The following is a 71,745-nucleotide window of genomic DNA, read 5'->3' as shown; positions in this document are numbered from 1 at the left end:
CACCGTAACGGTGGGGTGCAGCTTTTTGTTTGGGCGGAAATAGCACAGTTTTGGCCAGACTCACCCAACCCTTTTTCACGCAGGATCAGAGAATAGCCGAAGTTATTCAGAGGAATAAAAATTGGGGAAGGCATTGTGAACAGTGGTAAGGAAAATCTCTTTTCTTCTTCGACTCTTAGTCACCAGAAATACCAGCCACCTCATTTTAAAGATTAGATTGTTCAGGCCAAACCACCGCCAATGGTGCAACGTGTAGTAAGTCCAGAAGGGACAATGTAGTGACTGTGTAAGGAACCACGTATCCTCCTTCTGATGATTACAAGAGCTTCTTTCAGAACTGATTCAGGACAAGAGAAATATTTCCTATGGTTTCTATGGCCCGGAGAGCGGCACCATCCCTGCCACCAAAGCCAGTTAAAGGTTTTCTAGGTAAGTGGTTTTTTCCTTCTGCTGAATATATGTATGTACTGAAACTGATTTCCGTTGAAAATGTTGAAATGCTAAATGGAAATGTACCGGTTCTGAATCCGTTTCTGTCTTCCCACCCAGACAGCAGCTGCCGGCTCAGCTTCCTTCTAGCTCCCTTGACAGGTGCAGGACTTCTGTCCTACAAAGTGCTCTCAAATCACCTCTCAGTTTCAAAACACTAGGAAGTGCCACAGCAACAGTCGCCTCTTTTTGTCAAAGCAAATGAGCAGCTATAACCAAAGTAGAGTTAGTGGGGACAGCAGGACCAGACAGACATTCAAACTTTTGGACTGTCATGATCAAAATCTGAAACAAGAAAAGGTACTACACTTTCCCATGAACCCAGAGAACAGTAGAAGGCTCTCAAAGCTTTTGTGGAATAAAAGTCCCATTTGTGATTTTCCTACCAAAGGGCACTGGCAGTCCACACTTGCCTGGATGAGTACACCAACGTGCATTTGCTTCCTCCTCAAGCTGTAATGGGCACAGCGGCTTTGCCATGCTATTGTGGGCTGCAGTGGCTTCCAGCTCTCTTTAGACGCAGCCCTCTCCTTTGGAGGAAAGTCACATTCCCTGAGGACTCCCTGGGAGCACGTTTCTGTTTGGGAAAATGGAAGTGAGCTTCTTGTGCTGCACAAAGAAAGTTCTCTGCATTGATCCCATTGTGTCCAACAGAGATGGCATCTTTTACCTGGTGCCGGCATGCGGCCCCTGGGGCAGTACTAGGCTAGAAGATCGAAGGTCGTTACAGGCTCTCCTGTGATTAGTGGTGTGGCTATGCTGGTTTGAGAAGTCCTTAAACAATTCGAAACACCCAATGTAGAAGGCAGTGAGCTGGCAGGTCTGCTGATGCTATCATCATCAGGTCACATTTCAGCCCGATTCCACACCCATCCTTATCTTGCAATAGTCAATTAGGAAGGGAAACTTACCCTTGAAAAAAAAAAGGCAACAAAACCAAATAACAAGAGTAACAGAGTCATGTGCTGCAGCAGCCGAGGTGTTTAAGGAACACAACAGCTGTCGCATGAATTGCAGTAGTATTGTAGGGATCGTAACACAGGAAACGAGTTTATACACAGCTCTCCGAAGCAGTGGTGAATTGTCAGTGCTATTATGCAGTTCTGTAAGATTATGGAATATTAGCTGGTAACAGGTGAGAGGAAAAATCTAACGTGGGGATTGCGGCTCCCTGGCTGCACTTGCTTACAAGGTTTGTCTCTTAGCAAGTAATCAGCCAACTGATGCTCTGCCAAAGAGTGGCCAGACTGCCTCAGCGCCAGCCTCCAAATCTCATCATCATACTGGGGGCATACACTTGGCGTTTGGAAATGAGAAAATAAACTGTTTGCAAATACCTGTGTCCACCTATAGAAAGGACCACTGCAGAAACAAGCAGCAAAGCACGTGTGTGCAAAGCTGCCATTGTGGGGCGCACAAAATCACTCTTCAAAACCTTCCCTGAGATTTAAGCTATTATTATAATGGACTGATCTCTTCTCTGTCGCTTTCCAAGGTTGTGATCCTCCAAGGCTTGTGCTTCTCACAGCTCCTCTCTGGTGCAAGGGTTTCTAGGAAAAATAGTACGAGACCTCCCAGGAAAGTCACTGCACATGGCCACACTGACTTCTATAGTGAGATGAAGGAAAACACAGCAAGTCTGGTTAGAGACAGTAAACTCTAACCCCCTGCCTCTGCCTAGGGACATAGGAGCTCAGGTCATGTCACTGAACGTGAGTCGCTGACTTTAAAGCCTGTGGTTACATACTGTTCCTGTCCCTAGTTCAGAGGGGATGCTCCGGGAGTCAGCTCAGCTTTCTAGTCCATGAGATGTTCCCCCATAGTTTACATTTTCCAGTATTGTCATGGTGACTAACAGTGTTACTGAACTCCGAGGAGGACAGTCTTTCTGGCCCTGGTGACCAGCTTGTTTTACAGGTCCCAGCCTCATCTCTGGCTTTCCCTGCTTGCAAACTGTTGCCCGAACACTCTCCCTTTCTCTGAAACCCTGTGGCCCTGTATTCTTACAACCTGTCCCATACCTCCCTGACCTGCTGCAAAATCTCTCTCTGCAGGCTAGCATTCCTCAGTTTGTTCCTGATGACAGTAGTTGATCAAAGAGAAAATGTGGCTTCTTGTACTTGCCAGTATCAGAGAACCACATGGAATATCTTATGTGAGCACCCATCTTCTCAGCAGCTGAGCGAACTGGAATCGTGATTAGTTGCACGCTGCCTCCAAACAAAGGTCTTAGCCAGGGCTGGCAAGTTATCCATGGTCCCTATGGGCGTAAAAGACTGACCTTGCATGGAGAGCGAATGAAGGCAGAGCTGACCCCAGCACTTCTGAAGCCTCCATGAAGAGGCCAAGGCAGAGGGAGCACGTGGGCACAGGGACACACACACACAGTGCTCCCTCTGATCCGCTTACAGTGCAGAGGCAGCAGGAGCGTTGCCTGGCTTGGAAAGTCACAGTGCTAGTGCATTGCCTGACCAGCACAAAAAAGTTTCTGTGTTTATGATAAAACGATCAAAAACAAGGCCTGAGAGGATTCTTTTATAATCAAGACCATTTTCTATCCCACAAGCAGGAAAGCAGAGGGGCATTGCAAGAGAGGGAGATTTTGTTAAGAGGATTAACATATTAACTAAAAATAAAGATTGGACATAGTAGGAATTCTAGGATAATCTTGCTTTTTTGGTGACAATAGAAACCACTCATGCCTCTCTCCTCTGCTTTTTGTAGAGCTCAAATTTGTACTAGCCAGTTAATTCAAGAGTTTTTCTATATTGTGCGTAAAAAAGATATGTCTATGCCTGGAGCACATGCTGACACTTGGGCCCAGATGATCTAGTGATTGGCATGTTTTGATTCAGCAGCTACACGCTGAATAGTTTACCAGATTTATTTTTAAATACAAAATTGGTCGTTTGACTTAATTCCTTCACATTTTCTTCCCATACAGCATCACCTTTTCATTTTGTTATCCAAACTAATGAACCTGATTAGGGAGGAAATTTTTAAAAACCTTCTATAGTGTCCACTTAATCTGAAATGTCAAACCTCTGTGCCCTCCCAACAACAGTCTTAATGCTGCGCCTGAGCCAGGTCAGAGCTCAAAGTAGTCTGACCGATGGAGACATCCCTCGAGGATACCAATGTCCACTCTGAGCTGTGCTGTCTTGGCTTGGCCAGCTCCAGTCCTGGAGGTAACTCATTTCAGCTGGCTTGAGTACCTACTGGTGTGCTGTGACTTGTGTGGTGTTCATAGAATCAATCATAGAATCATAGAACGGTTTGAATTGGAAGGGACCTTAAAGATCACCTAGTTCCAACTTCTCTGCCATAGACAGAGACACACTCCACTAGACCACGTTGCTCAAAGCTTCATCGAACTGGGCTTTGAACACTTCCAGGGATGGGGCATCCACAGATTCTCTGGGCAACCTGTTTCAGTGTTTCACCACCATCAGAGAGAAAAATTCTTTTCTTATATCTAATCTAAATCTGCCCTCTTTCAGTTGAAAGCCATTGGCCCTTGTCCTATCACTACATGCTCTTGTAAAAAGTCTCCCTCTTCTTGTAGACCTCCTTTAGAGATTGGAAGACTGCTATAAGGTCTCCCTGGAGCCTTCTCTTCTCCAGGCTAAACAACCCCAACTCTCTCAGTTTATTTCCATAGGAGAGGTGCTCCAGCGCTCGGATCATCTTCGTTGCCCTCCTCTGGACCCGCTCCAGCAGCTCCATGTCGTTCTTGTGTTGGGGACTCCAGAGCTGAACACAGTACTCCAGGTGGAGTCTTGTGAGAGCAGAGTAAAGGGGCAGAATCACCTCCGTTGACTTGCTGGCCACGCTTCTTTTGATGCAGCCCAGGATACGGTTGGCTTTCTGGGCTGCCAGCACACATTGCCGGCTCATCAACTTCTCATCAACTAACACCCCCAAGTCCTTCTCCTCAGGGCTGCTCTCAATCCGTTCTCTGCCCAGCCTGTATTTATGCTTGGCATTGCCCTGTCCCATTTGCAGGATCTTGCACTTGGCCTTGTTGAACTTCATGAGGTTCACACAGGCTCTTCTCTCAAGTTTGTCAAGGTGCCTCTGGATAACACTGCTTCCCTCCAGCTTGTCACCATACAATGTGCAGGCATGCACAGGTTTTTGCCTTTCCTCACAGTTATGGCTCCTCTTCAGCTTTTTCTGCTGCAAATGTGTGTCAGACTAAGTAAGCTGATACATTGACTTCCTTAGTTTTATCTCTTCCCTTGCATCAAAGCAGAACAGTCTCACAAGTGGCTGGAGGATCAGCCTAGGACCTTGGTCCAGAGGATTATCTAGGATGTCCTCTTTGGAAAGTGCCAGAAGGTCCACAGCTCCACAGGGGTACAGGTACTCAGTGTCTCCACTGCCTGCATTATCTTCAAGTTGTGTTAGTGAAGGTAACTGATTTATTTTCCCATCTGCCAGCCCCAAGGGGAGCCCGTTGGTGCCCACACTCAACATACAAAATGTGATGACCAGTTTTACCACTGCAGCTCAAAGTCATGAGGGTTTCAGACCCCCCCTCCACTAACCCATTAGAAAGCACAAGGAGCCCCATGGGGAATGGCTACTGACCAGTGGTACAGCCATGGGTGCAGTGTATCTGCTAGCCAGCGAGCAGCCATTTACCTTCATATTGGAGCAGATCTATCCCAGGACTCATATCTGCCCTAATCTCTTGCAACTTAGAATGATTTCCTCTTTCCGAGCTGCGAAGACAGCTGAAGACAGCTGAAATCTCTCAAGAATTAATGAAAAATAAGTGCCATAGCATTCTCCTGTAGGAAACTTCCAATGGGTTTATGTCCATGTGTGTATGTTTATGTACGTACACGCACATATACAGACTCCACCATTCCAGCAGGGGACTTTCTATTTTACATTCTATTTGGGCTAACACTTGCACTTTAATACCAGATATCACTGCGAGACATAATGAGGGTCATTAAATGTATTTATTAGCTTATTAAACTGAACTGCCTTCGCTGTTGCAGCTGGCCTGTGTTTTATAGAACCCCAGCAAATCCCCAAAGTCACACAACAGGAGCCCAACACACTTTAACTGATGACAGTGTAAATATCAAATTTACTAGGGCTAGCAAGTGGCAAACACAGTTCTGGTATGTCACTTAAAAACCTGCCATGAGGCATAGTACGTAATTCTCAACTCGTAAGGGTAGAGTTGCTTTGGAATGAAATATGAGAAGAATTTGATAGGATTTAGTGATATTTTCAGGGACACAGCTTAGTTATAAGCAGTCAGGAAGCTCTTAGACACTACCTACAGCTCTGATCCAATGACAGTTGAAGCAAGAGAAGACTTAAGGTGGTTATATGTGCTGGTCTAATATGGGGTTTATTCATAATACATAAGATAAATACACTCAAAGTGCCCACATCTTTATCAAAATACAAGTGGAAAATAAGTTTATCCTTTTAGTTAAGTTCAGGCAGGAAGAGGGAGATTCTAGTGGGTGCTGATTGTCTAAATGGGGTGTATCTGGGTGTGCACAGGTAAATGCATTTATGGATTTTCACTAGGCAACGTGTCTTTCTCATGGGGTGGTTGTTTGCAATGCAGCCATTTCGCTGATTTTTGAGATGTAAATGTTTCTTCTTTCACATGGGAGTTCCTCATCTTTCATTTCAAAGATTTAGGGGACTGCAATAACGGGATCTTCTCAGTGCCCTAAGCGTGGGTGGAGGCAAATGTGGTTCCACTTCTCACCACCTCCTCCCAGGGTCTTGGCTGGGGGGGAAAAATTGCTAAGGAGCCCTGCTGCAGTGAATCCCCCCGACTGTGGGGGTGGCAGACCAAGCAGGGAGCTCTGCCTCCAGCAAAACTCTTATGGGTTTGGGAGGGTGACCCTGGGGCACCCCAGAAGGGCTGGGCTCATATCTCCCAGCCCAGCAAATGTCTCAAGGGTTGGGATCCTGGAATCATGCCAGGGTCATGCCGCCCTTTAACCCTCACTTTCCAGTAGTCCCGCACGTGCGAGGACGATGGGAAAGGCTCCAACCCTCTCAGACGTTTCTTGAGTTATTCCTCTAGGGCAAAGACAAATGGGCAAGTCCCTGGAGCAATCGGTAGCATGATTGCTACCATGAGCCACACTTTTGGCTGGAGATGGCTCTGCATCACCAAAAAGAAATCAGAAAGGGATTAGTCACAAGGAAGTACAGTTTGTTTTTAAAAGCTCCTCTCATCCAAACAGCCCTCAAAAACCATGTCAGGAGGAGAATCTCCCAGGGCACTGGATGAGCAATGCAGCCAGGTGAAGGCAGCAAAGCTGCTCAGCCGCTGCTGTGACTGAGAATGATGACCTCGCAAAACAGCCATCTGCCTTAATCGAAAAAAATCCTGTGTCCGTTTTCACTCCCCTTACACGGAACTCACTAATGGTTTTGCATCATTTTCCATAAAGCAGAAGGAAAGCCCCTGCTGAGGTATTTTTACTCTGAGTCTATCTCACTGTCCTGCTCTAACACCCACAGTTCTGAAGATACAGTCACTGCCTATTCAAAGTTCAAGTGTAGGGGGACCTTGAGCTGTTCTGCCAAAAGCTTTCCCCTTCCCCCACCACCCCCGCCTGAATCACTGGCAGCGAGCATAATGGCAAAGGGTGTCACATTCTTCTTACTGTAATTCTGTAAAGCAGGCTGGGGTATTTTCCAAGATTTCTTGTAAAGCTGGATGCAAGGACCTCTGTGTGTGCGTCTGTGTGTGTGCGTGTGAGCATACCCAATTGCCAGTAAATCATCTTAAACTCAGATGTTTGAAAAATTAATGGTCAATTTGGCTCTTTTCTCATAATTAAGAGTGTGTATTCAAATTATAATTGAAGATTTACTTCTTCAGGCTTTGTTCTTCCAAGCTCTTTGTTGAATTTCATACACCAACACCACAAAAGTGCACCCCAGACAGTTGGAAGCCATGAATTATAAGTACCCACACCCTTATATACACATTTTTATAATGACTTGGACTGACACAAGCCAGAAAACTCAGAGTTAGGACTCACATGGCCTGAATTCATAGCTTTGAACATCAAAACTTTTCTCTTCATTGAGCTATATTTTAAAAATAGCCAGTGGGACATAACCCCAAATTTCTGCACAGCCCTGATTATATTGGCTCTTCCTTTTTCAGCTTTATTTTTACAACTTTTCTTGCTCATTTTTCAAAAGATAGCACTTAGAGGGATTGGGAAAGGATTAATTAATTTTCTATAGACCGATGTGATTTTGGAAGCGCTAGGCTGTTTTTTTCATTTTAATATATCTTAAGCTGTGTACGTTTTGTATGTTCTTATCAACACAGTGAAAAATACTGTAATAAAGTGATCCAAGGACTGAACAGTTAAGAAATGCCAGAATAAATAGCTTGCACAAGCCCATTCACTTCTCTTACGCATATGTACCAAGAGATGGCTTCCACTTCAGGTCAATCCCTGTTCACTCTGGTTCTTGCCCTTATCAGCTCCTTCTGCCTTTCCTGTCCTCCCAGGTCCCTGTCACCTTGGTCAGCCAAGCCCAGGCATACAAAGCGCTCCTCCGATCATGGCCTCTCACCCCTCTTACCCTGTTTTTCCACCCTGCTCCTAAACTCCTGCAAAAGCCGGAGCCATCTCCCAGCTCTCCTGTCAAAGCGCGGTTCTCACTGAAGACTCTGGGACATCACAGTGGAGGGAAATTGCCTGTAGATCATGCGACTGTTTTGCATGTACACAAATATATCAGCAAGTCTCCCACACGTTTCACCTGCAGTCTGCCCAGGTCAGCAGAGGATACAAATAGCCCCAGTTTGCAGATGGAGGCAGAGGAAGGCCATAGGAGCTAAAGAGCAAGAGATGAGAGAGAGTTTAAACCCAACCTGGCAGTATAGGGCACTTGATTGAGCTGAGCAGCCTGGACACATAGAACACCCTATGCATGCACAGACCTGATGGCTCATATACAGTGAGTGAGACTGATGTGCTGCAGAAGCAGTTTGTGAGGGAGCCGTGGACATCTGGTTGCCTGAGCTGCTCAAAATTTGGATCTCTGGTCACACAGAGGAAAAGACTTACAGATCTGGCTGGCCTGACATAGACAAAAAGCAAGAAATAGAATCTGCAAGCTGCTCTCCCCCGTTGCTTTGTCACTGGGGCATCAAGATGCACTTGTCCCTTCCCAGCTTGCTTTGAATGTTCATTTGGTCCATAGGCCAAAAAATGGAAGAAGAAAACTGAGTTCCTGACAAAGGGTGGGTCTTCCTTCTAGAAAACAAACCTGAAATGATTTGACTGAAGAAGGAAGCAGTAGTCAAAGCTGTGCCAGCCCTGCATGAGAAAGGACCTTTCTTACCATGCAGCTTGCCACAGCCTTCCTTGGTTGAAGCTGGGCGAGAAGTGAGCAAGGCTCTCGGACCAGCAAGGCAGCACAGACAAGACCACGGCTCCACAGCTGAACACTGCGGGACTTGTCTGGAAAGCCTCTGAATTCTGGTCTCTTCTTCTATATTTTCTTTTTTAACTCAATGACCAACTACTTTAAAAATGCATTATCAAGGCTCCCCAAAAATGAGTTGTGGTGTCATGCCCCCTGCTATGCTGCCTGGGCAGTTCCCGCATAGCTAAATTTGTCCAGAAATGTGATTCTGAGAAAAGTCTGGAGAGGGGCAGTATCCCAAGCAGAGCACTGGATGACAGAGATGTGAAACAGGGAGCAAAAGGACTGTCACCTGCAGCCTGAGATCTCCAGGGAAAGCATAGTTTCTGATTTTTTTTGTAAGTAAACAGGATTGCCTCAGAGAGACAGCTGACTCCATCTTCGGTTTCCCGTGCAACACCTGCAGCTCCACAAATTTGGCTGAAGTTTGGGTCAAAAAAAGGGTAACGTTAATATAATCAAAAGTAATGTAATGAATTGAACTGAGTAAATGGTTTCTAAACAGTCCAAGGTCTTCTGGGTGGCAGACTGCTGGGATTCTGGACCTGAAAGCTTATCATTCTTTTCCAGAAATGCCAGCAGGAATTAGAAAGGATGTTGAGTCCATCCTCACTGGCAGCTTGATTGACCCTGTGTTCCCAGAGTGCCTAGAAAGGCTTTCACCCACATGGAGACATTTCTAGTGCCCTCCGAAGCCCTTGAGGGCTTCGGCTGTGGTTCTCCATTTTCCACTGGTGTGCTGAAGGCCACAGTCCTGGCATTGCCCGCCGTACAGATGAACACAAAGAATACGCAGAATTCACACCTTGAAAAGAAACATCTCTGAATCAAATCCTGAGTATTCCCTTAACTCTGTATTGTCTTACTGACTTTGTCCAGTTCCTTAAGATGCACTTACATTCCCTGCTTTGCTCACAGCAAATTCCAGAGTTCTGCCAGGTCCTCTCCATCAGTCTATTCGTTAGTTTACGTCTCTCAATACAGATATTCTCCTTGGCTGAAAGGATGTCCCCTCCTCCACCAAGCCCACACCTTCTCATAAATCTTTAAAAAAACCCTGATGATAAATTGCAGCTTGTTGGTTATTCTCACAACGATGGCAGGTAAAACTGCCTGGAGGAACAATGAGCTTTCTGCCCTCATGCCAATGGAGGCACAGCCTCCCGTCCACTGCTGCCAGCGGTCTCCAAGAGTACAGAATAACAAAAACAAATACCTCTAAGGAGCCTAGGAAAGAAGACACTCTGTGTAAATCCAGGTAAAAGATTTCTTTACACTAGTTGCTTTGTGTAGTCAGGAACACCGATGGGGTAGAGAAGCCATGGAAGCTGCTTTCATGCCTTTCAGCAAAGGCAGCATCAAATCAGCTGAGTTTAATATAATACCACTTATGACAAATATAAGCCAAACTGCTGCGAGCAGTAGAAAATTGCTTGTCACGTGGGCAGATTTTACACAGAATAAGCCATGTGGTTTGGATGCAGATTCAGGGTACTGAACAAGAGGAGACGAGGCTGAGAGCTTGTGGTGTGCGTGCTTGTGTCCATACTCAGTGCCTCTCTCTACAAAATCCATGCTACAAGCTGTATCATTTCAACCTGAAGAAACTCAAGAAAATATTGTCAGAAGCAACTGGTGTGTGCAGAAAATAACAGATTTAAAACCTAAAATCTCTTTTTTATTCTTTACTTCTAGTCCACTCAAGTTTCAGTTGTATCAAAGGACTTTCCTAAAGGGGAAAAAAAAAAAAAAAAAGCAATTTGAGCTTATGCTTTGTGCAGAAGTCTCAAGCTTGAGCTTGTGAAAGTATTTTGTTTTATCTTTGATTCAAGACAAGGTGCTCAGTTCACTAACACAGCTCAGTGCCTAGAAGTTATCACATGGTTTGCTCCTGTAAGCCACGCAGTTAGCTGAAGGATACCTCTCACTGAGCTATTTTTATTATCCCGTTTTTTTGTTGATCTCCCAGTGGAGGAGCTTTTTCAAACTCATTGATACACTTCTTGGGTATTAGCCATTGGGATGCTGAGTGCACAGGTGCTCTGAAAGACGTGAAGTATTAGGTTACAGAATAGCTCTGTTGTGATCTTTTGACTTTTGGATCTGATAGTCAAAAAAAAAAAGGAGAAAAAGCAGCAATTGACTACATTTCATTAGAGTTTTCTGTCCAGCAAACAGGCCAGAAGAATTTCTTAATCCTTTATGTTTCATTTTGGGACCTTATGTGCAATATCAAACAGATTAGATGAATTGCATCACTCCCTGATTCAGCATATGCAGACCCTTGCTGTTGAAGTTTCCCAGTCAATCCATCCTCTTCCTCCCAGTCATAAATAAAGTCAAGAGTGGAAGATTCCCTTCAAGGAAATTTATCTCTTTGACAGTCAAACAGGTGGCGAAGTTAATGCAAAGTCTCGAGAGAACTTAGTTGGTAAGAATGGCCCTGCAATAACTAACCGCAATGATTTACAAGGGACTAAATTGCCAGATTAGGCCTTGATAATTTTTCAACTCTTGACTTCATTATTACCTTGTGGATCTGGATCTTACATCACCTCTAGGAATGCCTGGGATCAAATTAAAGTGGAAACACCTGGTTGAAAGTCAGTTCAAAATACAGATTTAAGAACTAGGGGGCTATTTTTGTGTGCTGGATCTGCTTTTCATGCGTGGTAGACAGCTATAAAATTCTGTTTCTCTGTGTTTGAACTTTGCTTTCAAATGCCAGTCTGCCTTGCGAGTGTGCTTGCTAACAACCACTGCTCGTTGCAAGGGCACTCACTACTTAGACGTCCACAGATCTGACCTGTGAAGCAGATTTAGTAGTCAAATGAAGTGTCCAAGTGAGGTAAACTGCAAACTCAAAGACTTAGACCAGGAAGAAAATCTGTGGTTTGATCTGATGCCACGTGACTATCTAGGGAAGAAGGCAGAGGTGCTCATGCGTCAGGGATTTGCAAAGAAGGGAGATGATCCTGTATTTAAGATGACATGAGAACCTTTTATTTTTTTAGTAACATGTGAGACCCAAATAACAATTTTTTCCAGGAATTTGTAGCCTGAATAATCCAGTGGAATGCTCAGAGGCACAGTGGGCAGCGATTTAATGACTGGAGACACAGTACCATTACAGAACGCTGTTTGAGGAGAGTCTCCTGCAAGCCTTTATGCCTTTCTGCCCTTTGCATCTCAGTTGCCCTTCTCCAGCTCTTCTGCTCAGCTGGGGAGCTGCAGCCTGAACTCACAGCTGGGTTGCTGTGAGCCAAGGACCTCAGCACTGGCAGGACCCGCAAAGCCATACAACAGAACAGCAGTAAGACCCTTTCATGGGACACCAGGTTGAAAGTCAATAATTTGTGTAGTCCAGACTGCTACTAGTCCATCTAATGAGAAGATGGCTATTTACAGAGTAAAAGAGAAATCCTTTGGTTTGTTCTGCTGCTGCTGGAACAAAAGCAGTGGTTGTTTCAACAGAGAAAGCCTCCACCTCCCGATGAGTCCCACTAATTTTAACGGGAGCCTGCCTGGATGGCTTCAAGTGACAGATCTGGCCTAACAACCTTCATCCTTGAAAAGCAAGCAGTTCAACCACGGTTGCCATGTGGAACGGCTTAACTCGATCTGGAGCCATTCCTCAAGGGTACTGCTGCACTGGTGGGCACGACATGCTGTTCAGAGACCAGGGTACTGGTGAGGATGAGAAGGGCTTGTCTCCATGTTTCAGCAACCCATGCATTGCTTTCTCCTAAGGGGTGAGGTTCTCCCATGTGTGGTGGCTTTCTCTTTTAAAAAGTCGCATGTGTATCTGGCTCCTGCCTGGGGAGAAGTCAAGGGTGCTTGACAGAAAATAACTGCCTATGGCAGTGCTGGAGCTACCTGCAGGCACCGCTCTTTCCTAGAGGTCAGAGATTCCTAACCATCTATGTAGACTACTGTTCATGCCCATATATCCTCACACTCTTTTTCTCTGCCAGGCGAAGTGGGTGCTAGGATATGCCCTCTTTGCCTATGGCTTTGTGTTTTATATCTCCGGGGCTAGAGATGCTTTCATAGGGCTGTAGGTGGACAATGCAGCACAATGCTGCCTCACAAGGCACCTTCTCCAGCCCTGGAGCAACACCAGAAGGTTGGGCTAGAAAAATCACTGCTGCGCATGGGCCAGCCTGTGAGAGGTAACTATCTCTCCCATTTCATTGTGGGCACTTGAAACTTCCCAATGTAGGCTGGGAGAGAAGCAAAAGTGCAAAAATGATGGCAAATAACTTCCCTTTTCCCCTCACGAGAACGACGCAACAGATGGGGAGCTCGCGCATTGCCCACGCGGTTTGTTTCCCGGCCCCCCCGGGGTCAGACCCCTCACCCCCAGCAGGGAGACAAGGTGAGGATGCAGCACCCCAGCAGGTGAGAAATGTCAAGAGTCCTGACCACGACACTGGAATTGTCTTCAGGGAGTGGGACTCGAGGAAAAACTCCAGACAGTGACAGAACAGGAAGTTACAGCAGCTGTAGGAGCTGCGGTTAATGAATTTCCCAGTGGGGCTTTAGCTTTTGCTCTGCCTTGCTCCCTCTGGCCCAGAGTGCCGTATTAGTTTCTCCGCTTCCCAGCCATCCCGGTCCCACAAGCTGTTTCGTGTAAGAATTTTCAAGGCAGCAGATTGTGTTATGAGTCCCCAGTGAGAGAATAATTTTAGGTACGATTCCAAATATTTAGTAACAAAGGCTCAGCTTCCCAAGGTGAATCCCAGGAACGCTGACAGCATCTCCACATCTGATCATTCAAGCATCAGGAGGAAGGCAAAAATAAAAATATGCATTTTTTGAGAAAACAAGAAACTTGGGTCCCACAAGTTCAACAGTCACGGAATTTCATGTGCAATTTTGCCCCTTCAATAAAAAGGGGCTGCCTTGGCTGACCTGACCGCTCCTATTAGATGCTCTAGGTCTTCAGAGGAGAACCTTCACAGGGGACCGCAAATATTTATAATACCAAAAGCGAGCGAAAGTCAAAAGCTGCTTATTGGAGACTCTGGGAACATTTACCTCCAAGTCGATAGTACTTGCTAATTTCACCTAAATTCTTCCATCTTTTCCCGGAAAGGAGAACTTGGGCACAACTTTTCTTCCAGTCTCTGGTCCAGTCCCAGCCCCAACCTGAGCTGGACGGTGACTTGGTTAAAGTTACTACTGTTCTCTTTTAGTAAAGGAGAAATTAATTATTTCCTTGAGAAAACACTATCTCACCAACAGCTGTGGCTCAGAAATACTCTGCCCATAAATAATGATTCCATATTAAAATATACTTCAAATTATTTTTAAAAACTTACTCCCAAACCTTATAACTTCTTCACAGACTTGGCATTACTGAACAGCTTAGTTTGTTCCCCTGTCTAGTAAGGACACTTACACATCTTCCAATTGCTCCGTTTGTTCTAGTTTGCTACACAAAAAAATTGTGAGAGTGCTAGACCACACTGAGCTATCGCTGGTACAACCTGCATTTTCAGAGCCACTCTAGTATTCCTCAGAAATTCCCAGTTTAGTCCTGGGACTAACAAAGCACCTTATTTTGCACATGTGAACAGATGATGTATTATGTGAGCCACACGTTATTTTAAAATGTCGAAATTGTTAGTTAAACAATCAGAGAAGTGGTCACTTCTGTAAGTTCAGGAATAAAATATAGACAGCAATTGTTTAAACAATTTTTATTTTGAGTCACTGCAAGCAGAGAAAAGTTGGTGTTTCTTATCGGGTTGTTTGGATTGAGGCTACAAGTGAGAGATAAGAAAATCCATGTATCAATGTTTTTGCTGGACTGTTCTAGTTTATGATCCCTCCACTGGAAGCCTTGGTCTCACCTGCCTCGTGCTTATTTCCCAGCACTGTGAGCACTTGCTAGACAAGAAGCTGGCAATCCTCAGCATTTTAAGCATTACAGACAAGTCCTAGGAAAGCAGAAGCCTTGAGGAAACACTGATCCCCTGGAGCCATATCTGCATTTGGGCTCCCACTGTTACTACCAGAAGGGAGGTTGAACTAATAGGAGTAACAAGACAAGAACTGGTGATGAAACCTCTGTGCAGACATCCATAAAATGAAGAGCATTGACACTAGCTTGATTCTGGGATGCTTGGCAGACCTTAATTGCACACTCTCTCCAGTCTTGCAGTTGATGTGTGCTGCTGGCTTCATGTGATGGAATTTTGGTAGCAGGGGAGATGGCTGTGGCAGGGCGGCTTGGAGAGCTCCAAAGGCCCCCACTCCCAGGGCACCCGCTGGGCAGAGTTCATCCTGCCGGGACTGCCCAGGTTCATCAGGCCCAGCACGACTGCAGCGGGGAGAGAACTGAAACCTGAGAGAAACGGCCACACAGACATCCGGTCAGTGAAGACAGAACAGGAGGAGGTGTGCCGGAGCTGGGATTCCCCTGCAGCTCGTGAGAGAAATGGTGGAGCAGAGACCAACTCGCAGCCCATGGTGAACCTCATGCTAGACGAGGTCGTAGAGATACTGACAAAGAAGTAGAGATGCATCTGCAGTCCGTGGAAAACTCCACTTCAGAGTGGGTGGCAGCTCCCTTAGAAGCCATGACTGTGGAAAAAGCCCACGCTGGAGCAATCCGATGGGTAAAGATTGCATCCTGTGGGAAGGACTCACGAAGAAGTCTGAGGACTGTTCGGTGAGGAGAGAATCCATTGGAGCAGGGAAAAGAGTGTAAGGAGGAGTTCTCCTTTGAGAAAGGAGCGGCAGAAACAATGTGTGACAAAGTGACCTGCAACCCCCATTCCCTGCCCCCCTGCACCACTGGGCGAGGAGGCAGAGCCAGGAAGAAGAGAGGGGTGGGGGGAGGTGTTTTTAAGGTCTAGTTTTGTTTCTTGTTATCGTCTTGAGTAACTGTTAATAAGTTAACTTGATTTGTTCCCAAGCTGAGTCTGTTTTCCCATGAGTCATGGTTGGTGGGTGATCCCTCCCTGTTCTTGTCTGGACTCTCAGTTCTTTTGTTACATTTTTCTCCTCTCCACCTCATGGAGGGAGAGGAGCGAGCGAGCGGCCTCGTGGTGGCTGAGCTGCTGGCTGGACTGAACCACGACAACATGAAACTCCTTACCTTACATGCCAGAGGTTTAACTAGCCAGGAGCTCCTTTCTAAAACAGCTGGAAAGGTCAATAATCTTGGATTTCAGAGCAGCAGGAAAACCTAACATCCTGATCACCCTGGCACGCTTTTGCCTGCCCATTAACTACTGACGTATCTGAAGACCTAAATTGTATCTAATAAGGTTTCTTTTAAACAGTGGATCAAAATGTTCTTGCCTGTTAAGAAAATAGAACAAGTTGAAGCTAACTTTGCTTATCTGTAGCTTAAGTGGACACGTCCCAACGAAAGTTTGTAATTATCTCCTAAGGGCTTGTTTAGATGTAACAGTTGATGGAGAGTACAACAGGCATTTGAAATGCACTGGCTGGTCCTGAATAAGTCTCAGAGCACAGAACTTCCACCAGAGCATCGTTCTTGTTTAAGTTAGGCTGGACCAGCTGATGCTTATTGCAGAACATAAGGGTACACACAGACATGCACAAACACAGGCACGCACTTAAGCGTAGTTATTCCAGAATAACTTCTGAGCAGGGATGTGTGTAGACAAGCCCTAGTAGATGAGCAGGAGTGTGGCTGCCTGCAGCTGTGATGAGAAGAGAGGGCTGGATGTCAGCACACGAGCAGGATTGCGCATGCACATGATCCAAAACAGAAGCTGCTAGTGCGGGATATGAAGGACAGCACCCTAGAGCTGCCTTAGCACCCCATTCCTCCTCTCCCACTAAAAACCTGTCCCTGGATACAGCTGCTAGTAGCTCAGCTCTAGCTATTCCCTACATCTAGCTGCCACAGCAGCTTTTACTGATACTTGGATTAGGAAAGAAAGGTTCTGGTTATCTCAATGCCATAGACACTGGCCCAGGCACATGGTTTGCTGAAATGTTCTCAAGCAGAACAGGCTAATATTTTGATGGTGGTTCAGTCAGCCTGTGCAGACAGGGATGTGTTTAAAGGTTTCATTTTTTCAAAATACATTGTGGCTCCGTGGCTAAGAGCTACAATAGCCCTGTTTAGGAAGGGGGAAACAAACATTCTGCCAATTTAACTTACGTGCACAAACACACAAATGCGCACATAGACACAAATACTCAATCCTGACTTCTGCACATTCATCATGTAGCTCAAAAGCTTTTTTTTTTTGTGAAAGAAATTAATTGTTTGTGTATCGTCAGTATTAGGCAGATAGATAAGTATGTAAGCTGGAATGTTACTTCTAAAGTTATTTTAAATATTTGGGTTGTCCATTTAAACTATGTTTAAATAAAGTTAGTATGAATTTCTTCATTTCTTTGACGGCACGTTAAAGCCATACTTTCTGTCATTACATACATCAGCATTTAATGCCCAGGCTGAAACATGACAGGCTAATTATGATACCAGTTTTTTGGGTTTTATATAACTACATAAAACATACACTTTGTTGGAGACCGTCCCTAGACTTTCCAGATTTTTTGCAAGGGAGGGGAGCAGCTGTGTGACTAAACACCTGGAATTTAGGGCTAGAAGCTTCATGACAAAGTCAGCCTTAAATCAGGTGCCCTCATCAACCAGTGCTGCCTAACCCCCTGTTTTGGGGGCTGTTAGAAGAACTTATCTCTGTGATAGACAGTTTTATTTCCTGTTTCTGAGTATGAACTTGGCAGCAGTGGAAAACTGAGCAGAGCCCCAAAGTTTCTGTACTTGGAAAACTTGGGTTTAAAGCATTAATGGGCAGAAACAGACTCTGAGGCTAAATACTTACAGGATTACCATTTGTGTTATGATCATCTGGTTTTATTGAACAGATGCTTAGGAGTTGCCTACTCAGAGACACGGAGAAAAATTAAGAATCAAATTCAGAGGTTAAGTTAATGCTCTTAGATGCGTTAAACTGTTGTGCAGACGCACACTTTTAGAACCATAGCAGTCTGTAACTTAATCCTTTAACTTATGTGCATTCACTACACAGCTTTGATTCCTCTGAATTTTCCCATGTTGTTCCTGAAGACAAAGCTCATAAGAGTTTGTCTACACACAAAAGTTATGACAGACAATGATGGTGTTTGAATGTAAAGAATGATGATTGCTCATGAATTATTTATTCATTATGAAGTAAAAGGGTATTGTTCTTGATTAGCTTACCTCACTTAGAGGTCTTCTGCACAAGTTGGTATGATGCAAGTTAAAGTATGCATTTAGTGTGCGTTAACAACTCTATATACACCACCCGAACAGGCCTAATGGGATGTAGTGGAAAGAACAATTCATACTGTATTGAGCATCTATCTTACGTGCTCCAAGCTGCAACTAAATCAATATTTGAAATAATCAACAAGAACATGGTATGAGAAACTACTAACACCAAAAGTAAAGATACTTGAAGGCCATACTTGTCTTATCTCACTCCAGCTACTTAATGGGCACACCCAGTCCAGAAACCTGGCTACTGCAGATTCCTTTTAAAGACTAGGGAATGGAAGAGAAGGAAGACTCATTTTGAGAACAGTTCAGATTTTACAGGGATAAGTTTGCTCCCCCAGACACCTTTGTCCTAGAGATTCATAGATTCATAGATTCATAGATTTCTAGGTTGGAAAAGACCTTAGAGATCATCGAGTCCAACCATCCCTAATCCCCATTAAACCATATCCTCAAGTAGCTCATCCACCCTATTCTTAAACACATCCAGGGATGGGGACTCAACCACCTCCCTGGGCAGCTTATTCCAGTGGCTGACAACCCTTTCAGAGAAGAAATACTTCCTAACATCCAACCTGAATCTCCCCTGACTAAGCTTATGCCCATTTCCTCTTGTTCTATCACCCATCACTAATGTAAAGAGCCCCTCCCCTACCTCCCCACCATCTTTTCTCAAGTATTTATAGGCCGTAATCAGGTCTCCCCTCAGCCTCCTCTTCTCCAGGCTAAACAGCCCCAACTCCCTCAGCCGCTCCTCATAAGTTTTATTTTCCAGCCCCTTGACCAGTTTAGTTGCCCTTCTTTGGACTCGCTCCAGGAGCTCAATATCTCTCTTAAAGCGAGGGGCCCAAAACTGGACACAATATTCCAGGTGCGGCCTCACCAGTGCCGAGTACAGGGGCAGGATCACTTCCCTGCTCCTGCTGGTCACACTATTCTTGATACACGCCAGCATCTCATTGGCCTTTTTGGCCACCTGGGCACACTGCTGGCTCATATCAAGCCGGTAGTCAACCAACACCCCCAGGTCCTTCTCCGCCAGGCAGCTCTCCAGCCACTCCTCCCCGAGCCTATAGCGATGCTTGGGGTCTTTATACCCCAAGTGAAGGACCCTGCACTTGGCCTTATTAAAGCTCATGCCATTGGCCTCAGCCCAGTGATCCAGTCTGTTCAAATCCCTCTGAAGAGCCTCCCTACCCTCGAGCAGATCGACACAGCCTCCCAGCTTGGTGTCGTCCGCAAATTTACTGAGGGTACATTCAATCCCCTCATCCAGGTCATTGATAAAGATGTTAAACAGAACTGGACCCAGCACTGAGCCCTGGGGAACCCCACTGGTGACCGGCCTCCAGCCGGATTTAGCCCCATTTACCACCACTCTTTGGGCCCGGCCATCCAGCCAGTTTTTAACCCAAAGGAGGGTGTACCTATCCAGGCCAGCAGTTACCAGTTTCTCCACCAGAACACTATGAGAAACTGTATCAAAGGCTTTACTGAGGTCCAGGAAAACTACATCCACAGCCCTTCCCTCGTCAACCAGGCGGGTCACCCTGTCATAGAAGGTGATCAGGTTTGATTGGCAAGACCTGCCTTTCATAAACCCATGTTGACTGGGCCTGATCACCCGGTTAACCTGTATGTGCTCGTTAATAGCACTCAAGATAACCTGTTCCATGACTTTGCCCGTCACCGAGGTCAGACTGACAGGCCTGTAGTTCCCCGGATCCTCCTTCCGCCCTTTTTTGTAAATGGGGGTAACATCCGCCAGCCTCCAGTCCAGCGGAACTTCCCCAGTGAGCCAAGACTGCCCAAAGATAATGGACAGGGGTTTGGCAATGACATCCGCCAGCTCTCTCAGGACTCTCGGGTGGATACCATCAGGCCCCATAGACTTGTGGGCATCCAGCCGAAGGAGCAGATCCTTGATAGAGGGAAAGTCTAGGTTTACAGGCTCCTATTTAGCTATATAAAGTTAATGAGATTAATCCAGGCTCTACTGCTCATTGGGACTGTCCATAAAGGAGGTGGGTATAGGAGACATGAATTCAGATTACTCTACATTTCTTTCATACATGGTCAGGCTCATAAGAAATTCTAATTCACGTTCATTGCATGTCTACTAACCAGAAACCAGTCTCTCGTTTTCTAGAAGAATTGCAGAATGGCTGAGGTGGGAAGAGATCTCTGGAGGCAGTCTCTGGTCCAACCTCTCCATTCCAGGAGGGTCACCCAGAGCTGGTTGCCCAGGACCATGTCCAGATGACTTTTGAATATCTCCATGGAGGCTCCACAACCTCTCTGGGCAACCTGTGCCAATGCTTGGTCACCTTCACAGTAAAAAAGTGTTTCCCAATGTTCAGAAGGAATGTCCTGTGTTCCATTGCCTCTGGTCCTTTCACTGGGAACCACTGGAAAGTGCCTGACGCTAAAGAACTATTTGTGCAGACATTTATGTGGGAACTGCACAAATTCTCAAAGCATAAGCCCAGGAGTAAGCTACCACAAGGTAAGCCTGTTTGTGAACACACTTCTGACATACCACTCATATCGCGGCAACTATCTGTGCACACAGACTTACTGCAGGACAAACATGAGGAAGTTTATTCCTCAGAGACAAAAAAGTTCTCTCACACCTGCTGAGCTTTGCTTTAAACAAAACACATACAAAACTTTTATGATAGCATTCCTCTGACCAAGCACAAACAATAATGTCTGAACTGGTCATCCAGGCATTTTCTGTATCAAGAAAGCAGCCAGCTCCTGTGTTTTGAAAGTATCTGATCATCAGATAGGAACGCAACTAAAACATGCCAAAACCCCCCAAGTCCCTAAATCAGGTAGCATCGATTTCTCTCCACTGTTTGTTAACTCTAGAGCACCACCGTAGATGTGCCAAGATAAGGGTGTGATTTGTCCTGCTTACCAGGAAGTACAGTGCTATAGAACCATCTTCGAACACCTCATTTACATGACTATAAGCTTAGCACCATTAAGACAGAGGCTTTCTGAGGAAACTTTCATCAGCTACCTATCCCATCTCGTTGCTGCAGCAAGACAAAGACAGGAAAATACCAAGAGGTGCACCCATATGGGCTCATCTGGGTTTAACAGTAAACTTCTGCAGCATCCTGCAGAATGAAGGAAAGCATTCCTACACCAAGATACTAGTTTAAAGTATTAATATAAAATTTTTACCTGAGGTACTTTAACTGCACTGGCTTTGTGCTGAAATAATACAGTCTGTCAGTTAAGCGGTGCGTAGCCAGAACCCTGAAGTAATTCTCATAGTTTCTGATCATAGTGTTACAGGAAACTCTCAGCATCACGTGGTATGTGCAGCAGTTCAGGGCAATTTAAATAGGGGAAACCCCAGTTCCCACTCCATCCTCAGTCACAAGTCTTCTCTTCCTGCTTCGTAGGAGTCACTCATGCAACTGGGAAGCAATCAAGTCAACAAAAACCCCTCTTGGACAGGTGACCAGCTTCTTTATGTGATGTTTTTTTAAGGTGTGACAGAGGTGACAGAAGTTTCAGGATTGTTTCTAAAACAGCTCATCTGTATCAGGAAAAACTAACACTTTGAATTTGTTTCTCTGGAGACTTGAACTGAATTTAAGCTCAGTCTCCCATTCAGCAAAACAAGCACTATCCATTTTGTTAAGTTTAGAGCCATGGCTGCCTCCTGGGATGTTGTGTGCAATAACTTTAATATCACTTGACAAACCAGAAAAACATAAAATTAGCACCAAAGATCCTCCCCACAAGCACTTCAGCAATTCTCACCCGATCTACAAGGTACCTGCTTATCTCCTTTCTCTGTATGTATCTAATTGTCTTCTGAATAGGAGATTAAAAGTTAAGGGTCTGCACAAGTTTTAGAAACGTTCCCAGAGAGCACCAGTCACTCAGCCACACAGCTGAAGAACTGAGACGGACCATGGTATTTCTGGAATGAAGTAAATTCAGAGAAACCAGGACGACCGTGTATTCAATAAGCAGAACTACACAAGCCCTGAAACTTGCTTTTTAAGTAAGTCTATAACCATTGTAAATCAGCATGATGCTTTATAGAAACTTGGTATTCCTGGTCAGCTTCTTATTTTTCCTTTTCTGTCAGGTTAATAAGTGTCTTGAGTATCAATATATCAAACTTTAAAAGTTGCTTCTTAGTCTGAGACAGCAATATAGTTTGAGACACTTTAGAAAAACAAATGTGCATTAAAATGATGCTACGTAATAGAACGAAATTTGCTGTACTTGGTCTCAATGACTTTGCTGTAAGAACACGGGAGTTAATTTGGCCCTGGGGGAGTCATTAAGAGGCTTTTTCAAAAAAGCATGGAATTTGGAGTAAGGGTTAATGTAAACAGTTTCCTCTACTTTGGATTAATTTCTAAACAGGCTTAGTTAACAACACTTCTCCACACACATACCGCTGTGTGTATGATATATGTCTATGTAGTAATAACTGCAGTTGTACTGAAACTACATTTACTTTTTAATTCATTAAAACTGCATCCACACTGAGTCATTTTTATGTAGATCTAAATGAAGCTCCATAAAAAAAAAATCAAAATTAATATTCTTCAAAAGCTCTTTGACCAGTTAATTCATCGATGAGTTTAGAAACTAGAGAAAACTGTCAGCTCCTAAAGCCTAATTTTACAGTACTTATTGATAGACTTCAGAGATTACACTGTAAACCACGTAGCTGACAAAGTGGATACAGGAACCGAGCAATAAATATTTGAAGTGTCTTGAAACTAAAGAGCTACGGAAGAGGCACAAGTAGTTTGCATTAGTTTAGTCTGTCAAGGAAGCATTGCAATCACTGTTTTAAGGAAAAGGTGGCTCACTTTAATAACCACAGGCATTGGTCACTATTTAACAAGACATTCTAAAAAAGTAATCACAATTTGTCCAATAGTAGTTTACAAGTGGATGGTATACATTAAGATACAGAGGTAGAAGTTCACTTTTACACTGCTTCACTAATACAGATTACCAAATTATTCAAGGCACAAGATTGTTCGCTTTACAAAAAATACTGTAAAAACATCATTTGCTGTTCTATAATGTGAGTACAACTCAAAAAAAAAATCTTTACACCCTTCCATATTCCACATCGAGTTGCATCAGGCGTTATTCTATTTTTCCTTCACTAATAATTGGCATATGACCAGCACTTACATAAACAGTTTGTATCTCAGCTGAGTTGCTTTGTCTTTTAGGCACAAGTCCAGTTACAGAAATTTAATACAACGGCTTCCTCAGGGGGTGGGGGAACTCTGTCGGAAGTAAGAATGAGAAGGAAAAGAAACATATAGTCCATAATATCAGATCGGTCTCTGACATAGAGGGAAACAGAACAGAACATACTTCAAATCAAATGACTTGAAAAAAGTCAGTTTAAATCACTGACTGCATTCCTAGAAAACCAGACACCCGATACAAGTTTGCTCTGAGAGTATTTGAGACATTCACTTGCCTTTGAATTGGCAGAGATTTACAAATTTCTTTTTATCTTTGTTTAAATAGAACACACGCAATTGTTACAAAAGAGAATTACACCACAATTCGGCCATGTGTCCTTTAGAGAGCTTGGATGAACAAGTAAAGAGATGCGTTCAGAAACTGTCCTTGAATTTGCCAAAAGGTCATGAGCAGAAGCTTAAACCTTAAGATTTCCCTCCCTCCCCCTTCCCAAATAACACAGAGAAAGACAAACAATTTCTGAAACGTTGCATCTTCTAGTTGGAGACCGCTCTTACAAACCTTGGCAGGCTGAGGAAGAGACATCACACAGTGCATCCCTACAAGAAGTAGTTCGACTAGTTTACTGTACATACAGTGATATTCTAAAGGACAACGGTGGCAGCTACATTGTAAATTCACTTTGCTTACCTATCACATTTTCCAAGTACTCTAGTCAGTTTTATTTACAGTATATAAAAAAACCATTGATTTTTAGAGTTCAATACACAGGTTTAGGACCCGAAAGAATGCCACAGTAAGATGTTGACATTTGCACCTGTTAGATGCAAGTGCACTTCGCAATTCAGTCATGTAACATTGTCGTATTCACCTACAAACATTAGTCCATCCAAAACAGTGTTAAATTCCATTTTTAGCCTCGTTGTTGTTTGTAGCCTGTTTCCTTTGAGCGATGAAAGGGTACATACACTTGTCTGCTCCCAAAAACCGGTACATGCATACAACTGCTTCAAAAGGCAGAATACTGTGAAAGAAAAGGTTATAAAACTGTTAGAAGACAGCATAAAACAAAGCCTCTGCCTATACTCTGTACTTGGTCTCCTTGAAAGCAACATAATAACTATTGGAGAGGCTTCCTAAGAGTCTTACGGGATTTTTATTTCACAGTAATATTTACAGAGAAAATTGAAATTTTATAGTCCCATCCAGACAGGCAAGCAACGGAGGAAGAAGCTACTTATTCACATGCCTTCAGCTTAGACCAGATATCCTGCTGCTTCCTCACAAGCTCTGCGATAGCTTGTTTTAAAGTGGGGGAGGCAGGGCAGGGGGCAAGGGCATCACAGAAGGCCTACTAAAAGCAAAGCATCTGCTCAAAGCCACATCAGCAGAGGTCATCAGACATTTAAGATATTCTTTAATGTGGGATTAGTGTTAGTTAATGCCATTCTTTGATCACCAGATGTCTAACAACCTTGACTTACATTTTAAACTCAATCATCCATCCTCAAAAAGAGAGGTCCGAAGTAAAGAGAGCAATTTCCTTTTTTCCCCTCCAGATAAAATTCCAAGAGGTGACTATGTGATGGATATCTGGCTACAGACTCCCCTCCTTCCCGCAACCACAAAATATTACTTTTATTTCAAGTATAGCACTCAGGTGCTCTAGTGAAGGATGAAGATGGGATTTCCTTAACCCCTGGAAATAGTGGCAGACACTTATTCAGTGGAACGCACTGCACAGAATCTAGCCATTAGGAGCAATCACCACTGGAGCACTGAGAAGTAGAAGTTACTGGTACAGGTGTCCTCACTGCCAGTAGTACTGCTTGTGCAGTAGCCAGTGGAGGGCCTTTGATCTAAGTGCTGCTGCCTGGGGCATGGATTATGCAGAAGCTTTGATCTCCCTGTTGGAAGCTAGAGTGTTGAACACAAGACAACCCAAAGGGCCTTTGATGTGACTGTTGCTGCATAAGGCACTGCTTGCGCAGAGAGCACTGAAGCACTCTTCTGAGCTTCTGGTTGCAGCAGCTGGTTCTCAAAGATGCTGACAGTGGCATCGATTTGTTGACAGAAGAGACACATACATACTTTCTTCCAGGAAAAAGGTGAGCATTGAAGGCTCCTCTAGTCCTCTGTCCACCATGAGAGGCTTGAGGCGGAGGAGAATCAGTGCCTCATAAGTGGAATAAAAATCACCAAGGTTCTCAGTTTCAACCATTCTTCACAGAAGGAAAATAAGACAATGCTATATTTTAAAGGTTCCTTCTACACAATATATTTTTTAAAAAAAGACAGCTGCAAAGCTGTTCTCTATAAACTAGAATGTAAGTGATGCTGCATCAGTGGAATTGAGCCAACTGCTGTATTACCCTGCATCATTGAAATGTCAGCCTGGTTACATATTACACACAGTTCCCATCAAAAAACCCTAGTATGTTAGACAGGACAAAGGAGGTAATTCCTTTAAATAGCCCTTCCTCCAAACTTAGACTCTGAAAATTGGTTCTGAATGCACAGATTTTCAGTTTATCTACCATATCCATGCAAGTCCTGGAGAATCTGCAGGCAGGGCCTCCTACACATTCGTTCTAGAGACAAACAGTTAGAGGTTCCTTTGCTGGAAAGCTGCCTCATGCCCCATTCCTAAGGAGGAACCCAAACAATGGAAATCACAGAATCACAGAATGTTAGGGATTGGAAGGGACCTCAAAGGATCATCTAATCCAATCCCCCTGCCTGAGCAGGACCACCTAGATCCAATCACACAAGAATGCGTCCAGGAGGGTTTTGAACATCTCCAGAGAAGGATGCCTCTCTGGGCAGCCTGTTCCAGTGTTCTGTTACCCTTACTGTGAAGTTCTTCCTCATGTTTAAGCGGAACCTCCTATGTTCCAGCTTACATCCATTTCCCCTTGTCCTATTATTGGATGCCACTGAGAAGAGCCTTGAAAAGAAAATAGGAATCTAAGGAGGATGGAAGATACCAGAGGGGTAAAACAAGGATGCATAATACACAGGATCTCAATTTTATGGAGCTCCCCAAGCAAGCAGCCTACACTCATACAAGTCAGGAAAGAGACATGAATTCTAACAAAACAGCACCTATGGCCTGTGTGGGTGGGAGGATGTTTATATTCAGAAAGTAGACATGCTCATATATTTTACTCGTATTCTGTAGATTGTACTGCCTACAAACCAGCACTTCAGCTCTTACCTTTTCATGAAGGTGACCATATACATCAGGCGAGGTGTGCAGATCATCGGCTGGTCCGTGAGGATAGCTCTCATAGCCTGCTTCACACAGTATTCTGGTTTCAAGGGTGGAAGGAAAGGCTCGATCTCTTTTCTGAAATATTTGATTAAGACAGATTAATAAGACACATAAAGGACTTCAGACCTCAGTGATGAGTTCATTAACTCACTTTCTTTGGAATGCTTCAGCAAGGAAAAAGACTTCAATTTTTTTAGATTCATTGTTAAGTTACAAAGACTGTAGCTCAAAACTTGTGTTGCCTGAGTACAAAAGGACAGAAGACAACGAATTCAGAAAGTCTTCTTTTCAGGTCTAACACTAACATATATTAAAGCAGATATAACAATATATTTATGGTAACAGTTTATTACCTTCAAGTACTTTCATGACTCTACAAACACATAGCAGAAGAAGAATTTTACTCACCTGATCCTGCACCCTCTGAACATTCCTGTATCTACAAGATAAGGGCAGACTAAAGTTGTTTTGATTCCATCCTTTTCAGCAGCCTTCAATTCATGGCTCAGAGACTCATGGAAACCTACTGCTCCAAATTTGCTGGCGCAATAATCCTGTGTTGGCAATGAACGAAGAAAAAAAAAGGCAACTTAAAAAGGACAGACATGAATCACGTTCAAAGCCAAAATCTGAGGTGATTCTGCACAGATTTTCAAAGAAACAGCAAAAGACACCCACTGAATAGAGCATCACATCAACTCATTTATCACTTTACTTTTGAAGCAATTAGCACAGAATCATGAAAGCAGGAAAGCTGAACGTAGGAGGATATTACCTTGGATTCAAGTCTTTGAATCAAGCAGGCTAACATGGCAAGTTACTCCAATTACAGGTTTGCTTAATATTAAATGTTACAACAAAGGACTGAGATACCAAATACTACCTTGGGTCAGATTTGAAAAAGTTTTGGAGAGTTGGCAGGGCATAGGTGTAAAAATCTTAAATGTTTTATTTTTGAGGTTAGTTTCAATAACAGATATAATGGAGATTTGAGTGCATTGCTTAATTTTCAGAGGAGGCTTGTATATCTTAAAAATACTAAGTTAAGCAACATTAAAAAATAATTGTATAGACAGCAGTAGCATTCGAGTTTTCCATTGGATGTGTCTGCCTCCACTGCTGGTCACACCCACAGCCTAGGCAATTCTTTGTAGTTTTCTCAAGACAGTAAATACTCTAAAAAGCCTTAAGCTACACCAGCTTCATTCATTTCTGTTATGAAACACTGCAGTTTAAGGTCCTCGACTGAGCCATACCTATATGCAAAGAAGCCCAGGCTTATGGCATGATACGACCGTTATTCTGTTAGACATATAAATTCATTTTCACTAACCGAATGCTTTTTGTTCACACTGTTTGTGCTAATGACCCAAAAAGTAAGATAATAGAATCTAATCCTAACCTAGTTTCATGTACCAAACAAGTCTCTCAAACTGATGTTCTCAAACAGCTGCTAGCAACTAGACAACCTAATGCTTATATGTGGGACCATAGTAAAGTAGGCGAGACGTATATTCTGGAAGGAAGGCTGGCAGCCATTTCCTCACAGAAACAGGAAACAAAATATTACTTTTGCAAATCCTTGCCTCTGGCTTCAAGCTTAGCATTGAAGACCTTCACAGGAGCAGGTAGGTGGACACCTTTCAGGTTCCTAAATTTATCAGATAATTCAAAGATCATTTAGCATTCTGAAATCTTTAGCTGTCCTAGGCTTTCACTCCAAGTGGCAAGCCCACCTGCAAAGTAGGTGAATATGACGGCTGCCCAAGTCCTGCAGATCCCACTGACAGGGAGCCATGTGTTGATATGGTACTCAGCACCATAGCTTCCAAGTATCTTTGAAGATTTGACTTTATTTTCTCTCGCTGATAATACAAAAAGCTTATCCTAAGCAAAAAGTGCCAAATTTATTGTTAATTATAGTCTAACAAACCTCCACTCCAGCAGTACTGAACAATCCCAAGGAACTTGCAACTGTCACAATGTGTCCATGATTCATTTCCAGCATCTTGGGAAGGAATGCTTTAGTGGTCTACAAAGTAAAAAAACAACAACAAAACAAAACACCACCAAAATAAAAAAAACACACATCATGAATATACTACATTAGTGACAAATGTTCAAAATCTCCATCTCAGTTTATTATCAAGAATTTAGAATTAAGATCACTCTACAGGTTTTGAAATTCCGAGTTTGTCAAAAATGCCAGCAGAAAATCTACAGCCTGTTTGTGAATTCTGACAGCAAGGCAGCAAGGATTATATCTCCTGAAATCCTAAGGTTAAAGGATCAATTGAGCTCAGACATGTTTATTTTTCTGCAAGAGCCTAGTTATCAGAAAGAGATAATTTGACCCTAAAATGGAAGTCACTACTTTTTTTTTAAGAAAGAAAAAGGAATGCGAAGTGTTTAATTACACCATCCAGCACATCTATGTTAAGACCAGTGCCGATTATCAGTTCTAATTATTGACAGCGTGTTTTGTGAGTTAGATATGGTTAGTTTTATCCAATTAACTTATCCTGGGCATTTTACATTAAAAGAAATACTAGAGGCAGAGCTTTTGCTGATGTTACTTTTTACATATAATATAGTAAAGACTTACTAGTCTAAATTACTTTCCATCTTTATTAGTATCCATAAGCATTGCTCTAACTAAAAAGACAAGACATACATTTCTATTATCAATTCCTTACTTTAAGTTTCAAACGAAAACAGAACAAATAAAATAAACCAAAACCAAGTCTCAAGATGAAACTCTGATTTTAACCTCCAATTGTTATGCTTTGATTATAAAGTTTGTTTCTCTTTAAAAAAAACGAAGTCAGAGTTAACACCTTTAAATAATTAAATTTTAACAATAAATTGAAGGCATTTGCTAAAAGATCACCTCTGCTAGAATACCTACCTTTGTCATATCTGTTTTCTGAAGCTAAGTCAACACTTTCCTTTTTTAAATAAATACTAAGCAGAGCACCACATATGCTAAAAAAAAAATCAATCAAGTAGTAAAATGGTATGTGTAGTTATGATTTACTTCACCGTCTAGGTTGTCAGTGTACTGTACGAGATCACTTTTAAATTACCAAAAAACTTCAGACAATGCTTTTTAATCACAAACATGCCTGGTTAATATAAAAAATCTATTAATGACAGAGCTATTATTCTATTCTAATTTACTCAGTACCAGGAACGTTTAATCCTCCCAGACCACTTGGTCTTCCCATGGAATTTGGACCTAAACTCAGGGCATGCAAATGCCCCTTAAGTATTTGCTACTTGCTTAATTGTTGGTCTGAGTCCTGTCAGCTGCATTCTTAAAAAGACGTGCAAGCTACAGCTGAATCCATCTAATTCCATTCTTATGCTGTCTGCATTTTCCAATCACAGACGTCAGGACAGTTTTGCTCTAATGATTTTCACATGTTCTTGTACAACATTTTTGCCTGCAGGTGTTAAATGACTAATCCAGACCTCCTAACACCACACAAAAGAGTGTTTTCACTGGACAGCTGGCAGATGATAGAAGATTAACAGACCTTCTGACTCCTTGCCTTTTCTACTGTTGATTCATACAAGTCCTAGATTCTGTCATAACTGCATAACGAGGCTAATTATAAAAAAAATAATCTGAGAGCAAGCTGCCTTGCATTTGTTTCTTTCCTCATGGCAGGGATTTCTAAACCTCTTATATAGAGCCTCGGACAAGAATTTAGTTCTCTGTTAAACTAATCTGTGCCAGGCACACAAAGTTTCAGCCTTTCTTCCCAAGTTGCACGGCAACAAAGCCCAGCCATCACAGGGCAACGCCGCCTGAAAAGGTGAGAGGCTTCACTTGGATGGCACAAAGTTTAACAGTATATTATTTATCAGCAGCCTGCCTTACACACCCCAACACCCACGGTGCGTACACTAGCCCGGATCCTCCACGCCACCCCTGTGAAAGATCCATACTCCCAGCTCAGTCCTGCTAACAATTTACTCCCCTCTGGAGCATTAGTCAGCTCCATCAGCAGTTTCCACTTACGTCTCAGCTATCTGTCCACATCACATCAGAATGACTGATTGCCACCTCGTGTTGCCAGAAAGCTTGATAATGCAGACTGAAGCTCTGACTGAAAACCACAGCAACTAGAAATGAAGGGGCACTCACCTCAGAGTTTGTCTTGGGGGAAAAAAAGAAGGGAAAGTACTAATAGGGTTTTTTTTCCCCCCTACCACTTCCAAGGCATGAATCGATGTTTTCTTCCAAGAGATAAACAACAGGCAAGTGCACCAAGCTTTGTTGGACTGGCTTTTCTATTATCTTTACTAGGGCACTGCTTTTTTTCCCTTGTTTTTTTTTAAAAAAACAATAAACTAAAAAATATGATGAACTATAACTAGTTGTCCATAAATGTCTATATTTATCTATAGCTGAACAAGAAGAGAATTTTCACAGGCATATGCATAGATATGGGAAATAACCAAACCAACTGCAGAGCAGTAAATTTCAGAAATCCCACTCAACCATGCTACACTCCTTCAAAGCATAAAGATTACAAAATTTTCAGAGTTTGTGGCTAAAGTAACTCATTTTAAATCAAGAGGAAATTGGCACATGACGAATAAATCATGTTAAGGACACTTTTGGGTGACATCTTCAGCAGTTCAAGTGCAGAATGAAAAACTCCCAGCAGCAGAACTACAGTCACTTAAGTCACCTCTTAAAAGACCATTTACACCACATAAGAAAACGCACAGCCACTTTGCTCTGAAGACAACTAGTAATCCACGGAAATCTTTGCGTGAGACCTCAGCGTTCCGAAACAGCCTGTTCAGAGCAGGCCCCTGGAACTTTATCCTGCAAATCCATTTAAAACCTGAAGCTGAGGCAGTCTATAAAGATAGCACAACTGTCATAGGTACAAAACAGTCAACTATCAACGTCTCAGCTAAACGGGTGTCAAAGTCATCTTGGTTGCTGCCATCCTCCAGCCATCTGCTACAGCTGGGAGTCAGTGCTGGAAAACAAGCACTGTCAGAGGCAGACACACCCTATGGAGGGACGCATTTCCAGTCTCAGAGTAAAGGCTTGCCCACTGCTCCTCCCGCTGAGAGAAACAATCCCAAAGTGAAGTTTTTCTCTTTCGTGGCATAAGCAATCCTCAAATAAATCAGTGTTCTTACTGAGCTTCTGGCACAGCCCACTTCCTTGATCAAAGCAGCTTCCTCCATGCTCTGGTCCCCAGTTTTTCTGCCTGTTACATAAACCAGATCAACCTAGTTTCTTGTTTCTAGTTTCTTGCTGCTTCAGCTACATATGCCTACCAGACCTGAAGTCTTCTGTGTGCTTGTTGTGCTGCTGAGAAACTAGTCAAGAGTTTGACCTGTTTGAGGCAAGATGCCTCCTGGGTGGCCTTCCCATCTGGAGTTTGTCTGAACAGGTAGCACAGCCCACATTAGTCTTCCGAAGTGATGCATGGACATGCTAATCCTCCATAAAAAAAGAAGATACCAAGCAAGAAATGTGGTATTGTCCATAGCATGAGGTCATGAACCAGGTCCCCAAAATAATTGAAATCAACTCAGATAATTTAATCAAACTATTTCCCTTCTGGTTTGATCTTTAAGGTTTCAGTTTTACCTCTCACAGTTGCAGAGGAAGACATTTAACCAAAACATTTAAGCACTGAAAGTCAGAGATCTTTTATTAATGACAAACATAACGCACTTTTCAACACTGAGGAGAAACCAGTAAGTAGAATATAGTGGATGAAAGGAATTGTGTTGTGATGCATCAGGGAAGTTACACAGTGCTCAACATCAAAAAATTTAAGTATCCTCTTCACTCAGAATTAGCTTTTTATTTCTTACTTTTTTTTTTAGAAAAAATTAAAAACCCCAAAAGCATAGTGCAAATATGAGTTCTCTAACCTGCAGTATAGTTTAGATACAGCAACTAGGTAGGGTAGATACAACATATAAAGCTGTTCTGAAGAGAGTGGAGCTATTTTTTCAAGCTAGTTTGATCTTTTAAGTTTTTTGGAGCCTAGAGATCAATTCCTAATCTTCTAAGCATTTTCCTCTATGCTTCTTAACATACCAGTAACAACAAACTATTCCCAGTAGCTGTAACCAAACATCTATTTCATGTGCACACAGCTTTAATGACTTATTTCTCACAAGTGTGAAACTGAACAAGCATTTACATGTCACTTCATAGCTTTCGTAATCTGTTCTTAACATTTTGGTTTACGGCAAATTAACTTCTAACAGTCTAGCACTTCTTCCCTCCCCTTCCCCAAATTCTTTAGTTCCATTCTTAATGAAACAAAACTCAAAAGATTGTGCAACACAAAGAACAGCACAGCTGCAATGTCAAGACAAATTAGTCTAAATACAGCAAATGAGAATATGAAGAAATACTGTGTTTGGGAAAGTGATTTTTTTAATTAAATTTTGGATTAATTATTCTTAAAGTAGAAAGCAAGCATCCACAGAAAACAATGTTAGCTGTATGCAGCTCAAGACAATGGATACTGAATGTAGAAAGCACACCAAAGTAGAAAAGTATGTGCTACCTTGTGTTTAGAGAGTTGTCTTTATATCAAAGAAATACAGCAGGTACCAACACCTAAGGTCCTATAAGTTTTTATTTTTCACTATAGCATTTTTTTTCATGCTTGGTTTTCCGTCAACATTCAAAAGCCCTTTTAAACTATTTTGATGGCATAAACAAGCTGCCTTACTGTCAGGCAGAAATTCCTTTATGCCAAAGGAACAGCTCATTTTCCATACAGCCCTTTCAGGTAAGGAGGACGGAGCACAGTTCTTTTTCTGGGGCCGATAAAAACAGGTGAGTTTTTACATCACTGTAGTCATCCACAACAGTGGTGTAGTGGTATAGCAGATACGACATTTCCTCCCAAGCCACAGCCAGTCTAGGTAAGTGTATTGTTTCATCTTCACATTAAACATGGTTCTGCCAGACTCAAGAAGCAAAATTGGTGCAATTAGTCAAGGACTCATGCAGATGACTCTGGAAACTAAGGTACCAGAGATCGTAACAGCCTGCTGCCACGTGTGTTAGCTAATTCTGTAACTACTATCATGAAGCAATGGAGTCAGTGACAAGAAAATGTTGTTGCAAGTTTTTGTCTAAAACACACATTATATTGTCTCTCCTCAGCACAGACGTTCAGCCTTCTTTTCTTCTCATTCTTCTTCACGCACCACAGCCAGACACTCTGCAGATTCTCCTACTACTGTGGAGGACAGCATGTAGCCACCCACTCCATCATGCAACGAAATCCAGAGATTTCCAAATGCCCAAATTTCTCTTTCCATTCCAGTAATGGAGAAGGGAGGCACAAAGATCTGATGAAAGAGCACCTCTAGCATTTCTGCAGACAGGCTGTGGCAGCCTTGCCTTAAAGCAGGTTTGTCCAAACTGGGTAGCATAGCACTAAGGCACTACTGTATGTTAAAAAGAAAAGAGATGCCTGAAAAGCAGACAAACCCCACGACAAGCTTATCAGTAAGTAGACTCAAGTTATTTTCAGCTACAGCCATACAGCCCGGCTTATTTCAGAAGATAACCAATTTAAATACATTTTATAAACACAGGGTAAAACCTCACTTACAGGATTACAGTGAAAGCCACCACCAAATAGTTTTAGAAGAGGCCTTGAAAGTATATCCTAGAACTGTGTAACTCTCAAAGGAGAATTTATTCAAGTTAGAGGCAATATCCAAAACGCCTTCTCACGCACCAAGGCATGCAGTTACAAGCCTGGATTTAACCATTTATTTTTCTTCTAGTTTTTTTATTTGGTTCCAATGAGAACTGAGAGTAATTACTTGTCATTTGCACTATCACCTCAATAATTTTTCCCATATTATCTCCACATCCTTCTTAAATACCATTATACAAGCATTTCTGAAATGTTAGGTTAAGGTGAGATTAGTAACTGTGCTAAGACTACATGAAAACACCAAATACTGAGTTGAACACTAGAGAGACCGCACAGCACAAAGGACATGGCTCTTCCAGCAACAGGCCGAATACAGAAGATAGACAGAAGTCTACAACTACTGTTGACCTTGTTAACATAAGGGACCAAAGCTGTGATTTAAAGGAGCTCAGATGTCTCTGCTGACTGTTTTCAAGAAGTGCTGGGCCCCTTCTGGCTAATTAGCCACTGTCTAAGCAAATATTTGAATAGCTGTGGAAATTAGTGTTATTTTTGATCTTCCATTTCTATTCTCAAGAAATGATAATGAAAAATACACCAGATTTACTCAATCTTCTTAAAGTAATTAACGAAAAAAGAAAGTCACAGATTTCTCTCAATTGTTGATGGTCTACCCAGATATCTTTTTGGAGCAAAAAGGACCAGGAGATACACATGATGTCCTCAAGCTAAGCATCCATAGACAGCTGTAGTAAAAGCATTAAAGGAAACTACTCAAGGATTGCCCTCAAGTGTGCCTTGAACAGGCCCTGCGTTCAAACCAAAAAAGCTAGACCTTCCAATATTTCATCTCTAAAGGAGTCTTAGTTATTTAGCTCCTGGCAGGGAACACAACATTCAATTTCTCACTAAAGCATTATTTGTCCTTCACATAAAAAAAACACTGTTTTGAGGCCATGGGGATTCCTTTAATATTGAACTGCAACAGCAGTTAATGCTTAACATACATGCACAGTAATAATGTTACAGTTGCCTTGCAACCAGAAGCTCATGAAAGAACAAGATAGACTTAAACAGGAGTCTATAACGATGATGAGTAACAAGGAAGCAAAGCCACCAACGCTCCCCTAATACTTCAGGTATCCTACATTTGCAGACTGAAACTACAGATATGATTTACCCAGGTTAAGACGCAAAGGTAACAAAATAAAGTAAAAACTCTGAAGAATTAAGTCGCAACACCAGTTAATTTAAAACTGTTTTGATTTACAGAGAATTAAGCATCTTTTTTCGTCTCTCTAACTCTGCATGAAATATTGCTTCGATACACACGAAGTCTTACTTTAGCTTATGTTTTTACTATTACTTGAATCACTTGTTTGTTTTTTAATTCATTACTATTTACATTAGTAATCAACATTCCTGTTTCTTCCACCCTCATGACTGATCCATACACATAAAATCCCCTGCTTCTCAAGAGATACTCTTAATCAGCTGAGAATCATCAAAGTTGTACAAAACTAGGTTAAATCTTATTTACTGAAGTTTAAATGGGTTTGTTAGGAGTAACAAACATCTGTCATGCCATCTGCTAAAGAGCAAGTATGCTACGGTCCATGTTTACAGTGCTACCTTGTTTAGCTTTTGTAGTGTTTAGGGTCCAAAACTTCTTCATTTTTCAATGCCAATAGTTACCACTGTTTCCAGTGAATGGTTCAGTTATTGTATAGTTCCTCTTACATGGAGTCAATTCATGCTGAGTATATCAGAAGAAAGCTGAAACTGAATTAAGTAGTTTCCTTAATCAGAACTTAGTGCCACAAAGCTGTTAACAATGGGTAGACAGTAAAGATAAGATAAGTAATGCTAGTTAAAAAAAAAATCACAGGAAACCAATGCCACTAGTTATCTTTCAAACATTAATCATTGATTTCCACTCTTTACTACTAGAACTAATTATGCCATGCCTAGGACGACTGATCATTGCCTGGCTAAATTGCCTTTTGTATAGTTTGTTAACAAGGCTTAGCTGAAAAAGGGTCATGTCTACAGAGAGGGGGATACCGAAAGTGCTTAGAAAAGGACATTGCAACAGAAACTTTTGTTACTGTTGCCTTATCCTGTCACTACATCGTCTCCCCCTCCCCTTTTTCTTTAAAGGCTTCATTTCCTGTGATTTACCCCAAACTGGATAACTAAGACCAAAGTAGGAAACAGCTTTGTTCTCCCTCTCATCTGAAGTGTAGGTTAAGTATTCAAGAACGCTACCTAAATAATACAATTCCTGCTTCAGAAACTTTATTCTTGAGAGTCAAGGTGGGAAAGGTATCATTACCCAAGGTTTATGGTAGTCCGCTCCCTGTTGCCTTACATAAAGCTTTTCTGCATTCCCTGCCATTGCATCACTCTAGATTTTGAATGCAACTTCACCTAGGGCAGGGGTTTAGGTACATGTAACACACACAAAGGTGGACCCGATCTCTCCTTAAGAACATTTCACTTCTTGTATAGAGAGGCCACTACTTTATATGCTTTCTGGGCATGAAGAAGTTCAGGTATTCAAGCTGAACTACTCTTACTATTTCTACACCAGCAAGTGGAAATTAGAGCCTTTATGTTACTGGTATGCAGTCTCCATCTTTCTGCTCCTGAGAACTTTCATATTCTTTCTTCCTAAGAGGACACAGATTTTAGATTTACATGCTTTTTAAATTATTTTCACTCTCAGATGTCAGGCCTGTCCCATAAAGTGTCCGATCTTTCTAATGACTATATGCCATCAATCATTTATGTGGAAGCATCTAGCTGCCTTTAATGGACATGTTTGTATACATAATACCATTCCTGCACACCGACTTGTCTACTTTCATCCATACTTGCAGATACCACTTTGTTGATGTATAACTGTTTCATATATGAGCAGCTGTATATATCATTGTTTAAATCTCTGATTGTGTATTGACCTCTTCTCTCCAGCTTTTGCGAATCTTTGATTTCATACAGCTATGAAAAATGAAGCACCTTCTCACAGGTTACTCAGAGAGGCTGTGGAAATCTCCATCCTTGGAGATATTCAAAAGCTACTTAGACTCGGACCTGGGCCACCAGCTCTATGTGATCCTGCTTGAGCAGGGATGGGTCAGACCTGATGACCCCCAGAGATCCCTTCCCACCTCAACCATTCTGTGATTCTCCACTTAAGTGCACCAACTCCCTGCTCAACAGCCCATTCCTCTTCCTCTCACAGAGGAAGTTCATAAGCCAGCAGAGACCTTGTACTTTTTGTCCCTAAGTTAACTGCAAGTTTATCAACACAGAATCTTAACTAACCAGAAAGGATGCTGATTCCTCTGCCATATCTCTCTGGTATCTCCCCTACAGGGGCTCTTGCCTGTAATAAATTATCCTGCTCTGTCTGAAATAGTGTCTGTTCTACTTCCATTTCTCCTCCTCCTCCTTCGGTCTCAAGCTCTTTCAGCTAGAGAGATGGTCCACTGAAGCACTGCAGAGCACTTAGATGAATTTCTTGTGGGATTAACATATTTTCAGCTGAGTCTAGAACATACAGATATACTGTCTTCAAAAACTAATGATGTCCCACCGGCTATTAGATGCCCTCCAGTAGCTACACTCCCAGGCCAGCTTCTTAAAGGGATTCTGAGTCGTTATAGACAATTCTGCCTGCTTTGAATTTTAATAGCCTCTAAAGCTTGGACAGAGCAATCAGATTTGACACCTAGGAATGAACAGAGAAAGACAGAATCTCTGCTTAAGCAGTGTAGAACACAAGCTGTCAATTACGTATGTTGTGAATTTCAAATGCCAAACTAATCTAAAAGCTGAGAAGGATCAGTAGTAGGTAAGAGGGCACGGTAAGAGGGCTGTTGGAGGCCCCGCTATGTGTTTAGTCTGCCTTACACTGCAAAACAAGATACAAGTCTACACTGAAGGGGAACTTGGGAACAAATGCATACATGCAGACTTCTCCAGCCTGCACAAGTTTAAGGCATAATCAAGCATGAGAACTGAAGCTTTCGAAGTACTCATGCTCAAAAGCTGACCTCTACCCTCCCACCCAAAGGCATCTTATTAGACAAGTTGATTTTTATTCTCTACAAATATTAATCTCATTATATTCTCAGACCATCATAGCTACCAAACCACTACCACAAATTACTATTCAATTTAAAGCAAGTATTACGCAGTTGGCAGCAGTGACATAACATGCAGTTTAATGAAAGTGAATCCTTCTCCTTGGATCTACCACATCAGCATTTGAGCTTTCCACACACTCAAGACTAATGTAGAGCTCCAACACAACTGTGACAGCACAGTTATGCTCCTGTAAATTCAGGAACTTAAATCCCAGTAGGTAGCACCAACTTTGTATTCTTCCACAGGCAGATCTGTCAGTAAAGACAACCTGGCTTGCACTTATCCAAATGTAAAATTTGAACTTACTTCAGAGTTTGCTGGTCAAATGATATAAGAAGTTAACACTTGGCTACTCCTTTCCACAAAAGCTCATTTAAGACCTGTTGAAGTCAAGCAACCAGAAATTCTACTTTGTTTATATACTGACAAATGGCCACGTCAAAGGATCTGTAGTGTTTCAGAGCTATGTTGACATTAGTCTCTCACCTTCATTAGCACAAGTTTGCAGCAAATGTCCAGCCATTTGGAGAGCGGTTATTTATTGCCAGCTATTTGATAATCTTGACAAAAATGAAAACATGCCTCTGAGTGAAAAATCCACACAAATTCATTTTAGAGCAACTATTAGATAAGAGCTCAGAATATTCTGTTCAGTGAACAAGAACACAATCCAACTTTTAAATACACGTTTTTCTCCAGCTTGCCATAAGCTTAGTCATCCTCTGGAATATTTAGTAAAACTTGGTATTTTAGTCTGCATGTTTCCAAAAAATTACTAGAGAACAGTATTGTCAGAACTACTTATGGAAAATATGAAGTAATCATTCATGTTTTATGATTTATGTAACATTATGTTACATTTATGTAACTTTAAGAAGCAGAAAAAGATTGTCTCACATTTTATAGGTACCTTACAGCCAGCACCTCCATAGCACTGCAATCACTATAGTACTGGCATGCAGATGAAAGCTGAGTCACTTTACTCATCTTCCCCAACTCAGTCATTATTTTGAACCAATTATTTTATAAAAAGTAAAGTGATTATGCCATAACTGAGTGTCTCACAGGAGGAACAAGATTAGAAGAAAAGCTTCCCTTTTCACATAACAGTCTTACTTAGTGGAAATAGAAAAAATAAAGAAGATACTATTGTTTAGCTTGGAAATTTAGCTTCAAAGTTTGTTGAGGAAACAGTAAGACCCTAGGCAAACTTTCACTTCATAAGCCAAACAAAGGCTAAAGCGACAAAAAGCTCCAGCTAATACAGTGACCAAAACAGTGGCTAACAATTTTCAAAGATTCTACTTGTACAGGCATTATAACCAAACACCAGCAAACTACTCACTTTCTTGAGAGTGAATTTTCAAAGACAGAGAGATACTTCTCTCCTTTGCCTGCCAGTGGAAACTATGTTTGTTTCCCACAAGCTAAAACACAGCTCTGGCCTGGTTTTTCCACATTCAAATAGCATTTAGTACAACTGATTTCCAGAGAAGGCAAAGAGCGCAGCAGGCATGGAGATCCTTGCTCTCAATGGTACACAACAGCAATCATATCATCCATGTGAGGCAAAGAAACTAGAGCTGTTAACACAACATTATTTGATGTGTTCAGAAAACTAACTTTCCTTTATCTAAGTGCTTTTAATAATACGTAATTAAAATACTGCAATCTCTTTAGAAGCAGAGTTGTTACATTCAGACTGTCATGCCAGTGGTGGATTTGCTACAGCTTGGAACCATTTATGAGTACTTAACTATTTAGAGCCCGTAAATCCTATTGCAGAAAATCTCCCCAAGAACAAGGCTTCATTAGACAGCTGTGGAAGTCCTGTTCAGAGCTATATGGTTTTATCCTATCCCTCTTTTTCCCGACACCACCCCCCTCGCCACCAGTTAGTGCAAATCTGAAACGTCAATGAGGTGATTCTAGTCTATAAACAGAAAAAATAATCAACTTGGCCAAGAAAACTAACAGCTTTCCTCCCTGCCCTCTGGACAGGTTAGTGAGCTGAACTGGCTCAACCAAGGAAAACTACTGCAAGGTAAGATGCAGATTCAAGGGGTGGTCCCACATGACAGCTGGCCACCACTAAGCTGCCTTGAAGGTTCATCCTAAGTCAACAGAAATTTTGGACAAGTTACTTTTAAGCATATGCTTAAGTGCTTTTCCAAACCACCACCGAAAGGGGAATGCTTGAGAAGCTGTCACACAAGTTCAAACAGATGGCAGAAGTGACCAGCACCAGGGCACATTTAGATGCAGAATTCAACAGCCAAACAAACTTGAATTTCAAAAGGCTCACACCAAGGCAGCCACCTCAGTTCTGCAGCTGTTCTGGCATTCCTTGGCCTATCATGCCCTCCCATCCCAGTTGTGATAACTCACTTGTGTCAAGTGTTAATTTGACTGGCATATAAATCATTATACTAATATAATTATTTACAAGAACTAAGTGTTCATTCAGAAGTTTTAGCACAGATGTAAGTCTCTCCCCTGTTTGTGATGTATCTTCTTTCAAACTAAAACCTCAGAAATCGAGATTCCACCAGTCTAGGCCTACTCATCTACATTGTAACTACTTTTTGAAAGACTTCCTCATTTGACTAAGAAGCCTAAGACCACAGCATCACACATAAATCAGCTTCAGTCTGCCTTTGCAGAAAGACCTCTCCCATATTTCACAAAAGACAGACAGGTATCAATAACTCAGTTTTACCATCAGTGTGAACAGCTGGAAAACCTCAAAGGTCAGGGAGCAAGCTTTATCAAGAGGGTGATGCTCTGGCTTTTACATACAGAGATTGTGGAAAGGTTTAGTACTAGAGATACATAACAAAAACCTTCCTTTCCCAAACAAAACTCCAGAAGTGAAATCAAAGCATAAGAAGCACTGGGAAAGAATAACGCTTCACAGCTGATAAAAATAAAAGTAGAAAAGATTTTAAAAGCACAGCGCTAAACGGCAGAGATGGTGCTAGAAAACACAACATTCATCTTTCCTCAACTCATCCAGTCAGAGTAGTTGATGACTCAGAGTTATAGAAAAAGATTGCTCATCCACACAGGTCAGTTAAGACAGGTCTTAGGCAGTGATGCAAACTCTGGGTTAGCAGGACACTTACCAACATCGTAATTAAGATTGCTTTTCTTCACAGTTGAGCACGTCCATCTTCTAGAAGCATGCTGCAGTTGCTTGGTTATTACAGTGAGGTAATAACGTAACAAGATCTCATTAACTTAGCGGCTTTCCATGAAATAAAAGGAGATGTTACTTGTAGACAGAAGAATCTAGAACTTTAAACTCCACTGCTCTCCTAACTTCCACAGGACAGGAAAGGCATACACATAATCTTTTACATCAAGTAATTTCACTGAACAGTGAAGAGCCTCTCTCTCCACTTCTAGCAAGGTTAGGCACCATGCCAGCAAAGACTACCATTCCATTCAAGGTTTTCCTGTCTCCCCAAATCCTTCACAAGTAACACCATGATACCAGACCAAAGCCAGTGCAGAAGCTTTTGCTTATTCAGCCAATCTACCTCATTCCATAAGAAGGAGGAATTTAATCATCACACTGATTGCTCATCCAGGACCGTTTCTGCAGAGTAGATTAGTGATTCTGAGAGCATTCACAGGATTTGCTGACAAGTTGCCGACCCTCAGAAAAAGTCACAGGGGATTATCCCAAGTGCCTTACCTCTGCAAGCTATACTGCAACTCCAGCTTTATTTTAGAAGGCTGTAGAATTGCAAGCCACTAATAATTGATTAATACTTCAAATAGTTCAAGTACTTTGAGAAGTCCTGGCATATTCTCTTTAGGACAACTTTGCCTTTTCTTAAGACTTTAACATTGCTTTTCTGTGAATATATTACTGCTTTCACCTAAACTCTTGAAGTTTCAGACAGTTGAGCACATGGAAGTAACTGGCTAATCAATATGCTACCATCTTGGATGCCAATCTGCAAGCAACAAACAATCTCCATTTTCTGTTGTTTGAGAGCCCAAGTTCCATGCACCTTTCAAACGATGCAGCAAATTCATTTCCAAAGTATGCCTAAGACTAGCCCCCACAAAAGCTCTCATGTAACTGTAGCAATTGAAGGAAAACATTCTGAATGGCCATTTCAGAATTGTTAACTGACTAGGATGAATATCAAATATTTTACATCATCAAAGAGAAGGAAGAGAAACACACTAATTCAGCTGCTGTTTGAAGAAAAGAGGTCAGCATTCTCCACCATGCAAGGAAGATGCTCTAGCACATGTAGGAAAGTTGATGTTGTAAGCAACACATTCAAAGAATCTTCGATACACTTTTTCCATTGTCTTGATGGAAGCAGTGCTATTTAAACAAGTTGAGTGCTATAAGCTGTTTTGTTTACACTCCTCAATATGTAATTGTTTATTGTTGAGATACAGTAGACAGTAGGAACCATGACTGAACAGCCTGAATGGACCTCAAGGACTAGAGATGCAAGAGTAACTTGTGGAACAGCTACAACTTGGTGGGCAGCACTCTGGAATCCCAATTATGGGTGCTTGAACTCATACGATTCCTACAAATGAAGAGGGATTTTTCTGTAAAACTAAGACCCACCTATCACTCCACCCCCACATGCTTAATTATGCTGCTGACTCTTCGGATGAGTACATTGTCTGAAGAGTTATTTTTAGCCTCACTCATGTCTACTCTGAAACTGATACAAGATCCCTTCTACAGGCAAATCTTAGACATCTAACTACCTAATTAAATGACTTGTTGAGGTTTCGCCCCCCCCCCCCCAAGATCAGAAAATTGAAAAATTTCAATAAAAGACTGATTTTTTTTTTTAAACTATCACTATGACTAAAACATGACTACAAGGCTAGATCACAGATACATACAGATTGCAAGGTACAGGTTACAAAATTAGGAGATTGCATGCTGGTGACAACCGTGCTTGACACAACACTAGACAAGCTCCTGGCAGACCATAAAATAAATCTGTGAGGAAAGCTCTGAGCCAGTAGTCTCACACCCACTCAAGCTCCAGAAATACACATCCACCCATTTATTTTCTAAAACCTGTCTTAACTACGCGCCTCTATAAAATGGGAAAGTGCAGTTTTCTGAAGCATGCATCTGGAATACAATATTTTCTCAATTGACAGATTTTATCTGTTTTCTTGAGAAATAAACCAAGAACCACACCAAAGCCCTTATAAGTTTTAAGTACGATTAATGTGACTATTTCCGTAACTAAGAGTCTGACTGCTTTTTGCTTCATATTTACTGCCCAGCATGCTACCACAGTACATAAAACATGTGCTGTCCAGGGTAATTTACTAGTGACATGTAGTTGGAATCATTTTGCAAGGGAAGACTTAGTTCTGATGACACTTTTTGGATCATGTGCACTTGTTTTGCTTGAACTTGTTCCAACCCATTTTTCAAAGAAAAATTCAAGTACTTGTAGATTAAACTTTGTAAGTAAACATATGCATCTTGGGATATCTTATGATGAAATTAAAAAAAAAAAATCAATCATCAATTAAAGCAGCTAATTCCACTCATCCAAAATGTTAAATACAGCTAGCTGGCCTGTCAGTGGAATATTGTGCCTGTACCTGACCACAGACACTAAAATCCTACAGATGAAGACAAAAATCAAAACCGCTGTGCCAACTGGCCATAAAAGACTCAGCCTGGTATAGATTCAAATAACATAACTTAAGCTGTCTCTTCCTTTGCAACAGACTCAGTGTGTACACTAAGCAAGCAGTACGTGAGCCTTATTTAACATCAGAGAGCTTGAAGAGACTAGAACAACAATACATAAGTATTGATATATTATAGATACATTATTTTCCAAGGCTTTGGCAACCCTGTCAATCTAATTCGACTAACAACTACAGCAGCTGCATAAATAGGTATTTGATTTATTAACTCTGCATTAACTTTCTTTCCAAAGTACCTTTAAGTTTTAGGAGTTTTAGACTATTAATGAATGCCCTAATTACTTGGGTAGTATTTCCCTCTTTGCTCAGTATTTATCTCTTCCTGTATCGATGTCAGGCCAACTAAAAGATTTGTTCAATTCCTACAAAGACAAATATACCTGCATAACTCCAAAAATCAAGTAGGTTGTAAGTGAATTAACAAAGCTACTCCAGTTAAGATAGCAGTATGCAAGTCTTCAAACTCTCAGCCCTAGTCTCTCACTATGTGGATTTTATTTATTTTTTTTATAAATATGACAGAGCTGGAGCTGAATGCTTTTGCTTCCCCCTTTTGGTAAGTTGAAGATAACTCCTTTCGAAGGAGAGCTTAAGTTGAAAGTTTTGGAGGATCCACATGACAGGGAAACCCAGATCACTATTCTGTCAGAGCTGAATACTGAAGATCTGCTCTACAGAAGGACCTTCACATCAGAGAACTTCACAGACCCTGATCATCACCTTGCCCCTCCTTGAGTCCCATTCAACAACCAAACCTAGAAAGATTTCCCAGGTACTAGGCTGACATACAATAGTAATACCTACTTATCCAGCAATAGCATTATTCTTCCAGAAAAAAGTTAGAGTAGGTACAAGAATCTCAGATTGACCTGAAATAAGAGTTTGTACAGTAGTTTTATTAAATACAGTTCCGCAATTTAAAACACAGTATTTTGATACTTAAGCTTTATTATAAAACCACTGGAGAGAAAAACTTATTTCTATATTTGCTCAAAACTGATGAAGCAACAGCTTTGTCTTATACTGTGATTTAACGTTTTTCAAATCCGAATCCTGACATATCACAGGAAGAAAATTTCCTAGTCTGCAGAACTTCAGTTCCAGCAATTGACAAGTGCAGCCAAGTAAGTTACTGTTTTGCAACAGACTGGCAGGAAAGATAGTGTTACACTCCTGCCACAGTTTTATGCATCTGCAAACTACAGTAAACCAGAGCTGGCTTGTTTCAAACTAGGAATGGATTTTGTCCCTGTGTTTTCAATATCAGAAGCATTTGAGTTATCACAGCATGAAATAACAGGTTTTTAATACTGCAGTGGATTTTACGCTGTGGAAATTGCTACATGATGCAGTGGTGACATGTTTATATAGAACACTCATAGGAAGGATTATACAAATCACGAATGTCAGCAAAATGGAAAGCATCTGTTTAGGTTGTGGCACGCTGCTAAGGCTCTCTTGCCTGCCAGTTTGTGATACAGTACACAGCTCAGCTGGAGTCACAACAGCAAAGCAGTGACAAAGGCTTTCGTGTCACTGCCTACTGCAGAAGTTGAGCAGCCTTCAAATCACAGCTGCTAACGTAAAGCAAGCTCAGATCACCTGCATTCTGCACAGAGAGCAGGCAATCAATCTTATTTCAGATGTTTCAAAGGGACAGTACCAGACTCCCATTTTAGGTTTTTATATAGAAGCACACTGAGGCTTGTTTAATGATCAAGGGACAAGGAAGAATTTCCTCTGTCACACATTAAAAAAACTCAAAACCCCAACAAAACCCCAGAAAGTATAGACACTTAACTACTGAAGCAATATTGTATGGAAGATCCATGTCTTTACAAAATCCATTTAAAGTTTTTTGGACAAAACACCCTCCAAGAATAGTTAAAAGTCTACATAATGCTCCAGAGTATTAGCCTTGCTTTTGGACCACCGGATTAGCTGACACAGAAAAGACTAGCTGTGTAAGACTTCACACATCTAGACACATTGTTCTATTTAAGTCCACATCAACTTGCATCAAAAAAGTTGGCTTCAAATCAGCTCATTCAGATGATATCTTACGAATTAAGTACTATTATTTTTAATAGAAGTCCACCCACTGTTGGTCAAGCCAACCTTTTCTGGGACCAAGAAGGGGAAGATGAGGAAAAGAGCTTCGCCAACAGCAAAAAATAAAAGCTAAGCAGGACACAGGATCTGCAGGAAGTGTACATATGAAGAGATCCTCAATTAAATACGAAGGGTGTTGACTGCTCCTTAGAAGCTTAAGCCAAGATTTCAAGTTCTGCAGTTCAGATCTAACTATACCATCTTGGAGTTTTTGAAGGTGGTTTTTTTGGTTGGCTGGTGGTTTTTTTCTCATTTAAAGTCACTCCACACTAACATTTAGAGATAAACAAAACTGTTACAGAAATCCAATCATAGTAATACAGAAAACTAAACTTAGAGTCTCTTACTAGACTCTGAACACACAGAGGGTGCTTTAAAAAGGTCTCTGAAACAATGTTATAAATAAGTGTATGACTTCGGCCTGAAGGAAGAACAGCTGGAGAATTTAGGATCCTCCCATATTTTAATTCATGGTGATGTCATAATTTAGAGTTCTTGGAAACTTTGTCAATTCAGCATTTAAACCACATCAATTACAGTTATTAAATCTCATGTACATCTCTGTTTGCTTAAGCATCAGTTTAACTTTTTTGAAGGAGAACACGCAGAGCTCAGTTCTAAGAAGTCATAGGAGCTCTCAGAAATTTTCAAATTGCCTTAAAATACACACAGAGTTTAAAAGAGTTTCTAAAAACACTATCTCATGTGCACTGAAGGTTAAGCACTCTCTCTGCAAGCTTTACAATACATTGGAAAAAGACTGCTCTGCCATTAAGTGTTTCACAGCACAGATTCGAAGGGGCTCCTTTAGGGTTATGAAACAGCACTTCACTTCCATGTTAAAAAAGTTAGGTTTGGGAGGGCCTTCTAAGTTTTGAAGATGAAGCATTTTACTAAATTTTATTATGAAAAAGGTAAGGCCAGCCAAAGAAGGCTTAAGTCAAAGTATATTTCAGATTGCTTAATCCTTTAATTGTTATGCAAGTGTTATTTCATAACCTTATTTGAAGGACCAAAGAACAATTCTAATACTAACAATGGGCTCAGTCTGACAGCTAACACTAACGCCAAGCGTGCATCATGCCCTCCTTGAACACTCCAATTTATGTAATTCCACCCTACTGTGGGTTTAAAAATAAAACACGCAGGAAAACAAGGTTGAGATAGACAAAAAGAGTAAGATCACATAGCTTGTTCTCCTTGATGAGCAGATGCTAGTCACGGAGATAATATCACTGCAGAGACCATATTAAAGGTTTTCTTACTTCCTACTGGCAGCCCTCAGAGAAAGCTATGAGGACAAATACGCAGGATTCCTGAAAAAGTGGGTTTGGCTTGATTTCTTGAAACATCTTTTTTGCCTTTCCTCCCAGCCTTCTAAAGGAAGACTTTGCCTCCAAGGCAATTCAAGCAACACTTGCAGCAGTGGTTTTAAGTATTTTTTTCCAGAAATGTGCAAGTTTGCTACTGTAGCCATCATTAAACCAGTATCTTAAAGCTGCTAACATGCTGGCATAAGACTATGAGAGGAAGGCTGAGAAGTTATTCATTAACATTAACAACCTTTAAGCAGATTCAGAGGTTATGCTTGCAAAGGATTTCATATCCAGAGCACGAGATGTGGAACTCTGGATTACAGGTGGCTATAGTTGATTTATTAATAATTTTAATACCCATCATTGCTGTTAAATAGAACAGTAAGTTAAAAATAAGAAAACCACAAAGTGGTGAGCTTGCAAATGAAAGGGAGCAAGTGCAAAACTCAAAGAGGCAGGAGTTAAGCAACAGCAGTTAATTTCCCCAAAATAACTGAAAAAAGGGACAGCAGAAAGGAGTTTATAGTTACCCAGAAGTGCGCGTGACAGTTGACCATCATTGTCCTCTCAATAAGCTCATCAGGACACTCCAGAAGATGGTGCCCAGAGACCACACCAGCATTGTTAACCAGGACAGACACCTCGCCAACCTCCTTGCGGACTCTCTCAGCTGTCGAGTAGACATTTTCTCTTTTGCCCACATCACAGGTGTATGTGTAAACCTGCAAGTTGCAATGGGGCAGCGCATCTTTTTCTCCATCTCCAGCTACTACGGAATACAGACAAGAGAACAGAGAAGGGGTAAAAATAAAATTCTCACTTGCATTTCAACATTCGAATAAGTAGTCAAGTGGAAAGAGCAAACGCGTTTCCATTACAGTAAAACTTGTATTTACTTTGGTGTCACCACAGTACACGGGGACTCGTCTATTTACTATTGTTGCCAAAGTGTTTGGAAAAAAACAAACAAAACACAACCTGCAGGTTCTGCAGCCGCTGTCGGAGCCCCAGGCGACACGAAGCAGGGCCCCGCTCGCCGCTCCGCGCAGGCCGGCCACAAGGTCGGCCCCGGCTGGCAGAGGCACTGACGGGGCGTTTGACGCCCCCGCGCCCGGCGGTCTCCATCCCGGAGCCGCTCCCACCTGCCCGCCGCAGGTGAGAGCGGCTCCGCGCTGGAGCCCACCAGGCACGCAGCCTCGGCGAACTCTTCCCCAGGCCGGGCTGGGGCAGGGCAGGGCAAGGCCGGCGGCGGGGCAGGCGGGAGAGGCGAGGGGCAGCGCCCGGGCCCGGCCGGGCGGCGGGGGGCGGCCCGGGGAGCCCGCCGCTTACCTCCGGAGGCGGCAGCGGCCGCCTCGGCCAGCTCCCGGTAGATGTGGCGCACCATGCCCGCCGTCTCCTCGTTGCTCTGCGTGTTGATGTCCCATAGCACCAGCAGCGCCCGCCGCCGGGCAAACTCCAGGGCGAAGAGGCGGCCCAGGCCGCTGCCCGCCCCGGTGATCAGGCACACCTGCCCCGCCACGCTCTTCTCCTTGGGCCGCACCAGCCACTTGGCCGCGGCCAGCACGAAAGCCCACAGCACTCTGAAAGTCACCACGAAGAGCTCCACCAGGATGTTCATGCTGCCGGACCCCGGCCGCACAGGGGGGGACCCGCGCGTCCCGGCACGGCCGCCCGCGGAGCCGGAGGGGACGGGCGCCGGCGGCGCGGAGCCTCCCCGCGGCGGAGGCGGCTCCTCCTCGCCGCCTGGCTCCCCTACCCGGGGCCGCCCCTGCCCGGGACCTCCGGCTGCGGGCGAGAAGGGAGACTCCGCTCCCGCGGGCAGCGCTGCACCGCCCGGGACAGGGCTCCCCCTCTCCGCGCCGCTCGCACTTGGAGCCGGGCGCCGCCGCGCTCTGCCTCAGCCACACGCACCACGGAAGGAGCCCGGACACGGCGCTGCCCGCCCGAAACCTCCCCGTCCCCACACGCCCGCGGCCCCACTACTGGCAGTAAGCATCTTGCTCGCTCGCCGCCCTATATAGGGCGGGACGGGCGGCCAGGCCCCACCCCCGGGCTCCACGGCCCTCCCCCGGGCCGGCCCAGCCCGCCCCGCATTCCCGGACTCTCCGCCCCCTCGGCGGCCCTTCCCGGCCTCGCTCCGCTCCGCCCCGCCCCTCCCTTCTCCCGAGGGGAACGGGCCCGGCCGGTGCGCCGCGCCGCTCAGGGGCGGGCGGCTCCCGGCGGACTACATGTCCCAGGGTGCACTGCGCCCCGCCGCCTCCCGCCGGAGCGCCATCTTGAGGCAGCGGCCGTGGCGCAGGGCGGCTCGGCGGAGGGCCGGCGCCCGTGGGCCTCGCTGGCCGGAGAGCAGCGGCGTGGCACGGCACGGCAGGCCCGGCCCGGCCCGCAGCGGCCCTGACGATGCCGGAGCGCGAGTTAAAAGAGCACAAACGTGTATGCAAGGTCCGTGCTCGCAGCTAGGGAGGCGTGGAAGCGGTGAGCCGGCAGGAGCCGCCGGGGTCCCCGCCGGTTCCCCGAGTTCCTGTACCTCAGGTTTCTTAACTGAGCTGTGAGAAACTACTGAACGAAACCCCGGGGTACTTTTTGGTCTGTCAGCCAAATATAGAGGCTATAAATATCCAACCAACCACCGACTGAAATGGGAGCTCTCAAGTACCAGCACATGGAAAGTATTTTCTCCCGTGAGATAACAACTGCCGCTTCCTGCGGATGGGCACCCTGTGGCCACCTGACGCCCAACACCGGGAACAGCCCGCTCCTGGGCATCTGCCAGCTCCAGAGGACCAGGAGCAGAGCGTGCCCTTGAGATTTCCCACATGGGGGTGGGCAGGACTTGTCCCGCTGTCCTTCTAGTCTCTGCCTGTCTGCAGCCATGTGCCAGAGAGCACTACGCTGTGCTTTCTTCCCTGTGCAGCCACTGGCTTTCAGTTGGAACTTCGTATTTGTGGATGCTGCCTCTCGGATTTAGCCGAAATTCGAGTTCAAAAGCTTTGGCAGAAAGTGCAGACAACCTCTTCCTTTAGCAGATGCTGCAGATGTTTTATTGCACATTTGTGTGCTGAATTTAATGACTCCCTTTCATAGTAGTTTTAATGAGATCAAGTGATACGAGCTTCTGTATCAGCATGAAGTAATAACATTTTACAAAACCCAACACTGACACAGCTGGAACTCAAATGCAAAGCATCCTCAGCAACGTTCTTCAGGACTCCCTCGCACCTCTGCGTGCCGTCAACAGGAAACAAACGAAACCAGCAAATGCAGCACTCGGCATTCATTGTCCCCAGCCCGGCTGCCTACACTATCTTCACACGGGACAAGTCTTTGCTGCTCTGAGTTCCACTAATTTCCCTTCTTCCTATAATGATGCGTTAGGGCCGGTGCCTCCATGGGTGCTTTTCAGAGCACGGGTAGGTGTTCCTGGGATCGGACCTGAAAGCCGGAGCCAGCAGCCTTAAGCAGCATTCCAAACACCAGAGCCGCTGTGCTGGGCAGCACTGCCGGCAGCACGGCCGCCTGAACTGTCCTCCTTTTTCCATCTACGCTATTATTTCTGTATGGTGAGCGGAAAAGTAACCCAGCCTAATAAAAACGTAGCCCGACAGAAACCCCGAAGCTCGCGGTTCCCATTTCCCCATGCATCCCGGTGAATGACGCTGCCAGCAAGATGAACAGGAACGCCGCGGGCCTGGGTGCAGGTAAGCGGGGCGGCGACAGCCCTCGGAGCTGGGATGGCTGCCGAAAGCCGAAAGCCACGCTCCTCACTGGGCTCCATCCAGCTGCAGAGGCGGAAACACAGCCTGGGAGCCCAGGCTGTGCTGCTGGAAGCACTTCGGCCCCCGGGAACGAGCAAGGGGAGCACGGTTATGGATTGCTTGCGGGGCTCGGCCGTGCGCCGGTCTTCCTGCCGCTCGCGCACCCTCCGGCTGCCAGGCTGTCGGTGTGAATGCGGCTGAGGAGAGAGGGGCGGCGGGAGCGGCGCTTCCCCGAGCTCGGCCTCCACCCCCGCCTCGGTGCTGCCAGCGCGGGGCGGGCGCGGGCGTCCCGGACGCCTCCGGTACGGGGTGTAAGGCTGAAACAGGGGAAATCCTGCGTTACACGAAGCGCCTGGCAGCCCCGCCGCCGCAGGGCACGCTTCCAGCCTCCTGCGGGAAGGCTGGCTTTGACGGCGGAGCGGCTCCCACTCGGCCCGGGATGCGGCACGTCCCGACCCTGCCGGCCGCTTTTACCTCAGGCACTCGCCGGACACCCCGGACTCCGCGCCGCGGTCAGGCACCGCCGCGGGCGCCCAACCGGGGTCCTGCTGGCGCCAGGGCCCTGCTGCGCAGGAGAAAGGGCTAAGTGGGCACTGCGCATGCGCTCGCTCTCTCTCTTCCGGCTCTGATCATGGCGGAGAAGGAGTAAGTGGCAGTGGCGCCCCGGGAAAATCCGCCGCCATCGGCGGTTGCAGCGGTGCCTGTTCCCTGTCCTCGCTCCTTGTCCCCACCACCGGGACGTTGGCCGCCGCTCCTCAGCCGCCAGGGCTCTGCCAGCGTCGCAGGAGGGCGCATAAGTGGTCTGAGGCCAGGAGCGGCGGGAAGATGGGGCCCAGCGCGGTAGGGATGCAGCTGCCGCCAGTTCTGCTCCGTTCATAGGCGGCCGTTGCTGCCCCGCCGACGTTCGGTGATGTGGGGAAGGGGAGGTGGCCCCCAAGCGCCGCTCTCGTGAGTGAGGGATCCGGGGCGGCAGAGTTTCTCCTGGCTTGGCGGGCGGCTGATGTTGCGCTGGGGTGCGTGAAGCGGTGTGCGGCTTGAGTAGGTAGTCGTAGCTGGATAGACTTAGGGTAGGAGCTGCCGTGGGGTATTCTGGTTCTATAAGCAGTGGTCTTGCAAACTTTGTCACGTCTGTTGCCAGACTAGTTTTTCTCTTAAAGCACTAGTTGAAACGTGTGTTAATCTTAAAGAGATGCGTTTGAATCAGAGTTTCCTTTGTTACAAATCGGATTGTAGCAGAGTAAAAACTTATCCTCACTCCAGCTATCTCAGTCTTTACGACTGTGTGCAGGTCAACAGCTGGTCTGTCAGACTGCCTTGTCTAGTATAAAAGGTGATTTGTTTGGGCTGCGTGGAGGCCTGGTGACAGTGGGAACAAGGAATATGCCTCACTGAGCTGTCTTAAGACAGTGAGGCCTGCATACATTTTAAGAGTTTGCATTGTCGTTTGTTGTGTGTAATTTTAAAGCCTATTTTCTTCATATGATCTAAAAGAGTTTTTTTTTTCTCTTTTTGTTTAGAGCAAAGAAGGTGCCATCTGTACCGGAAAGCCTGCTGAAAAAGCGGCAGGCTTATGCAGCTATAAAAGCCAAACGTCAGAAGAAGATGTTGGCTATAAAAAAGGTAACTATTTCTTGATTTCTAAACTTGCATTGCTTATCTGTTGCAACATCAGCTGCTACTGCTGACATAATGCAGTACAGAAGTTTACAGTATTTAGGACTAGCACGTTGATGTTTTGTTAGTGTTTTTGGACTAAAATATGTTTGTGCTTTTTTACGTCAGTAACAAACAGGTTCTGGGCAGAGTAAGGGCAAAGTGTACAACTGTCTATAAGATTAAAGTTAGTCTTCTACCAGGCAAGAGGTTTTAGCTTTTCTGAAGATAAGCTTGATGCATGATGACATTATTCAGTGTAAAGAAGCACTACTGTGTAACAGTCTTATAGATTATCTAAAATATCAGTGATTCAAAACCCCATGATATGGGCAGATGTTGCTTTAATCTCTGTTATTTGCAGGAAGTTCTAGAATATACTACATTATTTAAAGCTGATTTTCACGTGTTAAAAGGTGTTACATAATCTTAACTAGATGATCTTTGAGGTCCCTTCCAACCCTAACCATTCTATGATTCTATGATTAACTAATTTTCGTTTTATTTCAGTTCCGTAAGGCACAAAGAAAACTCATCTATGCAAGGGCCCAAGCTTACCACAAGGAGTACAGGCACATGTACAGGCAGGAGATCCGTATGGCCAGGATGGCCCGAAAAGCTGGCAATTACTATGTTCCAGCAGAACCGAAACTGGCATTCGTGATCAGGATAAGAGGGTAAGATTCAATACAGATGTAAACAATTTTATATTCAAAAGCACTGAAATTTGCTTTCCTGTTATCAGTCTGTTTTGAGAGGTTAAATATGTAAATAAAATCAAGCCTTCACTGGTGGCTTGGAAGGTTGTTGGCAGTAGTGTCGTTCATGCACCAGAGGCTTGTTTAATTAAGTACAAAGTCATTATGCTGGCTATGTCTGCTGCCTTTAGGAATTCCTGATTTTTAAGAAGACAAGGCTACAAATAGGTGCAGACAGTTGTTCTGTTTCACCTTAATCTCAATAAAATTATATGCCAGCGTTCTCTAACATTCTACTAAACTTTGAAGTGTTTGCTTAACTGTCTTTTGCTAAAGTGTTACAGAAAACTAACAAAAGGTATGATTGGAAGAATTATGTTCAGCAAAGCACAAGGATAGTTCTTAATTGTTTCAGTGTAATGCTTATTTCAGTTCTTTTCATGGAAATAAATCTGGTTTAACTTAAAACTGAACTATATGGAGATGTAAATAATTTACTAGACTTGTTTTATGTGTTTGGTAAGATAGTGATGCATTTCATGTGGGAACAAGGCTATTGTTTTTTTTTTAACCTGTTACATAGTGTTTTCTGGGGTGTAAATAATAGAGGCTTTTTTTCTGTGTTCTCTAGTACCAATGGTGTCAGCCCAAAGGTCCGCAAGGTGTTGCAGCTTCTTCGCCTGCGTCAGATTTTTAATGGCACGTTTGTAAAACTCAACAAAGCTTCTATCAATATGTTGCGGATTGTCGAACCCTACATTGCATGGGGGTGAGTGAAATTGCAGTTTTGTCAAATCAGGGTGCAAATGTTGGGTGCCTTTTGTGTTTCGCTACACTTGCTGGTTTCCCTTGCATTCAAAATTTTTTTGTATCTTCTGTGTGCTTTTCCTGCTTTGAATTGAAAACGTGATTAAAGCAGTACTTTAAAAGGCAGAGCTTGTGAGAGATTATTACACTCTCATACTAGGGTTGGGGACTCAGTATGAGTAAGATTTGCTTCTCTGTTGCTTTTGTATTTGTAGTTGGGACATGCTGAAATGATTTTAAATTGTTTGTTACGGAAGTTTCATTTGGGGGTGTTAACTTGGAATGTGGCTTGCAAAGACTAATAGTTGGGTTTTGTTGTTTGTGTTTTTTTGTCTGTTTGTTTTTGTTTTGTTTTTATTGGACTGTTTCAGTTATCCCAATCTGAAGTCTGTGCATGAATTGATCTACAAGCGTGGTTATGGCAAGATCAACAAGCAGCGCATTGCTCTGACTGATAATTACCTGATTCAGAAATGCCTTGGTAAATACTGCTTCACTTAACAGTAATTATCCAAATGCAACAAGTTGTTTTCTTGTTTTGTTCTGTTAAACTGGACAACTGTCCTTATTTGTTTCTGGAGGGTAGTAGTGATCAGTTAACAATCTCTACTTCTATCTTCGTAGCTAAGTACAAAGCAAGCTGGAAGTAATTTTCGTTATAAAGTATTGAAAACCAGTGTAAAGAATTAAATTTTAGGATTTTAAATTTGTAATTTTAAATGTAAACTCCTTGACCTTTAATAGATTGGTAGGTATTTCAGCAATGAAAAGGTACTGTAGCAGGAAAGAAGCTTATACATAGCTCTGAAGTTTCAGATTTAATGTTAGACATTGCTCGTGTCTTAGGCCTTCATGGTCTGGTGAACAGAGCTTTTAAATTTCCTGTCAGAAGAACGAGCTAGTAAAAGCCATTAGTGTATTCAGTAAAAAGGCATGGCAGTCAGTTGTCCGGAAATAGGCTCCTCCAGGACGCTCCTTTTCCGGTCATGCCGGGAATGAAAGCACACACTGATGTCTCATTTTTGACACCTGATTTGTGTGTCGTTTCAAATTAGACTATCATGTTTGTTCCTTTACCAGAACAATCGGATTGTAAAGGTACAAGTATTATGCTATAATCACTTTCGTTTTTAGGATTATGTTTTATGAGTCATTAACATGTCACTGAAGACTCTGGAAAGACATTAAGGAAACATGCTGTTGCTTTATTCAGTAGCATAAGTAGTTCAGTGAATTTCCCTGAGCTACACATAACTAGGGTTTAAGTGTATTTAATCTAGCTTTTCTTCAAAGAACACAGCCTGTTTTCCTAAGATTCATTAAGTGGAGTTTGTTTTTTGTTGCTCCTCGTTGCTAGCTACAAATACTCAACACTTGAAACTGATGGCTTTTGCCAAACGTAGCAACTAAATAATGTTGAGTTAGCTGCAGCTAATCCATTTTAGTTGGAAAAGTCACAGTCACTGAGTGTCTTGACAGAGTAGGTGGTTTCTGACTTTCTGAAGTTTATCAAAGTAAGTAGGTATGACAATAACAACTTGATAATTTTTAGCTTGTCATTCATCAGTGACTCAGTAGCCCTTCTGAAAACAAGGTTTCTGAATTTTAGGAAAGCTTGGCATCATCTGCATGGAAGATGTGATCCATGAAATTTACACTGTTGGCAAGAACTTCAAAGTTGTGAACAACTTCCTTTGGCCATTCAAGTTATCCTCTCCTCGGGGTGGAATGAAGAAGAAAACTATCCACTTCGTGGAAGGGGGAGATGCTGGCAACAGAGAAGATCAGATCAACAGACTGATAAGGAGAATGAACTAATGGTAAGGTGTTACCAAAGGTTAATACTGTTCACTGTTCCAGCTTTGCTGTGTGGGCTGCTGCCTTCATTGGTTGAAACTTCATGTTGAATATATATCCACTTGTCCTTGGATGGTACCTACAGTATAAAGGTACTTGGACAATACAGGGTTCTGGTTTTGGTTCTGAAGTCCTACTAAAGCTTAAACGTTTGTGAAGACATTAAATCTTTGTTATAGCTGATATGTTTAGGAAGTGTAAACATTACGAGTAATTTTCATTTAGCCATAACTAATTGTAAAACATTATTTGGGTTTTATGATGGGAAGCTTTGACATCTTGGCTAAAATTTTCAGTCTTCATTGATGAATTCTTCATATGATGAAAGACTTGTAATTGCAAGTATAGTGTATTTTCTCAGATTGTCTGATTTCTGCTATAAAAGCCTGTTGAGGACCAGGAGAAGTTAAATTGTCTATTTAGACAATTTTAATGGTCTAAATTTTCAGCTTGTTCAAGTTTCAAGATGATTCCATTTAAGCTTCATGTTAACATGACCAATACGGTAATTTCAAAAGACCAGTCTGCCCATTTGAATATTCTGTCTTTTAGAAATGGGAATTATTAACATTAAAGCAGTCTGGCAGTGACAGCTGAGTCCTGAAGTTAGTATCTGGTTCAAACAATCTCTCCTATCACCTCTTGTTGTCACTCTGCTGTTCCTGCTTTGGTGTGAAGTCTCTGCCATGAAAAGCTGAAACTGCTTGTTTCAGAGTTCCTGTACTTTCCATTGTTTTTTTCCCCCTTTTTTTTTTTACATGCTAAACTAGCTTTGGTGTTGCGTGTATCTTATTTTTCATCAAGGATAAGTTCCTTTTTGGTGTGACAGACTGGAATTGAAGAAAACTAGGATGCTTGGAAAGACTTAACAGACAAAGATCAAATTTTCCCCAAACTGGTTCCTCCAAAGTCAAGGAAGGTTTTTTGGTTTGGGGTTGGTTTGTTGGTTGGTTTTTGTTTGGTTGTTTTTTTTTTTCTTTAGAAATCAGATGTGCAGTGTACTTAAGAATTCCTAACTTCTACATACTGGTTAAAAAAAAAAAAATGGATAGTGGCAGGACTTTGTAGCTTATAACAAGTACCATTGCCGTTTGGATGAGTTCTCAGAAGCTAAATTTTCTGAAGGGAAGGATCTTGGTTTTGTGTGGGTGTTTGGATTTTTAAGCCTTTTAAAAATGTTTTTATAGCCAACAAGGCATAGCAAGTTGAGCCTATTGAGGTCTGCTATCTGTCCAAGGAGCTAAAGGAGACCTTCAAAGTACCTTTCCATTTGACTGACTGAGTCCTTTTCCTTGAAGCTTTTTTTGAGACTGTTCTTCTTCAGTTTCCACTCTCCCGAGCTTCTTGCATGTTGCTTTGTTCTTGTGATCTGTGAAGTGACAGTTCTAAAGCACTGGTTACATGGCACGTGGAAACTTGTGCTTTAGGAAGATAGTTGCTTACTGGGAACATTGTTCTTGTAAAGCTATTTAACTCAGCTACAGGAAGAAGTTGGTAACTTTGAGAAGCAGAATTGCAGTGGTGATTGGTGCCTAGGGTGATGTTACATTACTCATACTAGCATTCTTGTAGGAATTTTGCTGCTGGTGGCACAAACTGTTGCAAGTTCAGTACAAACAGATGTTTCCCTTAAGTTAGTGCATGAGGCTTCACAACCAAGATTGAGCAAAACTACTTTCACTTCATGCTCCTGTCTGGTTTCTGAGCATAAGATGGAAACTGCTGGTTTTAATTGAAACCCTGGAGCTTTTCTGTCAATGTAGATCCTTTCTCCTCCATCTTCACTGACAGACATCAGAACTATTCTGATGGTTTTGAGTTTTCAAGAGCCTTCCTACAGGTGGGAAGCTTCTACTTCACTATTGCAGTGGCTGTAAATGCCTGTGAGAAGTAGTATATTGGTGGAGAAACTAGGGATATTCGGCTGGTTGCTGGTGTTTTTTGTTGGACTTCTAGCTCAGCATCCCATGTAAGTAGCGGACATCAGGGCTTTACTCCATCTTTCAATTTAAGAAGTGAGCTTGCTGTTTCTTACTTCTGCCTTATAAGCAATTAGTTGTTCTGCTTGGACTGCAAACATGACATACCTGTGGTGTAAAGCCAGAACTGTGTATGATTGTTCTTGTTTCCTCCACTTTCTATTCCTGCTATTTTCCTACTGTTCTGAATTGAGTGCGTGTTTAAAATAAAAGTAACCTACATGTAGAAAATAGAAGAATGTTGTAGTTTCTACTGAGGTAATGGAAAGTAGGGCAGTAGGTTCAGATGAAGTATTGGCAATGCTCTAAATACTGTTGTTCTAAAGGGCCATGTGTCTGAAGGTGAGTGTTTATTCCTCTTCTCTATGTGCAGATGGTTTCCTGCTAAAAGTCATTATTCCTTACCACTTAAGTGACTTCCAGAACTGATTCCTTCATATAGATGGGGGAAAAAGTTAAGACTATAGTACTTGGTACTGAATTGTCAAAATTCAGTTATCATTAAGATACTGAATTTCATGAACTGTCAAGTAGGCTTTACAGGAACTTGTCTCAGGTTTGCCTTTTGCTTTAATTTTTGCATGTAAGCAGTCCCTGAAATGTGCTGGAAACAGGATTACTGCAGCAGAAGTTAGAATATGCGCAATGCCTCAGTATGTCTTTAAATAACAAGTTCCCTCCTGCTATACTTTAGACAAATGGGAAGATAAAAGCCAATAATTCAAGGTAAAAGTGTTTATCCTTTTAGTTGTGGCACTTGAAATCTGCTTTGAGTGAAGAGATACTAGTATAGAAGTTAGGGAAGACTGGTGGAGTCTTAAATCCAATGAAGTAAAATTAGTATCTTTAATCCAAATTATAAACTGTAGAAATGTATGAATTCTTCAGGTAGCTGAAGTAGTTTGATCTACACGTGTCTCATGATACTTTTTTTTTTCCCCCTCTTTCAGGTTCAGATGCCCAGCTGCAATCTTTCAAACTTTGGTCTGATAATAAAACCATCTTGCACAAAACTCTGTTGTCTCGACTGGTCTCTTTTTGTGATCCTCTTCTCTAGTGGTCTTGGTTGCCAAGTTAACTTTGGAGCAATATGTTTCAGAGGCATTTATAGTTTGAATTAACGGTATATAGGTAATACTGTTTCACCTTCTTTGGAGGGGGAGAAAATCTGGAGGGGTTCATGCAGGCAAGAGGTTATTTTTTGAGTGGCAACAAGTTTCTGCTTCTGTTGCAATTAAAAGTACAGTGAATAGCAAACTTGGCCCTCTGAGCTGTATGCTGTTGAGTGAACAGGATTCCTACTTAGTTGGAGTGCCCCAGAAAGCTCGGTGAGAAGATTTTTCTATGTAAAGAAGAGGCAAGAGTAGACCAGTTCTTGACATGTCAAGATCCTGATTTTAAGACCATAGTGATTACTTCTAGGTTCTTAACAACTTCAGATCTATTTTTTTAGCCAAAGGCAACATTAAATACTTTACAAAATAGCAGATTATTTTACACACACCTAGATAATTACTCATCTTTACATAATTTGTTTGCAGTGTTTTATTTCAGATACTGTAGAAGCAGAGACCACAGGATTCATGAGGATTTGAACAATTGCTGCTAATGTGTAGGTCTAGCAGAGTACAGATCAGAAACCCAGGGACTGGTAAGATGCCTAACTTGGCTTGCATTCACCTCAACTTCTCGTCCTGCAAGCACTTCACTGAAGAAATCTTGGCCTGCTAAGATGTTTGGTACAACAGATCAACAAGTCGTGTTTGTTCTGACTAAAATGCTTTTTCCTCTGTTACAGACAAGCTGTGTTTACATACTTCACCAATGAAGGATGTATATTTAAAAATTAGGCATTATTTTTTTCCCAATTTGTGCAAAAGCTTATTTCTGCACTTTTTAACAGCAATGGTAGTTTATTAAAGCTTGTCAAAAGCTAGTTTTGTTTTTGAATAACTTGGGAAATTACGATAGTGGCTTAACTGAAAATAGTTGAGTAGTTCTGTTTATCAATGTGTTAGGACATTGGCAAAACAGCTGTCAGACGGGTCAGTGTTTCCAGATACTTGGAACAGCTGAGTTCTAAAACCTAGAGTGACAATTCCCCTACTGTGATTCAAGCTCCAAGATCTAGTAACACAGCTTGTTGTCTTTATATGAGAGTACCAGCACCTTTGTCCATTTAAGCTGATAACTGCACTAAATCAGAAGAACTTTACAGTTCCCTGCAGATGTTCAGTATAAATAGGTGTTACTGGTACATGCTGGAAAAGGAAAGCCATAGAAGCACTTCATTTGTTAGGCATCTTTGTAAAGTGATAAGCAGTGTCGTTGATGAGGAGAAAAGCATTTTCATAAAGTTGCTGAATGAGGCAAGAAATATCTTAATGGGAAAATGATAATAAGATGCTTTGCACTACGGCCTTAATGGGAAACCTCAGTTTTCAGCTTGATCTTGTAAGAGTACAATCTGACTCCTTTCAGCTTAAAACCGCACCAAAGGGGGATGGAATTCAGATACTGAGGGGATGTACCCGAGAAAAATTTTGACTTAAAAACACAGTATCCTTGTTCATTTGTTTGATTTCACAGAGTTCTTCCATTACTTTTCTACAAGGTTTTCAGTTATTTCCCCTTGACTCATAGGTGTGTTCTAGTATATTAACAGAAAAGCATTTAATGGCCCCGAGAAGTTGTGGATGCCCCATCCCCGGAAGTGTTCAAGGCCAGGTTGGATGAGGCTTTAGGCAACCTGGTGTGGGGGAAGATGTCCCTGCCCATGGCAGGGGGTTGGAACTACATCATCTTTAAGGTCCTTTGCAACCTAAAGTGTTCTATGATATAATGAAGCCATACAAATGCATCGCAAACATTGTATGATAGGTATAGAGAATAAAAGATTAACTCATGAAGTTTATCAGTGCTGTAGGACCTTATTTGTCTGATAATGCCTCAAAGGTCCTGAATTTTGTTTTAAAAGACTACATGCACTAGAGCATTAGCAAGGAGAAAGCTAATGTGGTTTTTATGGTACTTAAGCAACTCATTTTTCTTACCTATCTTTGAAATGCACTTTCAGATAACAGCTGCAAAATGTTAATACAGAGTGTGGAAACTAATATTAAAGCATAGCTCTGTTTAAGCCAGTAATCCTGCGTGGTCGGTACCTTTTACACTAGCACAGCTTTCAAGATTTTAGTATTGTTCTTCAGGCTTTACAGAAATAGCTGATGATCTGATAGTTAAGGTCAGAATTTACACTAGAAATGAGGCCCAATCCACTTAAACAATGCATGAATAGTGCATTTTGGAGCATTTATGAGGTAATTTGAGTTAAAAATGTAGCTGACCAAGACAATCACTTGGTCCCTAAACAATAAATAATACATATCCTTTGTCAACACTATGATAAAGTTCATGTTCTTGCAAACATGCTGTTATTTTCTGACTGTCCATAACTGCCAGCTGCTGACACATTCTGGAACAGAATTTCTGTGAACTCTTATCCTTTTTCAGAATGACCAACATCTTCCTTTTTCTCCTCAGAACTGAAGCCAGAAGCTTTACCTAATCACTATTGGAGAAGCAACAGGAGACTGACTGAAACTCTAACAACTCACAATTTTCCGGGCTTGCTAGAGTTTATAGGCTTTACAGTTAATTGGGGTTCCTTTCTCTGCTGGTGTCCAGCTCGTACAGCCTGTTTCACTATCACCGGGTGTAAAGTCATACATCTGGAAATGGAATGGGAGCCCGTCCCAGGAATCAGTGTTTTGAGAGAAAGTTGGGAGATGTGATGGATAGTCAGCTGAACATAAGCTCCCACTTGGCCAAATGCAATTCTTGGATGCATTAAAAAGGGAATATCAAATGGTATGGGGGAGGTGGCGTTACTTTGTTCCAGTAGTGCTTACACTAGTGCCAAATGCAGTATCCAGCTCTTGTGCCAAAAATCAAGCACATGCCTTACAATACTTGAGAGCTTGATTTATTCAGTTTAAAGGCAGACGTGGTTATGAAATGAGTATCTACCTATAATTTCCTCCATGGAGAAAAGTAGTTTGATAATAGAGAATTCTTTGATCTAACAAACCTATAATAGCATGAAATGTCTTGAAACTGAAGCCAGATAAATTTTGGCTTTAAGCAGACAGTTTTAATGGAAGATAATTAGGCGCTGGAACACTTAACCAGTGGTGTGCCAGATTCTTTGTCAGTGGTGATTTCTAGATTGAGGTTTGGGGTTTTTTCTTCCTTTAAAGCACATGCTATACTTCTGAGAGTTTTGTTGAGGGCAGTCCTGGAGCCTCTCTTCCTCAGCAGAAGTTACTAAATGCAGGCTCTTCAGGGACTCAACGGATGCAAATTACAGCCTTGTTTTAAGGTGTCTGGCCACCCGGAGTGAAACTCAGAATGGCGGTGGTGGGTGTTGTGTGGGTCACAAGGGAACTTGAAGTAAGGCAGCACATGAAGTGGCAAGTCACCTAAATCTTAGCATAAATAGGCAGTGCAGTGTCCCTGCTTCATATAACAACTGGTTTGCTCACACCTAGGAAACTATATGCATGGGTTTTGTTCAAACCATTCCCTCTATCTCTCAGTTTCCAGAAGACTGTCCTTTCCACAGACCTGTAGGTGAGAAAATCTCTGCATGTTGCTCCTTATTGAAGCTGTGCCAAAGTCTAAAGCAGGGAGAAAATCCCAATTTTAGCTTGGATTAGGAAATGGCAGAGCAGGCAGAGATAGGAACCTGAAAACAGTTGAGCTTAGAAGAGAACAAAATGTTAGCCTCCCAAATCCCAGGTGAAATGTTCTGCTCAAATAGTTTAATTAGGTTTAAGTTGCAGTGGGAATTTCTTTGTCTTCAGGGATATGTAATGTGATTGTGCCAGTTCTCTTTGGTTAAGCTCCCATTCTTTTTTGCATACTTGTTTTTCCTAAAAGCTTTTGTACCATACCAGACTATTCCAGGTATCTAGGATCCCAAAAATAACAAATCCCTTTGTCCTGCCTAAATACGGGTTTGGATGTAAGTAGGCTCTTTCATGGTGCAGTTTTTCATGACTGAAGAGTCTGAACAAAGTCAGGTACTGAGCTCATGAATTGCAAGTGCTGATAAAGAACAAGGATGTTCAAAAACAATTTTCTACACAAAGCTCCCATCATTTTTCAGTCTGTCTGTAGGTGATCACAGCAGCCATTTCTAGCTTTATCCGTGAAAATGTGAAGTACTTGTGGCCTTGGTCGTATTGCAAATAAGAGCAAATTTTCTAAGTTCAGAGCTGTAAGTAATCTTCCCTGAGTAGTTTAGCTAAAGATAAAAACTCCACAACAGCAGTTTTCTGTCTGCTAAATATTTATTCATATAAACAACTCATTGCACCAAATATCTTTAATTATGAAATAAATAGGTACTTGGTTGGAGGAAAACAATGAGAAATACAGGAGTGTACAGTCATAGGGCTGTGGGCTCTATGTATATGGGGAAGAAGCCATGTTCAAAGTAAAATCTAGGGTAGAGGAGGAAAAGGGAGCAGAGGGAGGTGTAAGCAGCAGTATTGCTCTTTGCTTGCTTAGCACTGTTTCAGCAGTGCAGAGAGGCTGTAAATCCAGTTTGACTAGCCAGCATGGCACATGCTTTGCATGCTTCCATCCTGAGTTGCTCTGGCAGTCAGATGCCTTCTGTGCAATTTAACCAGTCTTCAGAGTTTGCCGGGAGCGCTGGCTGTCTCCTGGTGGGTGTGTGCTGCCCAGGCCCTGCAGCGCTGTCATGAAGCTCTACCCATGGCACGTTTCCACTCCTACTGCACTCTGTTAGGAGCTATGCAAGGATTACCACGCTCTGCCATATCTGCTGGCATCTGTTATTCACGATGCTATGCTGTTTTTTTATTGCACAATAAAATTCAGTTGAAGTTCTCAAGTCCTGATCCCTCTGAATATCTCATATATAGAATACCACAGTAGTGCCTAATAATTTCAGCACAATGCATGTTCAGAGTTTTCATGTTAATACTGTATATCACATGTCATTATAGCCAGGCCTCCATGACAGAAAGAAATAAGATATAGTGAGCTAAGACAAGAAGGAAAATGGGACTCAAGGAAGGCTTTAAATATCTCTAGTTTTAGTTTGAAGAACAGGTAGATTTTTTTTTTTCTATGACTTCTTTTGCCAGGTATTCCTTAACACTACTGAACTATAAGAGAACAAGTTTATCTAGTAGATTGTAATACTGGCAGTTTTTTGTGCCAATCCTAATTTTATAGTTTTAACTCCTTTTTTTTTTTTAGCCTCAAATGTTTTATGTATTTTTTTAAAAATACATATTTTTTAAAAAATTATGTATTTTTTTACTATTCCCTTCTACTACAAAAATACATTTTTGTGAAAGGAGAAAGAAAAATTGGGTGGGGCTTTTGTTTATACAGATAGTCTGCTAATATACACCCCCCCTCCCTTTTTTGGAAGAAGCCATCAGGATTGAAAGCAGCTTAAATAGTGGGTGACAGTTCAGCTGGTTTTAGTTAGTTATAGAAAGTGTTAATTACCTGTTAAGAAGAAATTAAACCAATTATGTATTGTTTAGCTCTATAGCATTCTTTAATCTGGAAGCCTAAAGGAGCCAGGATGTAAACGTTGCTTTTATTTACAACCCAAAGTGTTGAACTTGAGGGAGTTTTAGTTCTGACTTGAGTATTGTGTTAACTAGTAGATGATGTTACTTTTATTATTATTATTATGGCTTAATTTTAATGATTGCTTTGTTAGTTTAGAGCCTCGTGGTTCTTTGAAGCTTCTGCATGATCTTTGCTGGTTTACTTCTCATGAGTATCTCTGAAACTTTTGATCTCAAGTAAGTGTTTTGAGGACATGAAACTTGCTAGACAAAAGTCCTAGAAAAAAAACCCAAAATATTGCTTGAATCCTTTTATTTGCTTTGTTTTACTCACAGTATAAAACTAAAAATTAGCTGGCTCAATGTAGAAAGAAGTGAATGACTCCAGAGGATATGTATTTTGAATAGTATTTCCGGGCTAGCTTGTTTCCAATGCCTTAGGAAGAAGGACTGAATTAACTGCCTTCTAGCCTCTCCATCCTAACACCTGGCTGTCTGCTGTCATGGTGTTCATTTCTGCTCTGTTGGATTGCAATCCCTGGCTTTCCGAAATGTCAATGTTTCTAACTACTGTTCTACAGCTTCCATTTCTAAAGCCTTTGTGTGACAGCATTCTTCTTAGTGAACTTTGAAGTCCTTCCCCGCTGACATCAGTACTATGCTCTTCTTTCTGCTGGGAGAACAGACCTACACAGACAACACGACTTGCCAAGTTTACCTGGCAGGCTGGTAGTTGAGCCAAGACTCAGCCCACAGGAACGGGAGGAGAATCCACAGCCGGAATGGAAGCCCCTGAGCGGTGTCGGGAAGCCGGTGGCTGAGACTGAGAAGGGGATTTGTTCCAGCTGATGTACTGTGACCAGGGAGGGCTCTGAAGCCAGGTCACTATGATCACAAATGGGCGTAGACGTACCTGAGAAGCTACCATTATAATACTGTGATTGCTGTCTCCCTTGCGGGCAGGGTTGGGATTCACCGTCCAAAATCCTGCCTTGGATTTACTCTTTTCAAACATGAATCTCTGACTCAGGTTTTCAGATTTACCTGGAAAGGTGATAATAGTCTGTGCTCTTTTTAACAGACTAGTCTATCACACTTACCTGGCTTAAGAGGCTGGCTGCGTGTACTCAGTCATTTTCTGTGGCTGAGATGGGTCAAGATTCACATATATCAGTCTGCAGTAATAATGACCTACACGTCTTAGAAACTGAATTTTTCTGAGTAATGGTTCTGCTTTCTTTTGAACGCAATGTTACATATGGCCTGAGTTATCCTACTGGCTCGAGGATCTGTGGATCTGTAGATATCTATCGTGAATGTTAAATAAATTTAGACTTGATATAAATACAGATTCTTTGTCCTGCCAAAACGTTCATTACTCTGGACAGGTACAGTAGGAGAATTTTAGGAGACAATTTTGGCTTCTGTAGTCCTGCAGGACTAAGCCTACAGGTTTGCTTTACCAGTTCAGGTACCTATCTGCAAAGAGAACTGGGTCCTGAGCCAGGTCTGAGTTTTCAGTTGGAGCGAGGGTTGGCTGGATTGGCAGAGAGGCAATATCCTTGGACTACTCCCTCTTAGGTCTGCTCTTTTTATTACATTCAAATGAGCAAGGCCCTCTTTTGAAAGTCACTCACTACTTGCTTCTTTTTGTTGAAATTGGCTTATTTTCTCACAGTTTTTACCCCTGGGGTCTGTGAAAATTTCAGCTGTGAAAAAACAGGGAATGGGAATGCAATAACGCTGTAATTTCTATCCTTTCCCTTAACATGCTTTTTTTCACCAAGCCAATTGATTCTCCACTATGCAAGTAATCTAGAATAGTCATCAGTTATGTTTGAGTAGCAAGCCAAGAGCTCAGATAAATTTGCAGAGTTTTTGTTCTGGATGCTGTACTGGCACTTTCTGGAAGACTGTTATTGTACTGAGGAAACTATAAACTAAAATGAATGGAGCTCGTAAATCAAGTGATGGCAGATACATGTGATCTTTAAAATATAATCATAGTGAATCATGTTACATTAAAACCACTGATACGTGGTTAGATTTAAAGGCACTTTTTGTTAAATGCCTAGATTATTATTGGTTTTGTTCTTTTCCTTGTTTCTTTCTTTTCTTCTTTCACAAAACGTGTGTGATTTAGCAAAAGGGGCTATTTCTGCCTGAATTATGCATTTCAGAATGTAAATCTTGAAACTAGTGTATAGTTTCATACCATGTTTTCCATCTGTGTTCCTGAATCAAGATTTTGCAATGGGAATAAATGTCTCTTAACTTTTGCTTAGAAGCTGAGCTTTTGAAGTGAAAGTAATTTTTATTTTCAATGATAAGCTGTTGCTTCTGAAAAAACAGTAAAGATACTCAATTTTTCTTCCTATTTTTTATCTGTTTTAACAGTATAGATAAATGTGTGGGGGTAACAGTTGTTCTACATGGGAAATGCAAGGAAATCTGTAGGAAAACTGTGTATGCCTGAAGAAAAGCAGGACTTTTCTCCATCTGGGAATCAGGATGATGATAAAGTTCTCCCACCACAGATTATTTTTCCCAAAGACTTCTGTTACTTAACTATCTGCAACGCCTCTTCTTGAAGTGCTGAACTTAAACCTGTGCATTGATAGTACAGAAGTACTATGAGTAGCTTCTGGGTCTTTAAGACCTTCAGGATCCTATCGAGATGCCGAAGTCAATGGTGCTGACAGCTCTATCAGACAGAAAGGCTTGTTCTGCAGTAACATGCTGTGGAGATGTCCCTCCTGGTAACACCCCTGCACAAAGCTACACATTGCCGAAGGCTACAAAAAGCAAATTGCTCTAGTATGTTGAAACTGTTTTATTTCAAGCAGTTGTGCCTAGACCAAGATCCAGCAATACTACTGTTAGTTACATTAAATTACACTAGGATTGCATCCAGAGCAGGATTTGGATGGGAAGAGAAGATAGTGCCCTGTACAAAAGCTGCCCGTTATCCAGCTGGAGCCCTCACAAATGAAGTACAGTTCCTGTAATCAATTTATAGTTTTGGCTGCTGTTCAGAACCTATGAAGTAGGATGTATCAAAGGACACGGCAAGCTATAGCCTGAGCAGAAAGTTTTGGTCACTTTCTGAAAGTTCACTTAGACAAAAGGAGTCCCTTTTAAGCATGCACATTTTGAGGGGTCTGCATTCTAGGAATGGCTGGGGAAGATGGGGCACATGGTTTAGAACCAGTAGTAATCTAAGCATTAAAAATAGTTGTAGGTACTCAACGTCATGTACTTTTTGGCCTCTTAGACAAAGCCTGTAGGGACATGGCAGATGACTGTACCACAGTCAATTTGTAAATGAATCTCTAGATGGAGCCAAAACAGATCTAATGTATGAGTTTTGCAGACAAAGAAATGACCTTAAGATTTTCTACTGAAGGCCTACAGCTATGAGAAAACATCTCATTCCATAGCAGATCTTTATATCCACCTGAAAACTACTGAGATTTCCTTACTGATTTTATTATGGTTTAAAGCCTAAAGAATTGCAGTGCTCATAGTCTAAACAACTGCTTATTGGTGCATTTTATCACACCTTAATGGCCAAAGAAGTGCTAGAATCCCTTATCTCAGAGTAAATTGGATGCACCTGCATCCATTATATACGCAAAATCAGAATGACAATCTCATGTTGTGTCCTCCAGTATCTACCTGGGCATTAATGATTTTCTGAATTGTCAGCGTTGATAAGTGCCAGTCACACATGTTCTCTTTTGGTGCTGTATTTATGGTGTTATGTCTGCTTTGCCAGTCATTTACTTGCCCACTGTTTTAGAAAACATGCTGAAGGGAAGAGTTGCCGTCCAGAGGGACCTTGATAGGCTGGAGAGGTGGACCCATGCAAACCTCATGAAGTTCAACAAGGCCGAGTGCACAGTCCTGCACGTGGAACAGGGCAATCTCAAGCACAAGTACAGGCTGAGCGGAGAGCAGATTGAGGGCCAATCTGTTAACAAAATGTAGTGAGTTTGTGTCATATTGTGTTAAGACTAAGAGAAAAGTCAGCGCTCAAAAATACAGCTTTCTGCACTGCCACTGGACAACTGCTTAGACCTTAGCATCTCTGGTGGATACTCCCAGCCTTGCAATTGCTTTCTGCCTTGGCAAAAAGATAAGATCCCAGCAGTGACTGTGCTCAGAGATACTGCGGAATACCCAGTGAATCAAGTTGAGAACTGTGAACATTGCCTTGCATGGAAGCAAGTTGCACTAACCCATGGTAACTGTCCCTGTGATGTTGCAACTGATCCTCAGTACGGCTCTTGCAGAGACTGCAAGTAACCCTTTGTTGCTCAGTCAAAAGTCCCACACCATCTTGTTTTACTTCTGACTTCACTGCATGAGATAACTCCTCTTTTCAGACAGCAGTACTCGCATGCTGAGTGACCCAGAAACTTTTCACCTCCATTAGTAGATGATCCTTACTCATAACTTGGGACTGACGGAAGAACTGCGTGTCCATCTCTCTGCAGACTGAGTTGCAGGGCAGGTGCTGCCTTTGCTCAGCCTGTTGTTGATGAAAGGTGTCCCGTAGACACTAAATGTGAAAGTAATTATGGGAACTTTGTGAAGGCAATAAAACCACGCTCTGTTTCAGTGATTTATTCTTATTGTAGTGACCTGCAAAGAGATAATGAAGTAGATCTGATTAATGTATGCAGAGAGCACCTTTGCCATTATCTGCTGTTGAACCTGGATAACTGCACTAAGTGATATGGCAGCTCTAGTTCTAGAATTCCGCTGTGTTCAGATGGTTACAACTGTGTTTTCTAATTTTCTATGTGCCTGGCCAGAGATCTCAGGCTGTTACTTGCAAAAGCCTTGAGAACTCACAGGAAGAGAGTTCAATGGGATCTGCAGTTTTGCATATGAAGGGATATTCATTGCAAGTACTTTGAACAAACCAGATCCAGAATGCCTCAGATTAGGCAACCAAAATCAGCAGCTATTTTGAAACGTACTCTCTGTGTGGAGCTGCCCCTCATCTCTAACAACAATAAAATAACTTACTCTGTGAGATGCGTGTGTGCATTGTAGCGAGGAAAACTCCTAAGAGAATTCATAGCTCTGTCTTCAGAACAATACGTAATAAATCAGTTTGAGGGCCACACACTGAGTAAAAAGGGAAAACAGTCCTCAATTGTTGTTTATTAAGTGAACGTCATTCATCTGATGCACCAAAGGAGGCAGGGGTGCTGCTGAATAAAAAGCCTGTGACTATATAATGACCTTACAGCTTATTCTAAGGGTCGGTGAAGGAAGAACACGACTTCTGTGGTATAAACACTCTAGTGTTAGTACATTATGGAGAGCTTAAGCTAGATGTAAACTTCCCATCATAGTTATCATCAGGAAAGTTTTTGCCTTTTTACTGAATGCAGACCAACTCCGGAATGTCTCATACCACTTCACAGAATCATAAAATTATCTAGGTTGGAAAGGACCTTGAGGATCATCACGTCCAACCATTAACCTGATGCTACCAAGTCCGCCACTGAACCATGTCCCTTAGCACCACATCTACACATCTTTTAAAGACCTCCAGGGATGGTGACTCGACCACTTCCCTGGGCAGCCTGTTCCAATGCTTGACAACTCTTTTGGTGAAGAAATTTTTCCTAATATCCAATCTAAATCTCCCTTGGCACAACTTGAGGCCATTCCTCTTGTCTTATCACTTGTTACTTGGGAGAAGAGACTGACACCCACCTTACTGCAACCTCCTTTCAAGTAGTTGTAGAGAGTGATAAGGTCTCCCGTGACCCTCTTTTTCTCCAGGCTAAGCAACCCCTGCTCAGCTGCTCCTCATAAGACTCTAGATCCTTCACCAGCTTCGTTGCTCTTCTTTGGACACACTCCAGGACTGCAGTGTCTTTCTTGTAGTGAGGGGCCCAAAACTGAACACAGTATTCGAGGTGCAGCCTCACCAGTGCCGCGTACAGGGGGATGATCACTTCCCTAGTCCTGCTGGCCACACTATTTCTGATACAGCCAGAATACTATTGACCTTCTTGGCCACCTGGACACACTGCCAGCTCATATTCAACTGGCTGTTGACCAACAGCCGCAGATTTTTTTCTGCCAGGCAGCTTTTCAATCACTCTTCCCTACGCCTGTAGCCTTGCATGGAGTTGTTGTGACCCAAGATCAGGACTTGGCACTTAGCCTTGTTGAAACTCATACAGTTGGCCTCAGCCTATCAATCCAGCCTATCCAGATCCCTCTGTAGAGCCTTCCTGCCCTCAAGCAGACCAACACGTCCACCCAGCTTGGTGTTGTCTGCAAACTTACTGAGGGTGCACTCGATCCCCTTGTCCAGATCGTTGATAAAGATATTAAACAGAACTGGCCCCAATACTGAGCCCTGGAGGACAACATTTGTGACCAGCCATAAGCTGGAGTTAAGTCCATTCACCACAATTTTTGTGCTCAGCCATCCAGCCAGTTTTTTACCCAGTGAAGAGTATGCTTGTCCATAAGCAGCCAATTTCTCCAGGAGAATGCTGTGGGAAATGGTGTCAAAGGCTTTACTAAAGTCTAGGTAAACAACATCCACAGCCTTTCCCTCATCCACTAAGTGGGTCACCTTGTCATAGAAAGAGATCAGGCTAGTTGAGCAGGACCTGCCTTTCATGAACTCATGCTGACTGAGCCTGATCACCTACTT

At 42.6% G+C, this 71,745-nt stretch overlaps 2 protein-coding genes across 4 annotated transcripts; one reads left to right on the top strand and one right to left on the bottom strand.

The window, feature by feature from the left end:
- Positions 1 to 23,906: 23,906 nt before the first annotated feature.
- On the bottom strand, positions 23,907 to 49,303 carry RDH10 (retinol dehydrogenase 10). Of its 3 annotated transcripts, none has more exons than XM_086608693.1 (6): positions 49,015 to 49,303; positions 48,216 to 48,454; positions 28,636 to 28,734; positions 27,111 to 27,256; positions 26,646 to 26,777; positions 23,907 to 24,452 (listed from the first exon to the last, which is right to left on the bottom strand). In XM_086608693.1, the coding sequence occupies exons 1-6, from the start codon at positions 49,301 to 49,303 to the stop codon at positions 24,329 to 24,331; spliced, it is 1,029 nt and encodes a 342-aa protein (XP_086464819.1). In that variant the 3' UTR covers positions 23,907 to 24,328. The 3 variants fall into 3 exon arrangements, with proteins under 3 accessions (XP_086464819.1, XP_086464820.1, XP_086464821.1); XM_086608694.1 differs by having other exon boundaries at positions 48,216 to 48,451; XM_086608695.1 differs by having other exon boundaries at positions 48,216 to 48,445.
- Positions 49,304 to 52,030: 2,727 nt separating this feature from the next.
- On the top strand, positions 52,031 to 59,441 carry RPL7 (ribosomal protein L7). Its single transcript, XM_009984249.2, has 7 exons — positions 52,031 to 52,085; positions 52,958 to 53,060; positions 53,604 to 53,770; positions 54,423 to 54,560; positions 54,970 to 55,079; positions 56,208 to 56,418; positions 59,385 to 59,441. The coding sequence occupies exons 1-6, from the start codon at positions 52,072 to 52,074 to the stop codon at positions 56,414 to 56,416; spliced, it is 741 nt and encodes a 246-aa protein (XP_009982551.2). The 5' UTR covers positions 52,031 to 52,071; the 3' UTR covers positions 56,417 to 56,418; positions 59,385 to 59,441.
- The last annotated feature ends 12,304 nt before the right edge of the window (positions 59,442 to 71,745 follow it).

The sequence above is a fragment of the Tauraco erythrolophus genome, chromosome 3, assembly GCF_009769465.1.
Source record: "Tauraco erythrolophus isolate bTauEry1 chromosome 3, bTauEry1.pri, whole genome shotgun sequence".
NCBI classification, from domain to species: domain Eukaryota; kingdom Metazoa; phylum Chordata; class Aves; order Musophagiformes; family Musophagidae; genus Tauraco; species Tauraco erythrolophus.
The sequence above is the reverse complement of the archived record's forward strand: the minus strand, read 5'-3'. Positions and strand labels throughout refer to the sequence as shown.

Excerpts from the sequence above, each read along its gene's own strand:
- RDH10 (XM_086608693.1), bottom strand. The coding sequence starts at position 49,303 with ATGAACATCCTGGTGGAGCTCTTCGTGGTGACTTTCAGAGTGCTGTGG. Across the intron at positions 48,455-49,014 it reads GGCCGCTGCCGCCTCCGGAG|TAGCTGGAGATGGAGAAAAA; the intron begins GTAAGCGGCGGG and ends TGTATTCCGTAG. Across the intron at positions 27,257-28,635 it reads TCAGTACTGCTGGAGTGGAG|GATTATTGCGCCAGCAAATT; the intron begins GTTTGTTAGACT and ends TTGCCAACACAG.
- RPL7 (XM_009984249.2), top strand. Across the intron at positions 53,061-53,603 it reads AGATGTTGGCTATAAAAAAG|TTCCGTAAGGCACAAAGAAA; the intron begins GTAACTATTTCT and ends GTTTTATTTCAG. Across the intron at positions 54,561-54,969 it reads GAACCCTACATTGCATGGGG|TTATCCCAATCTGAAGTCTG; the intron begins GTGAGTGAAATT and ends GGACTGTTTCAG.